Genomic DNA, 72,089 nt, shown 5'->3' on the forward strand with positions numbered 1-72,089 from the left:
GATAATCTGGTGCCTGTGCCAGCTTTACTGCCCTATTCATGCCAAAATCCTTGTTGGTCAAGGCAAATGACAAGTGGGTCATATGTACTAGACCACCCTCTGTCGGTTTCAAGTGTAAAATTTGATGACCAAAGCTAGTTAACCCCTGCACAACTACAGCTTTTTATTCAAAATTAGATAATCTGGTGCCTGTGCCCGCTTTACTGCCCTATTCATGCCAAAATCATTGTTGGTCAAGGTAAATGGCAAGTGGGTCATATGTACCAGACCACCCTCTGTGGGTTTCAAGTGTAACATTTGATGACCGAAGCTAGTTAACCCCTGCACAACTACAGCTTCTTATTCAAAATGACAAATTATGGAGCCTGTGCCCGCTTTACTGCCCTATTCATGCCAAAATCCTTGTTGGTCAAGGTAAATGGCAAGTGAGTTATATGTACCAGACGACCCTCTGTGGGTTTCAAGTGTAACATTTGATGACCGAAGCTAGTTAACCCCTGCACAACTACAGCTTCTTATTCAAAATGATATAATATGGAGCCTGTGCCCGCTTTACTGCCCTATTCTTGCCAAAATCCTTGTTGGTCAAGGCAAATGACAAGTGGGTCATATGTACTAGGACACCCTCTGTGGGTTTCAAGTGTAACATTTGATCACCGAAGCTAGTTAACCCCTGCACAACTACAGCTTCTTATTCAAAATGACAAATTATGGAGCCTGTGCCCGCTTTACTGCCCTATTCATGCCAAAATCCTTGTTGGTCAAGGCAAATGACAAGTGGGTCATATGTACCAGACCACCCTATGTGGGTTTCAAGTGTAACATTTGATGACCAAAGCTAGTTAACCCCTGCACAACTACAGCTTCTTATTCAAAATGAGATAATCTGGTGCCTGTGCCAGCTTTACTGCCCTATTCATGCCAAAATCCTTGTTGGTCAAGGCAAATGACAAGTGGGTCATATGTACTAGACCACCCTCTGTCGGTTTCAAGTGTAAAATTTGATGACCAAAGCTAGTTAACCCCTGCACAACTACAGCTTTTTATTCAAAATTAGATAATCTGGTGCCTGTGCCCGCTTTACTGCCCTATTCATGCCAAAATCATTGTTGGTCAAGGTAAATGGCAAGTGGGTCATATGTACCAGACCACCCTCTGTGGGTTTCAAGTGTAACATTTGATGACCGAAGCTAGTTAACCCCTGCACAACTACAGCTTCTTATTCAAAATGACAAATTATGGAGCCTGTGCCCGCTTTACTGCCCTATTCATGCCAAAATCCTTGTTGGTCAAGGTAAATGGCAAGTGAGTTATATGTACCAGACGACCCTCTGTGGGTTTCAAGTGTAACATTTGATGACCGAAGCTAGTTAACCCCTGCAGAACTAGTTTCTTATTCAAAATGACAAAATGTGGTGCCTGTGCCCGCTTTACTGCCCTATTCATGCCAAAAATCTTATTGTGCTAGGAAAATAATAATTGTAAACTGTGTGAGGGACATAATTCTTTGGTTACATAGTGTTAATTTAGTGATCTAACTTTATTCAAATGTTTTAATGTAACATTTTCTGAATAAGAAGCTGGAGCTTGAATAAGAAGTGAATAAGAAATGAATAAGAAGCTGGCCGAATAAGAAGCCAACTTCAGCCTCGTTTTACTTTATGTGTAGATGAATAAGTCAATAAGAAGGAGTTACATCTCACACTGGCTGTGTCCTATTTATGTGTATTCTCTCTCTGCATAGTAATATTATTATTAGTTATGATGATGACAGTGACCCTGCTAATGCTATATAACATCCTATACAGGTATATATGAGAGACATGAGGACACCAGCAGGGACTGGAAGACTACACCACTATGTAACTAGTATACACTGCAGTACAGTCACTCACTGTGTGAGTAACCGCAGTAGGAGAAGGCGGGTGGTATTGGAAGGAGCCGCTGTTTCCGGTCGGCGAGAGTTGAGTGTTGCACCGGCAGACCTAGTGCTGGGAGCTGGTAGGACGGAATGGTGGTGACACCGGGAGAGTAGCGAAGTGCGCACCGGGCCGGCTCCTAGCCTCTCCGCACAGCAGCCAGTGTCTCTCCCCGGCAGGATGCCCGGGCTGTTGATGTTCGGCCGGCGCTGGGTTATAGCCAGTGATGACCTGGTCTTCCCCGGAGCCTTTGAGCTTATGATCAGGCTGATATGGTGAGTGAGTGAGTGGCCGCAGCTGTCTGCGCTGTTGTGACAGCTCCCAGCATGCTTTGACCTATGGCTGTCGAGGCCTTGCCGGGATTTGTAGTTCTACACCAGCCTCCCTGTGTTTAGAGCATTAGATGGAGAAACACACCTGGGTGACTCAGGTGACACCTTTAATGTGCCAGAATCAGGGGTCCCATGTGTAATGATAGAGCCTATTGCTTTACTGCTGTGACTATAAAATATCAGTGCAGACATTACTTTCCGCTGGTTTGCAAATGTTTAGTTCATGTTATTAGGTTATTATTATTATTATTTTTTGCCCCCTGAAACGCTCAGAAGTTCTTCTAAATGGAGGCTATATATAGTGAACGAGGAGATTTTCACGTGCAATTTTCCCAATATCTTTGAGGATTCACATACTCTGCACAGAAAGGTACTTGGTACTGGGATGCGATTCATATAATAGTGATGGCCCCAGTGTATACTTTTCCTCACGGCTATAATGGCTTTCCATGGTAACAGTTTTTTTTCCCATTAGGACATGTTTGTACATGTATATAATGCCAATACTTTTATAACTGACTTTTTTAAAATAGTATTTAAACTATGGCTGAAAGGCAGCTATCCTAGCCATGTACCTGAATGATTCAATCTATCAAGAATGTTTCTGTTAACCAGGTGACTGCAAGTCTGCCACTCAGGTACACACTGGTGCGCCTCATGCTGTCACCTTCTACATGCTGTCACCTTCTCCATAGCTTTTTATTTAAATGGCAACTGGCCTCAAAGAGAGAGAACTCTATTTTAGGTCTATTTTTCATCTTACTTATGCTAATAACAGGCTCGCTTGTTCTATGCACATATTGCCTATTCCTGTATGTTGTAGCAGTCCTTGCCTAACCACATCTTGTGAAAGAGATTTTCCCAATAACGGAACGTTGTTGCTTGTATCTAGTAATTTCCTCAGCATTTCATAAGAGCATTGGTCAATCTTCTTTCTGCTAACAATCAGCGGCTGAGTTACCCCAGTGCTGTGAATTATAGGGATAATAATACTCTCTGAACATACAGTATAGAGATGAGTTTGCTTGAGGTGACTGCTGATATACTGTATATATGAGTTACAGTAAGGGGTGGATTTCAGATCTCATTTATATGATCTTATTTTACACAAGTTTTTGTTATATTAGTGCCACTTGTAATAAAAAAAAATGTATTACAGATTTTTGTTGATTATTCTCTTTATTCTATTACAAACTAATGGTTCCCACGCACAATCATTTGTTGGGGGAACGAACATGTCCAATCTCACCTGGCCATACATGTTTAAAGCTTACTTGCCTACTGTCCCAGAATTTGGGGATTTCCAGTGGAGCAGGTCACCTTCGCATCCCGCTAACTTCCTAATAAAATGGGTAAAACAAGGGGCATTGCATTGTGGGGGAGGCGATGCCATGATTAGGTTATTCATCTCGCACTAGCCACCTGTATCTCACATCCGGGAACTTCCCCGAGGGAGAAGAAGAAGAAGTAGGCAAATATGGTTTAAAGCCTGATGTCTGAATCTGTGTTGGCTTTCATCTGGAAGCCATGCATTTTGGATATATGATAATGGATGAAAGTGACAAGTCACCGAAATCATTGATTTCTGTTGCACTTTTCACAACTTGACTGTGTTATGAGTTAAATGGCCTTTATTCAAGGAATTTCATTGGATAATGAATGTTTCATAACGTTATATCACCGTAAACATGCAAATCTCAGGATAACTTATTTTTAGAACTTTATCAAGTTGGATCAGTAAGTATTGTATTTTATCTTATTTGTTTCTTTCAGGTGGATTGGCATGTTGGTGCTCTACTCTGTCCACAAAGGACAGTTTGAATGCATTGGTGGTCCTGTACTGCGAAGTTACTTAATTGTACTTATTGTCATGTTGGCTGCGATAATCTGCTCAGTATCTGCAATTGTCTATGTCAGCATGCAAGGTGAGAGAAAATGTACTTCCAGTTCATTTGCACTTCTAATTGGCTTGTCTTGTTTTTTTCTTGACTTTAGAACTGTAAGGTTGACCCAGGCCCGTGTACTTACAGTAGCTTCAACCTGCAGGATTGGTAAAATTGCCAGAACCCTGTGCAGAAGGGAGCCACTCAGCCGCTGTCTTGGGACATAGGGTCTCATTCAGACTCGGTCGCAAGCGCTGAGTGCTCGCAACCAGGTCGATGTTAAGGCCCTGCGCATGCACAGCGGCCGCACTGCGTGTGCGCAAGCCCCGGAGCGAGAGAGAAACTCTCGCTCCGGAGCTCACTACAAAAGGGGCGGCTGTCGATGTTGATCGACAGCTCGCCCCATTTTGTAGGCGAGCCGGGGGGGTGGCTACACAAACGGAGACGTTCCTAACGGAACGCATGCCGTTTTGTGGGCGGCCGCACTGATGTCAGTGGGGAGCTTCCTGCTCGATCAGAGCAAGAAGCTCCCTGGGGCTTGCGGTTGCCGAGACCCAATCTTAGGGTCTCGTCGCAAGCCATCGCGAAAATCACCCTGGTCAGTCGCTAAAACTGTGGGTGGTAACCCACAGCTTAGCTAGCGACCAGGAGGCCGCACTTACAAAATCAAGCGGCTGCCCTCATTCAGAGAGAGCAATCGCTTCTTGCGACCACCTCTGAATGATGGCCATAGAGTGCAGTTTCTGCAGAAGGGCGACATGTAACACTTCCTGTTGTTAGGTTACGGTGTTGGGAGGATATATACTGTATTGGAAAGTCAAGATGCATTTTTTTTTTTTTTTTTATAATGATGTTCTTGTCTTGTACAAGTAGTGGACAGAAAAATGAAACCACCAACATAAAGTCACTTAAGGTGTTGAGGAAGTGTATGTGCCACGGCACAGAGCCTACCAATGTTGTGCAGGAAAGATGGGCCACCATTGTTCTAGAAGAAAGTCAATCAAGGTCTAGTTTATGGTGATCTCAGGCGTCCTTCACATAATATCACACGCACAGTAAATGCTCAGTTGGGTTCAGATCTGGTGACTGAGAAAGCCACAACCCAGTGGTTCCCAAATTGGGTGCCCCACTGCACTTGCAGGGGTTGGAGGTCCAGGACCAAATAAAATATTTATGGTCATTGTGATAGGCAAAACCAGAGCTGGTAGCTGCCAATCATAAAATGTGATAAACAGAGGCAGAACCGGTCCATGCCCACCACCACCAAATTGTACCCAAAGATGACAGATGAGCATAATTTACTTAATTGCATACATTTTTATAAATTTCTCCATAAGAAACTTTTGGCACAGGGGTGCCGTTAAAAATGCTAATACTCTAGTACGCTGTAATTCAAGAAAGTTTGGGAACCACTGTCCTAATCTATAGATAACATCAGTGTCTGCTCCTCTAGCCATAAAGTTGACCAGACATGTTCTGTAAACAGCTTTTAGGAAAGAAATACGGCAACGTGGGATGAATATGATCACTACGTACCATCAACTAGGGTTTAGCACTGACCTTGCCATGAATGGAAATAGCTTCTTCCAAATCATGACTGGACAAAATGGCTATGTATATTACAGCTCTGTAGGATTGGACCCTACCCGTGCATTCTGGTTGTACCACATTTTCTTACTTGTACTGAGGCTGAATGTCTCTATATGTGTGAATGCCCTTAAGCCATGTTCTCTGAATGAGTTTGTAGCTTGTTGTAACTTGTTTCTCTCATTCTGCTGTTATCAGAATAGACTAGAAATGTATTTGAGTATTCTTCCATCGCAGGATATTTTATTAAGACAATAACCATATACTTGTACCATATGCCACAGAACTCTACTTATGTCTAATGTACAGTACACTAGTCTGTATACTGATTTATCTAATGATAAAATAATTAATAGTGCATGGCCATGTGCGTGAGTTTTGCACTTACATTTATAGTCACTATCGTTGTTTCACAGGTACAATCTCCAACCCGGGGCCCAGGAAGTGCATGCCTAAGCTGGTCTACATCCGTCTAGCCCTCTATCTGCCAGAGTTTGTGTGGGCAGTTTTGGGTGCAATCTGGGTGTCCGACAATGGGGTTCAATGTGACAAAGCAGTGGTGCATGTCATTCTGGTTACAGTTATCGCCAGGTAAGATAATACGCAGCAAGTGGTGAAAGGAACATGGAGAGGTGGGAGCAGTGTTTGTTCCCAAATGCCTTTGCAGAAACAGGGTTCCCTTAAGAACTGCATATTTTTAGGAATTGCTGGGTTGTGCTAAATGAGATTTTGAACAGTTGCTTTTAAGTTTGAGATATTTTGGACCCTTTTTTTTCTATTTCCATCTGTCATGGGGTTGGGCAGGGCCGTATCCTACAGTTGTCTAGGACAAGTAGTTATTTAATACTACTGTATGCAGTCCTATTTAGTTATCAAATTAGAGGGACTGAGTGTTCCTAGATTATGCCATATTTTCAGTAAATTATGTTTAATAAATATTGCTCTTTGAGTTTTCACATAAGGATTATGCATCACCACCGGCCTCTCTCTTCTCTTGCACAGGGGATTGGCGTTGCTCAGGTTGTTAGAGACTGATTTATTTATTTTTAATTTTCAGGAAACGATTATTTATATGTTGTTGCTCGGGATGCTATTATATTGCTGAGCAGGCATCAAGTCACTGACTCGTTGTAGAATTCAAAACTAGCAAGTTACGTGACAGTAGGCTCTTTATTTAACTATAAAAAATGAACAATGTAGGAAAAGTTTTTCATTATAATTGAATTTCCATTGTTGTCAATCTAAAGGGGCCTATCCATTAGACGACTTTTTGAACGATCCGACCAAAACCAAGAGGTTTTGGTCGGACCGTTCAGAAAGTCGTCTAATGGATAGCCGGCAAGGACCAGCGATGCGCGTGCTCGCTGGGTCTTTGCCAACGCCGAGTATCTGTGGAACATGCTGGTCAACCCGATGACGATCATCAGGTTCCACATGTTCACAGATAGAAGATCGGTCTCCTGCACTGAATGACGTTCAGTGCGGGCACCGCACCTAGGCGACCTGAAGGACTGAACGCTGGTCGTTCAGTTTTTCAGGTCGCCTAATGGATAGGCCCCTTAACTCTCCACATTGTCACCTACTTTTACTGGGATCATTATGGCTGCTGGTAGTCATGAAAGCCAGAGCTTTTTAAAACAGTTCCAGTGGCACAAACTTGGCCCACCCAGCCTCTGTCTGTGCATGACCAGGGGACAGTAACATAATCCAGACAAGACACCTTGAAAAGTAACCTCAGTATTTCACGCTGGTCTCTGTGTTGCAGTTGGGCTATCATACTGTTCACCGCTATTGCTGTTGTGATCGTCTTTGATCCATTGGGCCACAAGAAAGCTCTGTATTATGTGGGTAGTGAAGATCACAATCTGGAGAGCAGCCAGTCGCAGCAGGTGATGTACAACATCAGGAAAACGGCCACGAGGGTTTGGGAGACTCGCATCCGACTGCTTTGCTGCTGTATAGGCAATGACAATGACAACAGAGTGGCTTTCTCCAGCACCGCAGAACTCTTCAGCACCTACTTCTCAGTAAGTTTCCCCATGCAATTCGATGCAGTTTTCAGCATCCTCAAAGCTGCATTATTATATATATATATATATATATATATATATATATATATATATAAATCCAAACATCCGCCACTCAGTCGGCCGCTGCAGCCAATATGACCTTGCTTGGTGCCTTCCCCGAGTGGGATCCACCACTCCAATGCAGCAAACAGAAGAATGGGGTGGCACTCCCAGACTTGTGACTTGTTCAACAAACGGTGCTTTATTACTTGCTACGTTTCAGAGTCCCACGTCCCTTCGTCAGGACACACAGGTGTGTGTCCTGACGAAGGGGCGCTGGACCCCGAAACGTAGCAAGTAATAAAGCACCGTTTGTTGAACAAGTCACAAGTTGGAGTGCCACCTCATTCTTCTGTTTGATATATATATATATATATTATAAAAAAGATTGACTGTGGGTGACAATTCCGCTTAGTGTATAAAGTTCTATTGTGTAAGGTACATTCCATATATTGAATTCAATAAAAACTATATTAATAATTTGATATCAAAGTGATAAGTGCAAAATAATATGCTATATATAAAGTGCCATTGTGTAAGGTGTCTCAGACAATCTACTATTTACTCTCCTCTTAAATATTTTTTTATCATCTTTATTTACTTGTGTATACCGTTTTGTATTTAGGAGTCCTCTACTATATAGGGGTTCTCTGATGTTTTTTTATCTTCTATTGTTTTGATCCTAGTAATAAACTGTACATTTTTAATTATTTATTATAATTAGTACTGCTTTTTTTTCTGATTTTAGTACTCTGATAGTAATATTTTAACAGAGGTTTTTACTAAATTATTCACTGTATGGTATGCACCTTACACAATAGCATTTTATATACACTAAGTGGAATTGGACCCAGAGTCCATCTCCTTTTTTTTTTTTTTTTCTTGTTGTGAGGTAGTATATCACCAATACTACATATTATTGACACGGAGCTGATGCCCATTAAGTACTAGTTCTGGGCTTATCCGCATTCAACTAATTTATTTATTTTGAGAACACTTATCAATTATTTACTGTGCGTTTTTACTGGAGCCGAATCCATATAATTTCTTTGAAAAAAAATAAAATAAAATATATATATATATATACACACGCATATACACACACACGGGAGTGCGGCTCCAAATACATACCTGCTGGGCTTCTGGAGGGATACGGGGACAAAGTGAGAGGCTGCTGGGGGGTCAGGGGGCAGGGCATAACTGTGTGCGGCATACTGTGCAATGGGGCATTACTGTGTGCGCGGCATAATGTGCAAGGGGCATTAATGTGTGTGGCATGGGCGGGGCACCAAATTACTACCTTGCCCCAGATGACAAAGATCCTAGTTTTGGCCTGCCCTGCAATTGAGGTTTTGCATACATGCTAAAACTGCTTTACAGTAATTTGATTCTATATCGTTTTAACCAAACTAGGTATAATAGTTTTCAACTTTCTAAATACATGTCCCGACCTATCTTTTACTTTTGTTTGATGCACTCAGTTACAGAGTGCATGTAATGTCTTTATCTCTGAAGACTGTTCTCTTCAGGGGACAGGAGTACTCTATGTATGCCCTGCCTCTTTACTGAGCAATGCTGCCCATCCACTAGGCGATTCATTCTAGCGATTGAGCGATAACGACCGTCGTTATCGATCAATCACTTAGAAATCGTCCCGCAAATCAGGCAGTAAAATGTCCTAAACGACCAGCGATGCACGATCCTGCTGGTCGTTTGCGTCGTCCTGTTTTGCCCATCAATTAGTCGTTATTGGACATCGTTATCGTGCAATCATTCATGCATCGGTCCACATTTTCAACGCCGGAACAACCAACATATAAACATATATAGATTTAAATAAATATTTCAGCCCACTTTTATTAACAATTGCTTTGAAAATCGTTGGTCTATGGTCGTTTTGTGCAATCTTTCACAAATCGTTCATGCACATGAACGATAATGATCATCAGGAATTGATGAACAATTTGTGAAAATCTTTCATCTTTCAGGGACAAGACTGCTAGTGGATGGGCAGCATTACCTGCCTAATGGCAGTAGGTGCTAATAGTTGCTTGGGACAGCCGGCAGATAGTGCTTCGTTGGAGGCCGGGCACAAGCAGAGGTCCACATGTGATCCTGTTTTTTTTTAATTTTTTTAATAGAACCATTATCAGATCTTAAGGTGCAGGCACCATTGAAAACATTCTCCTGTATAGCGTATGTTTCTACATCAGGGTCCATAGGGTATCCACAGGATACCTTGGGGTATAGGTGATGACGTCAGGCATCGGGCATCATAGAGTTAACTTTTCAGCCTCGCAGGATGCATCAGGGTCCCCCTCCTATACCCCGCCCCCGAGCCAAGGCATCTCAGTTTCGTTGGTGCCCGGCTCGGAGTCGGAGCACCTGTTTAGAGGGGGGCTAAGAATGGCCCCTGAAGTTTCTTTCAAGGCTGCTGACGTTCATGCGGTCTCCCCTACAACCCGCCGGTACTAGAACGCCGGTACTGATTCGGGGATGCTGGTAAGTGTCTGGGGTCACGGCTAGCGGTGTCCTCAGATGCTTCGGACCATGGCCGGATCTAAGGGGAGCAGTTAAGCAGCGGGGGTCCCGCGGTGGGTCCCTGCTGAGAACATGGTCCACAGTCCCCAGGCAGGGGGCTCCCTGGGGACTGGCTGCAGCGTGGAGCCAGGTACTAACCTGCGCTTCCACTATCCCCCTGGGACAGCGGGCCGCAGCTGAGCGGCAAGCGCTGCGGCGTCCCAGGGGTTATTTGCATGCCAGGGGAGCGCGCCTTCCCTGTATACAGCCGGCGCCTCCCCCGCTGCACACAGCCCTCTCTGCGTTGCCGATTGGTCCTGTGGCAGCGCTCCTCCCCCAGGCCGGCCTCCTCTCTGCTCCTCGGTGGCCATCTTTGCATGGTGAACCCTGCTGGAAGCTGCTGATCGGTGGCATCGCGGTCTGGGTCCCCCAGCATACCTCTCCTTCGCTTGGTCAGGTCTGTGTATGCAGCGCTGTGTCCTACCAGACTCTGTGTCTGTGTAGTTGAGAAACAGCGCTGATAGTGCAGGGATTAATTTGTTCTGCATCATATGTGACTTCTGCTAGCGTCTGCTGCCTGTACTTTCACTTTCTACTGTCAGCCATTTTTCTGTCCCTGCTATTACTCTGCTAAAGCCCTTGCGGGGCGGTGATTGCAGGGTGTTTCTCCCACTATACTAACGAGTATCAGTGAGAAGGGTCACATACTTCCCATCATGTCTGAGAGTGAATTTCCTCTCCAGCTTATGTGTACTAAGTGCAATGTACCAATAGCGGAGGGGGAGGGTAACGCGGAGGGGCTATGTCGGCAGTGTTATTTATTGGCACGGTCAATTACTGTCATGGCTCCGGTACAGGAGCCTCCCTGGGCTTGTTTCGCTAAGGCGCTTACAACCTTAGTGGGCCAGTTAGCTCCGCCACCTGCGTTTTCCCAGATGGGATTGTCCCAGCAGTCAGTGGTGTCGTCACCCATGCAGGGTTTCCCGAGACAACTGATGGTACCCCACAGTCTCCCTATTTCCCCTCCCCAGGTTTCACAGGAGCCTGCGTGGGTTAATTCTCTGACATCTTCAGTACAGCATTTGTCGGATGTTTTACAAGGGGAGTCTGTGTTGCGGCCTGTGGCGTCTCTGTCTGCTCCTTATGAGGATGACGACGTGACGTCCGATGATGGGGAGATTCTGGATCTATCTGACCAGGAACCTCACCTTACTAAAGAGTCGGACACTAAGTCAAAGGTATATATTCCTGGCCTTATTTGGGCAGTCCGCACGGCTTTAGTTATTGAGGATGATGATCCTCCGGTGTCTAAATCCAAATATGCCTTTTTCAAGGATATTAAGGGTGACGACACAGTGTTTCCTCTTTCTGGTCAGTTAGTAGACCATTTAGAGGAAACATCCCGGAAAATGGTATCAGCCTCAGAGGCACTTAGCTGTGGCTTATCCGTTTGCTGACAATTATTTTTCTAAGTGGGAATCCCCTCCGCAGGTGGATTCCCATGTGACACGCCTAGTCAGAAGTGCCACTTTGCCCATGCCTTCCATGTCCTCCTTGAAGGATGCTACGGACCGCAAGGTGGAAATCTGCCTAAAGTCCATTTATTCCCTTGCGGGGGGGGCGTCCAGACCGGCTATGGCCGTGTGTTGGGTAGCCAGAGCTATGGAGCGCTGGGCTGATAGTTTGGAGGCGTCTTTGGACTCTGACTGTACGGCTGAACAGGCCGAGTTGGTGGGCAATCTCCGAGACTCGGCCACTTACATCAATGAAGCGGCCTTGGATATCAGTATCCTCACCTCTAGGATTTCTTCTGCAGCTGTTGCTGCTCTTCGCACCTTATGGTTGCGATCTTGGAAAGCGGACGCTGATTCCAAAAAGGGCTTAGAAGGTTTGCCTTCTAATGGAGAAGTCCTATTTGGTCCGGATCTGGACAGAATTGTAGCTACGCTGGCAGCAGCCAAATCTGCATGTCTCCCGTCTGCTGCGGTCCTTTCAAGTTCTGGTACGTTGTCCTTTCGGTCCTTACAGGGCCCAGGGTAGGCCTAAAGCAAAGTCTTTTCCCCGACAGGCTGGGCCCAAAAAATTGGCCAAGCCCAGGAAACAGGCCTGGAGTACCAGACGTCCGGCCCCTAAGTCAGATTACAAGCCTGCGGCCTGACGGTCTGGGCCTCCCTTTGGGGGATCCCAAAGTGGGAGGCCATCGGCTTCAGTTCGCCCAGTGTTGGTCGATAACTACGACGGACACCTGGGTTCACGAGGTGGTTTCTCACGGGTATGCCCTCTCCTTTCGGCACAGGCCTCCATCCCGGTTCTTCACCACAGGCCTTCCACTAGACCGGACCAAAGCCTTGGAATTGCGGAAGGTTTTGCACACTGCGCTCCAGGCTGGAGTTATAGTGCCTGTTCCATTCTCCCAGAGGGGCCAGGGTTTCTATTCCAATCTGTTTTTGGTGCAAAAACCCAATGGGTCTTACCGTCCAATACTCAACCTCAAGGCCCTCAACAAGTCCTTGAGGGTGCCTCGGTTTCGGATGGAGACCCTTCGGTCCATTATTTTGATGCTGGAACCTGGGGATTACATGGTGTCATTGGACATTCAGGACGCTTACCTGCATGTCCCTATTCTTTTGCGCCATCAGCAATACCTCAGGTTTGCAATCCGCAACGCACATTTCCAGTTCCGGGCGCTGCCTTTTGGACTGGCGACTGCTCCACGAGTGTTCACCAAGGTCATGGCGGTCGTGGCGGCTCACCTGCGGAAGCAGGGAGTCCGAATGTTACCATATCTGGATGACCTTGTGTTGTTGGCAGGGTCTCCAGAGCTCCTTCTACGCCATCTGGACCTGACGATTGCAGTGCTGCAGCGTCACGGCTGGTTGATAAACTGGCAAAAGTACATCCTGACCCCGTCTCAGAGGATCCTGCACCTCGGGGCTTTGTTGGACTCCAGGCAGCAGCGGATCTTTGTGACGGAGGAAAAGATCTCTGCTTTGCAGTTGAGGGTGCGCAGTTGTCTGCAGTGTCGCCGAGTGTCTGTGCATGGTGTCAGTATTCGACATGGTGGAATATGCCCAGTTTCACTCCAGACCTCTGCAGCAATTGATCCTGTCCAAATGGAATGGACTGCCTCAGAGTCTAAAGTCCCAGACGATGGTGCTCACTCCGGGGGTTCACCTGTCTCTAGCCTGGTGGTTGCAGACGACCCACCTCAACAAGGGTCGCCCATTTTGGGTGGCGAACTGGGTCCTGTTAACAACGGACGCCAGTCTCCGGGGCTGGGGAGCGGTCACGGGTCCACACTTGTTCCAGGGCAGGTGGACTCAAGCAGAAAAGGAGCTTCCAATAAACATCTTGGAACTCCGCGCGGTGTTCAATGCTCTCCAGCAGGCACATCGGGTTCTCCAAGGTCCCCCCGTGCAGGTCCAGTCGGACAGCGCCACCACCGTGGCCTACATAAATCGACAAGGAGGAACACGAAGTCAGGCGGCACTCGCAGAAGTGTCCCGCATCCTGGTCTGGGCGGAGCACAATCTCCCAGCTCTATCAGCGGTGTTCATCCCGGGAGTCCTCAACTGGGAAGTGGATTTTCTCAGCCGGCAGGACATGCATCCGGGAGAATGGTCTTTGCACCAGGACGTCTTTCAACTTCTGGTGGACAGTTGGGGTCTCCCAGAGATGGACCTCATGGCGTCCCGGCACAACAACAAGTTGCCGGTGTACGGGTCTCGAACAAGAGACGAAAGGGCGTCTCTGGTGGATGCTCTGTCCGTCCAGTGGACGTTCCAGTTTGCCTACCTCTTTCCTCCGTTTTCCCTTCTTCCGCGGGTAATCCGGAAATTCAAACAGGAAGGAGGTACGCTCCTGTTGATAGCTCCCGAGTGGCCCAGGCAGCACTGGTTCTCGGACCTCCAGACTCTGTCAGTGGACTTTCCTCTGCGTTTACCACTGCGGCCGGATCTGCTGTCACAGGGTCCTTGTGTTCACCGGGACCTGGCTCGGCTGTCTTTGACGGCGTGGCTGTTGAGACGGCCATGTTAAGGTCCAGGGGGTTTTCCGGCTCTGTGGTGCAAACCATGCTAAGAGCTCGGAAACCATCCTCTGCAAGAATATACCATCGTGTGTGGCATCCGTTCTTCCAGTGGTGTCGACCTAGAGGTTATGCCCCTCGGGAGTTCCGCCTTTCTAGAGTGTTGGCTTTCCTACAGGCTGCCCTAGACCATGGGCTTCGCCTTGCTTCCCTGAAGGTGCAGGTCAGTCTGGTTCCATCGTAGGATTGCTGCGCTCCCTGATGTGCGCACCTTTATGCAAGGTGTTCTTCGCATTCAGCCACCTTTTGTTCCATCGGTGGCTCCTTGGGATTTGGCTGTGGTCCTGAGAGCTCTCCAGGGACCGCCGTTCGAACCACTGGGCTCAGTGGACCTTAAATGGCTTACAGCTAAAACAATATTCCTTCTGGCCATTGCTTCAGCCAGACGTGTTTCTGAGTTTGGGGCTCTCTCCTGTAGACCCCCTTTTCTGATTTTTCATAGGAACAGGGCGGTGCTGCGCACTCGATCTGGATAACTTCCTAAAGTGGTTTAAAGTTTCCACATCAACGAGGACATCGTTGTGCCGGCTTTTAATTCACCTGATCTTTCAGTGGGTGAGGCCACTTTGGATGTTGTGCGGGCCTTAAGGATTTATGTTGACCGCACTTCTTCTTATAGGAAGTTTGATGCCTTGTTTGTCCTCTATGGCTTCCGTAAAAAGGGTTGGCCTGCTTCAAAGCAAACTTTGGCAGGTTGGATTCGTATGGCAATTTCTGAAGCTTATCTTCATGAAGGCCTTCCGGTTCCATCCTCTGTGAGGGCTCATTCCACTAGGTCTGTGGGTCCTTCATGGGCAGCTCGACATGGTGCCTCTGCAGTCCAGATCTGCAAGGCTGCCACGTGGTCCTCTGTTCATACCTTTGTGAGATATTACGCTTTTGACACCTTTGCCTCTCAGGATGCTTCCTTCGGGCGGCGGATTTTCCTTTCAGCACAGGAGCGTCCCCACCCTTAAAGGATACTGCTTTGGGAAATCCCCAAGGTATTCTGTGGATACCCTATGGACCCTGATGTAGAAAATATGAGATATGGTAAGAACTTACCTTTGTTATCTCTATTTCTACGAAGTCCATAGGGTTCCACTGGACTCCCGCCCTGTCGCACCTGTGCTGCAGATGGGCTTTACTCTGGTCACCGGTTTTTCCGTCTCTCTCTGGTGAGAATGTGATTCTTGTGTGTGTCCCGATCTTTCTTGTCTCTCTTCCTTCTCCTCCTACAGCCTATGGCTTGGTAGGTAACTGAGATGCCTTGGCTCGGGGGCGAGGTATAGGAGGGGGACCCTGATGCATCCTGGGAGGCTGAAAAGTTAACTCCATGGTGCCGATGCCTGACGTCATTACCTATACCCCAAGGTATCCTGTGGAACCCTATGGACTTCGTAGTAATAGAGATAACAAAGGTAAGTTCTTACCATATCTCATATTTTTTATCAGCAATGCAAGATGGCATGGGTCTTGTATTTACAAAATGGAGCTTTTGGGTCTTTTATGTCTGATTTAGTTTTATTCAAAAGTCCTTTAAAGGTGACTTCTTTTTATTTAATATTTTGGAGATGTAGTTTTGCAGCTGTAAACTTTTTTAACCAACCCTTCTCACTATGGTGCTTAGTGAGAGGTAGACCAACATATGTAGCACTAGTTGTGCTCTGCTAGTTTGTTTTATTCCTGATCACCTTTCAGTAGCTATTCCCCCTCACCCCTACAACTGTATATTCCAGTTTACTAGGTAACAATGTAGCCAACACCCGTATGATAGATTTGGTTTTTAGTATCCCCTCTTGAGAGAGTGTGTGTGTGTGTGTGTGTGTGTGTGTGTGTGTGTGTGTGTGTGTGTGTGTGTGTGTGTGTGTGTGTGTATTCTTAGGTGGCTTCTGCAACTGTGTGGAGATTTTTTAAATGTGGAATAAGCTGGGTATTTGTTGCAAGAGGTTTAGATTGTGAGAGCATGTGTTTTTATTATTAGCCCACAAACGGAGGCAGACAGAATAACCTTGTCAGTCAGCATTTCCTCTCTCTGTCCCTCCTCTGGTCCACGACTTCCAGCCAGTCATAGCAATCTCAAAGGACACTTAATACTCGCCTCACATATCCTATCATTATATTAATCGCTGATACAGTTCTGATGGCCGATTAATGGCTGAATATTTATTAACATTTATATAGCACCTGAATATGTTCCTGCTCCAGTCTACACCAATTTGTCACTTGCTAATTAACCTACTACTATTTCTTATTGAGTGTGGGCGGAAACTGGGGCACTGGAAGAAATCCACAAAAACTTGGGGAAACCATAGAAACACCACAAAGATCTTCATGACCCCAATGCTATGCACAGTGCTGCCCTATGATTGTCTTGCTTGAGAAGCCATGATTGATCGCTATGTTAATATGAATTGCACTTCTCTTTCAGGACACAGATTTGGTTCCTAGTGATATTGCTGCCGGGCTGACTCTCCTTCACCAGGAACAGGATAAAGTAGAGCTGAGTCGGGATCCGGATGAAGTTGTGTCCCAGTTGCCACAACATTCTACAGTAAGTAATTGTTACTTGCTAGCTGAGGCCATGTAACACACAGTGCGGATTGGGGGGGTTATCTGTTTCGTACCACTGTTGGACCAATTGAAATGGGTGTTTCCAAAATGTTCCAATGTCTGAATATAGAAAAGGACTTAGGGATCAATCCTATTCCAAGCGATGATCACGCCAGTGTGAGCCATCGTGGCAGTGGGCGCACTTTACAGCAGCCCGGCTTTGCCAAATTTGGCGAATTCAGGGTCGAGTCGGGCTGCGAAGGGTGTGATTTGCCGGTCCTATGTCGGTGTTTTAACGCTGTTGCTATGGCACATCGCATGGAATAGGATTGACCCCTTAGTCTCCTGTTTTGTGTTGCTGTGTGTACCACAATGAGCATGGAGGAAATGTGTTATGTTATCAGGAAGTGTAAGGCCCATGGCATTGTAACCAGCTTGAAAACTTGAGCAACGATTGGACTGCAGGATTATTCTGATGGTGGAGAAAGCACCGTGATCATCTGCCAAACAGATAAAACGGATAAAAGCTGACCTTCAGACATAAGTTTCAGTGGCCAGCTCAATGATAGGTTATATGGTATAAGGCCCAGTAGGGTCCCACTTCTGTGGGAGTGACATAAGAAAGCCTGAATAAAGTTTGCCAAAAACACATTTGAACATGCCAAAATTCTTCAAATCGCTAGAGAGAGGTGCATGATGCTCGTCCATGGCTATAGGGATAGAGTTATTTTAACTATGGACAATGCTACCAAATATTAAGTCTACTGTGTCCATTATTTTTTTTCAATGCTATTTCTTTTTTTTTATGATTTTGAAATGATTATTAGTATTAAATTTAAAAAAAAATCCAAAAGTTCTGTAATAACAGAATTGCGGAGACCAAATACTGTAGTTAGTTTCAACTTATGCTTTAGAAATTTTGAGTTATTTAACTGTGTAACAAAAATGCTAATTTACGGGACGTAATGAGGTCCCGCACCATGTGTACATTTTAATTATATCAGAAGTGTTTTTGTTTGTATTTTTTTGTTTGTAAAAGGCTAAACGGATTTTTACAGCTTTGCATAAAATTGCGAGATGGTTTGTGTCTCTTTAATTGTAATTATTATTTTATTTAAGTTTTATATCTGTTAGCATTTGCAGGCATAGCAGCTGCTGACGTTCTAAGATCTGTTGTTTCAGAGAGAGGATCTGGACGTGGAGTTGGATAAGGCCGCCCACTACATGCAGTTTGCAGCAGCTGCCTATGGGTGGCCCCTCTATGTATACAGCAACCCCCTCACCGGACTGTGCAAGCTGTGTGGAGAATGGTGAGTGGTCTTCCCTCTTATTCTAACCACAATTGGGACAGCTGTGTCACACAGTGATGTCTCCTGTGTATGCTCTCCTCAGTGTGTGAGCATCTAAACAGAGGTTATAAAATCTACTCAAAATATTTTTAGGATTTTGTAAGGCGCAATGAAATATGGTCGTGCTATAAAAATATTATTTGATGTAATTACAAGAGAAAGTTTAGGGCTTACGAGGTAGGACATCTAACTAATGCCTAGGAGTTTATTTCTGTGTAGACATGGTTCCTCTTAACATGGCAGCCTTACCAGGTGTGCCAACCTGTATTTCTACTTCAGGGTCCATAGGGGTCCACAGGGTGACCTTGGGGTATAGCTGGATCCTGGATCCTCGGGCACCACGGAGTTAAAGCTTTTAGCTGCTCCCAGGATGCACTTGGGTCCAACCTCCCCTATACCCCGCCCCCGAGCCACAGGCACCTCAGTTTTAGATGGTGCCCGGCCGGAGTCGGGTCACCCTGCGGGGTGGGCTGCAGGAGCAGCCCCCTAAAGCTTTTAATTTTTTATTGAACTTAGTTAAATTTATTTATTTTTTACTATTAGTTTTTTCTCTAGAGCAGCAGCGCTGGGCTGTCTGTACAGACGCCCACGCTGCCGCTCCTTCTCCCTGCTGGCGCCGCGACGCCAGCACTGAACTGGGGATCGCGGCGGGGGAAGCCACAGTCTGTACTAGCCGGACTCTGGCTTCCCCCGGGACTGCTGCCGGAAGACGCCGGGGAGATCAGGTAAGCCGCGCACCGCTGATTAGCGGCGGTGCGCGGGTTCCTTGTAAATGCAGTCCCATGCCCCCGGTCTAGGGGACAGACCGGGGGCGCTAGCGGTGGCGGCGGGCCCCCCCTCCAGCGGAGGCATACCCCGCCAGACCACTAGACCACCAGGGTTAATATCGCGGCAAGCGGGATGCCGGCAACCCGGGGGTTAATATGCTAGCCAGGGGAGGAAGCCTTCCCTGTCTAGCGGCTCCTCCCCTCAGCTCAGCGCGCCTTTCAGCTCGGAGTCTGGCGTCGCTGAGCTGCAGATACTCGGCCACTCCTCCTCTGAGGTCTCCAGCGGCCATTTTCTGACTGGCAGCGTGGATACTCTCAGGGAGCACGCGGACCGGTCCCCCTGTGTACCTCTCCCCTGCAGAAGGACAGTGTACACAGCACTATAGCCCTCCCAGACACTGAATCTGGGAGGTTGATTGTAGTGGAAAGGTGCAGTGAGTATATCTTCCTGCATGGTATGTGACTTTTGCTAGTGCTGCCTGTCTGTGTCTTTTTTCTACTTACTGTCAGCCTGTACCTATCCCTTTCCTTCTCCTACAAGCCCTACAGGTGTGCGGGGGAAGGGTGTTTCTACTGACCTCACCTATATAGATCACGTATTTGTGAGGTCCGTCACATACAGTTGTGTGCTACACAGTACCATATTGTGGGCTGTTGTTCAGCACATTGGTGAGTGCGCACGTTTTCTTCCTAAGTCATGTCTGAGGAGGAGATTGAGCACTCCGGGGCTCCAGCATTGTTCTCCTGCAGGCGCTGTTCTGCAGGAGTGGATAGGGAGGATTTGTCACAGGACGGCCTGTGCGGACGGTGCCAGGCGGTCCCTGGTACGTCTAAACCTCCCATTTCGCAGGAGCCACCATGGGCGATGTTTTCCCAGGTGCTGGTGTCCATCGCGGACCGTCTGTCGGTCCCGACTGCCGCCCCTACTAGGGCGTTGCCCCAGCCTGCCATCCCCCATTCCCCGGGTGTCCCACAATTATTGCAGACTCCCCCGGGGTCTCAGCCTGTTGGTCCCTATGCGGGGTTGCCAATGTATATTCAGTCCACCCCTGTGGCACAGCTGGCTGTGGTGCCGTTTCAGGCTCCTGTGACAGCTCCTCCACCCTGGGTGGATGCGCTTTCCCACACTGTCCAAGATTTGGCGGCAGCATCTTCGGCTTTTCAGTCGATGTTGCGCAGTGACGTGCCCTCCAGGGCGTCTAAACGCTCAGTCATGGCACAGGCTGCGCATCTTTCGGATTCTGAGGGGTTCTCGGATGATGGTGAGGTACAGGATGACTCAGCCTCAGATGCCTCAGTCCAGGAGGTAGACACTAAGTCTTCCATCAATGTGCGGGCTCTGGTTAAGGCGGTGCGGGCTATTCTTCTGATTGAGGATGAGGCACCCGCTCCCAAGTCAAGGTATCCTAGTTTTAAAAAAGCTAAGGTTACTTCTACAGCGTTCCCCTTGTCTGATCAGTTGACTGATCACATGGCGGTGGCCTGGCAGACGCCCAGTAAGCGTTTCCTGCCACAGAAACGCTTGGCGTCCAATTATCCATTCCCGGAAGCGCATTGTAAGAAATGGGAAACTCCGCCTGCAGTCGATTCCCATGTAACACGCCTCATCAGGAGTGCTACTTTGCCATTGCCGTCTATATCCTCGCTGAAGGATCCTACGGACAGGAAGGTGGAGACTTGTCTAAAGTCTATTTATTCTCTCTCAGGGGCTGTAGCCCGGCCGTCCATGGCCATCTCCTGGGTGGCCAAGGCCATTGAGGGGTGGGCCAACGCCTTGGAGGACACGTTTACGGATGAATCTCCGGACGTCCAGGGGGCGTTGTTAGGACAGATGAGAGATGCCGCCTCCTACATTGGAGAAGCATCTTTGGATGCTAGCCTGTTGACCTCTAGGGTTTCGGCGGCAGCAGTGTATGCTCGTAGATCCTTGTGGTTGCGGTCTTGGAGAGCAGACGCGGATTCAAAGAAAGGCTTGGAGGCCTTACCTTTTAATGGGGAATTACTATTTGGTCCGGACCTGGACAAAATAGTAGATACCCTGGCAAAATCCAAGTCAGCCTTCCTCCCTTCAGCTACTACACCTGCTAAGGTCCGGAGCTCGGCGTTTCGTTCCTTTCGGGTTCAGGGCAAGGCAAAGGGTCAGTCCTTCCCGAGGCAGTCCGCACCCAAGACCGCCACAAAGCCAAAGAAGCAAGCCTGGAGTGCTAGGCGCCCTTCTTCCAAGCCAGAAGATAAGCCTTCTGCGTGATGGGACGGGCCTCCCTCTGGGGGACCCCAGAGTGGGAGGCCGACTTCTTCAATTCGCCCAGTGCTGGCACAATACCACCACGGATGCCTGGGTGCGAGAAGTGGTCTCCCAGGGGTACGCCCTGTCTTTTCGGCACAGGCCGCCTTGCCAGTTTTTTTGCACAAGTCCTTCTCAGGACAAAACCAAGGCCTTGCAGGTTCAGGAAGCCATAGAGGCCTTGCTGACGGCGGGGGTCATTATACCCGTACCACAGTCTCAACGTGGGATGGGGTATTACTCTACGCTGTTTCTGGTGCAGAAACCCAATGGCTCTCATCGCCCCATCCTCAATTTGAAGTCCCTGAACAGGTTTCTCAGGGTTCCCAAATTCAGGATGGAAACTTTGCGTTCCATCATACTGGCGATGGAACCGGGGGATTATATGGTCTCCCTGGATATCCAGGACGCCTACCTCCATGTGCCTATAGCAACATCGCACCAAAGGTTTCTGCGGTTTGCTATTCTCCACAACCACTACCAATTCAGGGCTCTACCCTTTGGTCTCTCCACGGCACCAAGGGTATTTACCAAGGTGATGGCGGTCATGGCGGCTCACCTTCGGAGCCAGGGGATACGGTTGCTACCGTATCTAGACGACCTCCTCTTGCTGGCAAGCTCCCCGGAGGTACTGATCCAGCATCTCCACCTGACGGTCGCTTGTCTACAGGCGCACGGCTGGTTGATCAACTGGAAGAAATCCTCCCTCATCCCATCACAACGGATGGTTCATTTGGGGGCCCTGCTGGACTCTCGTCAGCAACGGATTTTTCTGACTCCAGAGAAGGTCTCCTCCTTACAGCTGCGGATTCACAGTTGTCTGAGCAGTGGCAGAGTGTCGGTGCACTCAGCGATGAGAGTTTTGGGGTCCATGGTGTCGGCATTCGACATGGTGGAGTTTGCCCAGTTCCATTCCAGGCCCCTGCAGGGGCTGATTCTTTCAGAATGGAACGGATTGCCACACAGGATCCGCTCTCAGATGCTGGTGTTGTCCTCGGAGGTGCGTCTGTCCCTAGCCTGGTGGCTGCAGACAGCGCATCTCCTGGAGGGGCGCCCCTTTTGGATCCCGGAATGGGTTCTGCTCACGACAGATGCCAGTCTCCGGGGTTGGGGGGCGGTGACAGGCTCCTTGTCACTTCAGGGTCGTTGGTCGGCGGAGGAAGCGATTCTTCCCATCAACATCCTGGAACTGCGGGCAGTATACAGAGCCCTGCAGTCGTCCGGCACCGCTCTTCACGGAAGGGCCGTTCAGGTGCAGTCAGACAACGCCACCACGGTGGCGTACATCAATCACCAGGGAGGGACTCGCAGTCGAGCTGCGATGTCGGAGGTGTCCCGCGTCCTGGCTTGGGCGGAGCGCTATCTTCCAGCTCTCTCGGCAGTTTTCATCCCAGGAGTCCTCAATTGGGAGGCAGACTTCCTCAGCCGTTACGATGTGCATCCCGGGGAATGGTCGCTTCATCCAGAGGTATTCCAACTACTCGTGGACAAGTGGGGGCTGCCAGAGCTGGACCTGATGGCGTCCCGTTACAATCACAAGCTGCCTGTGTACGGGTCAAGGACAAGGGACGCAGGCGCAAGTCTGATAGACGCGCTGTCGGTGAAATGGCTGTTTCAACTGGCTTACTTGTTCCCTCCGATATCTCTGCTGCCTCGGGTCCTGCGCAAGTTCAAACAGGACGGAGGCACACTGATCCTGGTGGCCCCAGCGTGGCCCAGAAGGCCGTGGTACTCCGATCTGCGGAGCCTGTCCATCGACGCTCCGTACCTCCTACCTCAACGGCGGGACCTGTTGTCTCAGGGGCCCTGTCTTCACCCGGATCTGGGTCGACTATCTTTGACGGCGTGGCTCTTGAGACAGCCGTCCTGAGGTCTCGGGGCTTTTCTAGCTCCGTTATTACCACCATGCTGAGGGCGCGCAAGCCTACTTCCGCGAGGATCTATCACAGAGTGTGGCACACTTACTTTCAGTGGTGCGAGGCCAGAAACTATGATCCCCAGGTGTTCCGAGTTTCGCGTATTCTGGCTTTCCTTCAGTCCGGTTTGGACTTAGGATTACGTCTTTCTTCACTGAAGGTACACGTGTCTGGTCTGTCGGTGTGGTTCCAGCGCAGGATCGCTGCTATGCCGGACGTACACACCTTTTTCCAGGGTGTTTTGAGAATCCAGCCTCCCTTTGTGCCACCTGTGGCCCCGTGGGATTTGGCGGTGGTTCTTAGGGCCTTACAGGGTCCTCCTTTTGAGCCCTTGGAGTCAGTGGAGCTCAAGTGGCTAACTTTTAAAACTGTTTTCCTCTTGGCAATTGCTTCTGCCAGGAGGGTTTCAGATTTGGGGGCGCTTTCTTGTCGTCCCCCTTTTCTGATTTTTCATCAGGACAGAGCGGTGCTTCGCACTCGTCCTGATTTCCTGCCTAAGGTGGTTTCCAGGTTCCACATTAATCAGGAAATTGTTGTACCAGCCTTTCAGTCACCTGATCTTTCGGCTGGGGAGACTTCCTTAGACGTTGTAAGGGCACTCCAGGTTTATGTGGACCGGACTAGTTCTGTGAGGAAGTCGGATTCTTTGTTTATCCTCTTTGGTTTTCACAAGAGGGGTTGGCCTGCCAACAAACAGACTCTAGCCCGTTGGCTTCGTTCTGTTATTATTGAGGCTTATATGCAGGAGGGTTTAGCTGTTCCAGCCTCTGTTAAGGCTCATTCCACTCGGTCCGTGGGCCCTTCTTGGGCTGCTAGCCGTGGCGCCTCTGCTGTTCAGCTCTGTAAGGCGGCCACCTGGTCTTCCATTCAGACCTTTTTGAGGTTCTATGCGTTTGACACCTTTGCCTCTCAGGATGCATCCTTTGGGCGCCGGGTTCTCCTATCAGCACAGGAGCGTCCCCGCCCTTAGTTGGACTGCTTTGGGACATCCCCAAGGTCACCCTGTGGACCCCTATGGACCCTGAAGTAGAAAACAAGAGATATGGTAAGAACTTACCTTTGTTATCTCTGTTTCTACGAAGTCCATAGGGTCCACAGGGCACCCGCCCTGACGCACCTGGCTTCATAAGGGCTCTGTGACTGGTCACCGGTTTTCCGTCTCCCATTTCTGTGAGTATGGTTCTTGTGTGTTCCAGTCTTCCTTCTCTCTGTTTCGTCTCCTCCTCCGGCCTGGGCTGCTTACCAACTGAGGTGCCTGTGGCTCGGGGGCGGGGTATAGGGGAGGTTGGACCCAAGTGCATCCTGGGAGCAGCTAAAAGCTTTAACTCCGTGGTGCCCGAGGATCCAGGATCCAGCTATACCCCAAGGTCACCCTGTGGACCCTATGGACTTCGTAGAAACAGAGATAACAAAGGTAAGTTCTTACCATATCTCTTGTTTTCCCACTTGTCTAGCAACTTGATTGGAGCAATTTGTGGGCACATTTATAGAACCTGAAACTACCATTTTCAAAAATGTTAGAGCAAAAACATTTATTTTGAAAGTGCTTTAGTTAGACAAAAGGAGACATATTTTTCTTTGCCTGTACTTATTGCACTGATCTTTATGTCTTTTTGATTCTTCTCTTCAGTTGCCACAACAGGAGGGCCCAGCAGGATATTGTAGGTGGCGACCACCTCAACTGCCACTTTGGCTCCATCTTGCAAACCACAGGGCTCCAGTACCGAGATTTCATCCACATCACCTTTCATAACAAGGTGGGGCAGTAACCGGGGGCATTGCTTCATCACCGCATAAGATGTATTTCCGGGATTCTTCCAATAAAATTTTATCTGAATTAATTTATTTTTCAGATCTATGAAATACCGTTTTTTGTAGCACTTGATCACAAGACGGAAGCCATCTTGGTAGCGGTCAGAGGAACATTGTCTCTTGAGGTACCTACACTGACTAATATGTAGTCTCTTATGTAATGCTCTAAGGGAAAACCTCATTTACTCACACAATTTTTCATTCATCTGCATGGGAGCCCACTACGTCCCAGCCAGCTAGCCCTGTATTGTAGGTTATACCAGCCTTCCCCATGCCGTTATTTAGTTGCCCTGATTTTCATATGATTGTTCATATGTACTTTTATATGTCTTTGGTGTCACTATGATAAAGTGCTACAATAGAACACACAGGGGACCTCCACTGTCTTGCTGTATTTATCAAGGGCTGTCCTCCTGTAGTCCTTTGGTCACTGCTTCACCCTCATTCAGTATATGTAATAGAACTCTTACTATTACAGAATTCTTCCTGGCGTCTAACTACTATTATTTGTCCTCTGTGCAGGATGTACTAACGGACCTCTCGGCAGATTGTGAGAACCTGCACATGGATGGGATGGATGGAGATTGCTTTTCCCATAAGGTAATGTATCTGTTCATACAATGATAGGACCCCAGGCCATACCTGTCACACTAGTAGCTTGGCTTTCAGAGAAATGTAGCCCCTTTGGCCAAATTGATTTATCTAGTCTTGTAATTGATACAGATGATGAACAGTGAACGGCTCTATGTCAATATACTGACACATAGTTAAGCTAAATATTGTGGTCAGGCTTCCAAAAATGGCTATTTTCAGAGAATTGCCAAATTATTATATCATTGGTAATACAGAAGTGGGTTAGCGCTAATGAGATATATGTGTAGAATTACTAGCAGCTTCACCAAAGAGGTAACCCAACTTCATAGATGCAATGAACGAGAGACCGGTCTAAAGCGCTCTGGGGTACTGGAATAAGTGAGAGAAATAATTTTAACCGAAACTCGCACTGTACATTAGTATGAAAATCTCATCAATAATCAGAAATAATGCATATGGAGGTAAACGTGCGATTGCAGTCTGTGTGCCTTCAACAGGTAAATGACACATCTGATAAGGTCCCAATGTTGTTGACTGCAATTGTGACCAACCCTAGGGGATGATAGGCTTAGGACAGGTACCGTCTATGGACTCAAGTCTGGCGGTAGGGTGTCCTTAAATGGTTGCTCGTTGGCATATGGTGACTCTGCATGCAATAACTGTAGGCAGGGTGTCCAGCAAAAGTCAATTGGATTGTCATTATATAATGTCCCAATATTATATCATTGGAGCTGTTTAACAAGGTGGTATTGTAGCAAATATCAGAAAAGAATATATAAAAATGTCAAAGACCGTCAATACTTTATGGGAAGAGAGAGATCCCCTTCGTTTCTGTACGATGACGTCATCTGCCAGTGTTCAACATCTTTCCCTGCCATCCAAGTGGGCATACAGGGGGAATGTATTCTTCCGGCGAGCGAAGCGAGCCGCAGTGTAGAGAGCGTAGCAAGCTCGCAAGGGGCCAAGTTTCTTATTTTCGTGGAAAGTGTGTGCAGAAACCTCCACTTCCACCCTCACTCACGTCACTTCCAGGTGCAGCTAGTGAAGGGGATTTATACTCTTCCAATACGTTATAGCCACTGTATATTTGTAATTATTGTAGAAGTATAGAGACTTATCGCGCTCACCCCTATATGTAATCTGCGTATGCGTGGGTAGGGAAGGTCTAAGTCTAGTCTTAGTTAAATATGTTTTCTTAAACACAGTGTTGACCTTGGTACACAGACATCTAGAGGATGGGTATATACCACAGTTGCTGCTCATAAGTATCCAAGAAAAGTCTAATTCTAGTTTTGTTGTAAACATCAATGTAATGGTTAATCACAGTGTTAACCTCTATTAGACAATGAAACACAAAATTATATCATTTACAATGGTGAATTAATAATCACTGTATATATGTCACAATTCTGCATAGGTGGAGAGAGATACAATATTGGTACAGGCTTATACAGTATCAGTTAGCATGCAATTCATCAGTGAGGAGAAAAAGATAGGTGGATATACTGTCCCTTGAGTATCCAGATACAGTCCGTATAGGTGTAGCTTCAGTACAGTGTGTATGTACTATGGAAGTCTGTTAGCAGAGAGCGGCTTCCCAGTTGGGACTAATGATTGGAAGTGGGGATGCAAAGCGGCTTCAGTCAAACAATACCTAAGTCTTTTGATGTAGTGGTGCTAAGTCAGCGATTCTGTGCTGTGGCTGGAGCTGTTACCGGCTTCCCTTGCAGGGGATGCTTCAGACAGCGTACCTTGCTGGGGCGGACTCTATGGGCATTGACCTCTGTAGGGGGCCTGCTGGTCGGATCAGTGTTGCTGCAGGTTGCCCTGTTGGAGAGCTGACCGTGGGGGTCCTTTTCCTTCATCTCCCGCTGTTCAGCTTACTGTCTCCACTGGTGAGACCACCCCAGTCTCCTACTCACTTCCAGGTGGTGCTAGCTTTCTCCGGTCACGTGACATGGCTGTGGGAGGTTTAGCTGGAGGAGTTCTGTCACCGCAGAGAGTATTGGATGTGCAGTGCACCCAACGCATTTCACCCTATTGCCATTCCTCTGAGGGTGTGGCTAGATGGTGTATCTTGATTAGCTGGTTAATTGAGTTTGCTGGATACGTCCTTCATTTCTGGTTGGACCTTCTTGGTTGTAGAGTGTAACTGGTTTGGTGGAAGTATTTGTCATTCATTGTTCCAAAGTCTGGGTTAAGCCTTCTCTGGTCTGGGTGTAGTTCGGTGGCCATTTTGTGGAAGTCTGTGATAGGTCTCTTAACTTTCTCTGTACAGTTCTAGCATTTGAGTGTCCATCCTATAAGGGGTTAAATGGCCATCTTTGAAGGGCCTAACAGGATACTTGTAGTTGTATCATATACATTAGTGATACATTATATACATTGTTGAACAGATTACATTCTACCTATTTTACAGTGATCTGCATGAGCGTAGCGTTCTATAGTAGTAGGTTTATACAGAGAGTGTTGTGTATCTCTAGATTATAGCCCTCCATATAAAGAGTGGATACTAACTTATTACGTGATATTGCTGTAAGGACGCACAAAGGGGGGTGTTTCTCTGTATTTTGGGGGGGATATGGTAATATAGAATTTGACGGCAGATAAGAACCACTTGGCCCATCTAGTCTGCCCCGTTTTTAAACATATTGTTACCTCAACCCTTATTGATCCTTCCTTCCTCTGAAGGATATCCTTATGTCTATCCCATGCATGTTTAAATTGCTCTACTGTCTTAGCCTCTACCACCTCTGATGGGAGGCTATTCCACTTGTCCATTACCCTTTCTGTGAAGTAATTTCCCCTGAACCTACCACTCTCCAGTTTCAGAACATGTCCTCTTGTTCTAATACTTCTCTTTCTTTGAATAATGTCTCCTTCCTTTACCTTGTTAAAACCCCTTTATATATTTGAATGTATCTATCATGTCCCCCTTTCCCTTCTCTGCTCCAAACTATACATCTTAAGATCCTTTAGTCTTTCCTGGTACGTTTTGTGGTGTAGACGTTGCACCATTTTAGTTGCCCTTCTTTGTACAGTCTCTAATGTATTAATATCCTTCTGGAGATATGGCCTCCAGGACTGAACAAAGTATTTGAGATGAGGACGTACCAATGACCTATACAGTGGTATTATCACTTCATTCTTTCTGCTACTGATTCATCTCCCTATTTACTAGTTTCATCTTTTACATCTGGTGCTTTTTGGAAAATCACTTTGGGTGTTGGTGGAAGGATTTCTGCTAGGGTTTCATCCTGGAGTAGTTTGCTTGTTGGTTGTATTGAGTAATGAAACTTACACTGGTGTTAATATCTGCGGTTGCTTTTTTGAGGTTATATTGTAGAAGTGGTGTCCTCTCTCCTTGTCTAACCAATGCTCTTGCTATTGTTACTAAATCTCCGTTGTGTTATTTTGAGATAAACTGTGCTTGTAGGGTTTCTCCTTGTGTGCCGAAATCGCTTATTTTGGAACAGTTGCGTCTCAACCTTTTAAATTGTCCAAGTGGCACGTTCTGCAGCCAATTGGGGTGAATTCCGCTTGTTGCTAAGATAAAATGATTGACATCCGCTGTTTTGTGGAAGGTGTTAGTGTGAATGTGACCGTTTTCAATTAAAATGTTCAGATCAAGGAATTCCACTTTAGATTAACTGTAGTGTGCAGTAAATTTGAGGTTGTTGTTGATGTAGGAAAGAAATTGGTTGAGAGATTCTTAATTTCCAATCCAGATGAAGAATACGTTGTCTGTGAACCTCACCCAGAGGACGAGGTTTTTGCCAAGTTCGCTATGGGACCAGATGTAGTTGTTTTTCCATGTGCTCATAAAGAGATTTGTGTAACTTGGCGCAAACTTCGTCCCCATTGTTTTCACCCCTTATGCTTGTACATGTGCATGTCTTAAAAGGCTAACTGCAGTATGCCGCCACTTTTACCTGTGTTTTTTAATGGTTGTATGTGAAAAAATTTGCAATATGGTTTTACGCTATGAGATGCCTCTAATGTAATTAGACTAATGAGGTGAAGTCTGTCATTGGAGGTTAACTCTGAACCATTGGAGCAACGCCCTTATTCATTCTACTGGACAATGATTGATTTTCGTTTGTGTTATATACACCAGTGACATTGAGAGAGTCTAAAGTATTTATATTTTATTTTATTTAGCCTGGTGGAGAAGCTCTTATTTTAGCAGTTCACCATGTACTTAAGATTTCACATTCAGAGGGTGCGAACTCGCAGGATGTTTCTCTTTTCAGCAAGAAGAAGAGGTTGGCGGTTACTTTCCATACATCTCCTCATTTGGAAAGTCAGCTGCGGCAGCATGGAAGCACCCGGATAAGAAGTTTCAAATATCCAGGTGTTTCCTCTCCCTTTACCCTTGTTTGTCTGTGGACAGGGCTAAGTGGGAGACCTCACCCTCTGGATCCATCAGTATCTCTGTTATCCAAGAAGACAGCGCTTCCGGTTCCAGGGGCTACGTCTTTACGGAATAGCTTGAATAGGAAGTTGGAGAACACCCTAAAGTCCATCAACTTAGCAGCCGGTATATACCTTAGTTGGTGTTTGGGTTAATAAGGCTGTGGAAAAATGGATGGTACAACTGGTTGAAGGTCTTCAGTCAGATGTTCTGCGAAAGGGTTTAATTTCCCTGGCCAAACACATTAGGGAGTCGGCCATATACCTAGGGGATGCCTCCATGGATGTAGGTCAGGTTTGTTCTAAAGTCTCAGCCTAGGCTATTGCAGCCCACAGAGCTCTGTGGCTTCGTTCTTGGCTGGCCGACGCGGAGTCCAAACGGGCTGTGGAGGCCCTGCCGTACACCAGGGACGTCTTGTTTGGCCCGGAGCTGGACAAGTGGATTGCGTTGGCTATGGGAGGAAAAAGCCCGTTCCTTCCATCCACTTCTGCAGCTCCCCGATAGCCCTTTTCAGGGCCTTCTTTTCACTCCTTTCGAGCCAATACCCGGGTTTTGTGTCAACTTCAGGGGTGCAGCATTTGCGGCTCGTGGAGAAAAATCAAAAGGACGACAGTCGGGTTCTGCCAAGGTGGGTGCACGTCTCTTACGGCTCAAAGATGTTTGGTTTCAGACCTATTCAGACGTCTGGGTTCGAAATCTTGTGTTCCTCTGTTACAAGATTCAGTTTCTGTATCCTCCCCCAGTTCGGTTATTTACCACAGGTTTACCAGTTTCCCAACAGAAGCAGAGGGCCCTACAATAGGCAGTTTAATAACTTCTTGTGATTTTTCCGGTTACAGAAAATCGGCGCACTCATTCATGGCTTTTATTCATTTTGTTCCTTATTTTGAATATAAAATCCTTGAATGGTTATCTAACGTTACTCCATTTCAAGATGAAGTCCCTACATTCAGTGATTGCAGGTCTGGAGGCAGAGAAATCCAGGAATCTCATTACCGGTTCTGGGCCCTTCCTTTTGGACTGTCCTCTCCCAACAGGTATTCACCAAGGTGCTGCCAATCCTCGTCGGACATCTCCAGTCCCAGGGTGTGTCCATTGTGCCTTATCTGGACGACATTCTCATCAAGGACAGTCCTCGACAGTCCTTTCCTTGACACATCAGATGCTCATCTAGCACGGATGGCTTGTGAACTTCCAGAAATCCAACCTGTGCCAACCCAGCGTCTTCAGTTCCTAGGCATGATTATGGACACCTCGAGTCAGAGGATTTTTCTCCAGGACAATAATCGGGGAATTCAAGAACTGGTCAGGTTGGTTCTCAGGGCTCGATTCAGACCCACTCGCTAGATGCTTTCGCACGCAGCCAAAGTATGCAAATCCCGTGATCGCAAGGCATTAGCATGCCCACTATGTCTTAGCGGTGTGTATTTAGACGCCCACCAGCCTGTCATAAGACGTCCACTGTCCCACATCATCTCCAGGAAGTGTATGCAACAATCGGTACCATCGGAAGCGGACGCAGCACTTGTGGTCGACCATACCCTACTGCAAGCACTGTGCGTGCTTCAGTGTGTAAAACAACCATGTGACGTGTACTATGACGCTGCGTCTTAATTATGCACGCCTCTGAAACAGCGTTAAGACGCTCACACGCCTGCGCTCGCACCATCACACCCCCGTTTTCATCGACCATTCCCTGTCACCACCCATAAACTGCTTGTCCTGTCACTCATTCTAGCGAGCTGGCTATGCGCAGCGAGTGAACTCTTCCCGATTGCATGGACTAGTTTGCGCACTGCGATGAAATGCGCACATTGCGAAACATCGATCGCTACGTGGGAACGCAGCCTAGCGAGCAGGTCTGAATCGGGCCCTGAGGCCAACAAAGGTACCTGTTCACCTATGCATCCATCTGCTGGGCAAGATGGTGGCCTCCTTCGATGCTGTTCAGTTCGGCAGGTTCCATTCCAGGCCTTTTCAGTTGGACCTACTATACCAATGGTCAGGGTCACATCTCCAGCTTCACCGGCTGGTTCATCTGTCCCCCAGGACTCCCTTATCTCTTCTCCGGTGGCTGCAGGCCAACCATATCTCAGCATGTCGTCGATTCAGCATTTAGGATTGGACTCTCCTAACAACCAGCTTACGCGGATGGGGAGCGGTGGTCCGTCAGGTCCGGTTTCAGGGTGTCTGGTCGCAGCAGGAGTCTCTTCTTCCAATCTGTGTTCGAGCCCAGGGCCATTTACATGGCCCTGCTTGCGGCTGCTCATCTGCTGGAGGGTTTACCAATCCAGGTATCTGACAACGCCATGGCTGTGGCATATATAAATCAGAAATGGGGAACCCACAGCCATGCGGGAAGCAAGTCGCATTCTGAGGTGGGCAGAACTTCACGCAGTGGCCATCTCCGCCGTGTCAGGATCTCCACCATGGAGAGTGGGGTCTTCATTAGGAGGTGTTCCAGTTGATAGTCCATCGATGGGTACTACTACAAATAGATCTAATGGCCTGTCGCCGGTACTACCAGTTACAACGTTATTGCTCCAGGACGCGGGACACGTCGGCAGAGGCGATGGATGCTCTAGCTGTTCCATGACGGTACAGCTTTTTTTTACCTGTATCCTCCTTTTCCTCTGTTGCCACGAGTACTCAAACGCATCAAGCGTGGGTCTGTCACGGGCATCCTAGTAGCCCCGGACTGGCCTCGCTGGGCTTGGTACTTGGATTTGCCTACTCTAGCAGACGATCCGTGGCCGCTGCCGTTACGGTGGGATCTTTTTCAGCAGGGTCCTTTTGTGTACCCCGACTTACAGTGGCTGCTTTTGACGGCTTGGCTGTTGAAACCGCCATCCTAAGCAGACTGGGGATCCCGGGGGAGGTTGTTCCCACCATGCTTTGGCCCCGGAAGCCGGTGACTGCTTCATACTACCATCGTATATGGAAGTCTCATGTGATTTGGTGTGAGCGTCTGGGTTTCTCTGCCTCTTCTTTTTGTCTGTTCTGCCTTCTTCTTTTTTTGCAGGAGGGTTTGGAGGCCGGTCTGCGGTTTAATTTGCTAAAAGTCCAGCTCTCAGCCCTTTCCATCTCTTTCCAGAGACGATTGCCGTTACTTCCAGCGCTCCAGAACTTCTTGCAGGGCGTTCTTTGGGTCCAGACGCCATTTGTGCCTCCCACGGCCCAGTGGGATCTGAACCTGTTTTTAGATTTTCTACAATCGCCCGTGTTTGAGCCTTTGGAGGAGGTGGAGCTAAAATACTTGAAGACTGTTCTTTTTTTTTTTTGGCCTCGGCTCGAAGGTTTTCGGAGCTCAGGGCTTTATCTTGCCGTTCTCCTTATCTTCCATGATTACCGGGCTGTGCTTTGCACAAGATCTACTTTTTTGCCAAAGTGGTTTCCGCCTTCCACATAAACCAACATGTTGTTCCAGTTTTATCAAGGGTTGATGCCTCTTTCCTGTCTCTGGATGTAGTTTGGGCCTTACGAATCTATGTATTCTGGACGGAGGCCTTGCGCTATTTGGATTCTTTATTTGTACTTTGTGATGCTGCTAGGAGAAGATGGCCAGCCTCCAAGCAGACTTTGGCTAGGTGGATTCTTTTTACCATTCGTCAAGCATACGTGCCCAATGTCAGGACTCCACCTGCTTCCATCTCCGCGCATTCCAATACATGCTGTTGGCACTTCCTGGGCGGCTCGCAGAGGTCTGTCTGCACCACAGCTCTGCCTTGCGGCCACTTGGTCCTCTGTTCCTACCTTTATACGATTCTATCGAGTTGATACTTTTGCGGCCTTGGATTCTGCTTTTGGCTGTCTTTTGCAGGAACATCAGCACTCTCCCGTCCGGGAGGGGAGCTTTGGGACATCCCCAGTGTAACTCCAGTGTCCCCTAGTGGAAGAAGGAGAAAACAGGGTTTTGGCACTTACCGGTAAAGCCCTTTCTCCGATTCTATAGGGGACACTGGACCATTAAAGGTAATTGTCATCATATGCGGATATGTTGGTGCAAACAAGTGTTTCTGACTTAAATGTATTGTTTTGGCTTATTACTGATAATAAAGTGAATGAGGGTCCCTTTTGAAGGTCATAGCGATAACCATGTGGCCCTGAAGTGTATCAGACTGCCTTTCATTACTTTATTGATTGACTAAGATTGTCTGGTAAATTGAAAAATGTGTATTATTCTGGACCGTAATGGGATATTCCTGTCCCTTTTACATCACATGCCTCATTGGGAACTACTGCTCTATATATTGACACCATCTGTGTGTGGTAGATTATCTGATAATTCTGTCTTTCTTTTTTTTCTTTTTTCTTTTTTTTTTATTATTATTTTTTATTTCTTTTTAGGGAATAACTCAAACCGCAAACTACATTTACAGAAGACTTATAAATGATGGGATATTGAATCAGGCTTTCACCGTAGCACCAGTAAGTGTTTACCCCAGACTTTATGTAGAAATGTCTGTCCAGTGGTTAACAACCTGGTTCACTATAAAGCAAGGGTGGAAAATAATCAGTCCTCCAGCTGCTATTGAACTACACAGATTCAGCATAGCCAATTAGAAAAAGTGTGGCAGGGCATGCTTGGATGTGTAGTTCTACAATATTGCCCACCCCCTACTATAAAGCATACTCTGCCAGTCACTGCTAAGGCACATGCACACTGGCTCCAAGAAAAAAAAAAATGAATAAATCAACCTATGTTTATTATTCTTAATTAAGGATCTGCATCTATACATTTTTTCACATATGTTGTAATGCTCTCTTATTGTGCCTATAACACAAGTTGTATGTATGTGTGTGTGTGTGTGTGTGTGTGTGTGTGTGTGTGTAGGTGTACATATACATGTATGCATGTGTGTAGGTACATATGAGTGAGCCAGTATACAACAATATAAATTACTGTCTCTCTTCTCCTTCTGTCTTGTCGCAATTACATTTCTCTCCAATGCTGTAGTAGATTAAATATTTACATACTGTAGGTCTCAGTGCATTTTGGGCTCCAGACAAAAGGCAGCTGCTGGTATGATTGAGTCAGTAATAGAGGCACTGAAATTAATTCACCTGAAACTGATGTTTTGGCAACTTTATTCATCTCAGCTGAATGAACAAATCTGGAGCTGTGATATAACCTAGGCAAAGATCTGAATGATACAAAGCATATAGTATACTTTCAGTGTGGAATTAAACCTGAACCAGAATATGGCAATATGTTGTAATTAGGAACATCTGTGGTTTCTCACCATTTCTACTACCACATTTTTGATTATCAGCTTGTAGCTATTACTTATCTAGCATAGTCTATGTAATGATGGATATAATCTCATTGGTTGCTATAGGCAACTTCTCTACTTGTTCTCTTTAGAAGGTTTGATAAATCTCCTTTTTTGTCAGTGGACGCTTATCCGTTCCTGCATCCTTCACCTGTGACATATTAGAGGGATATTCAGCAAAACATTTACACTACTATGCACAGTACCACCCACTAGGCACCTCCTAATTGCTGATATGCTGCTAGACCATATAAAATCATGTCTTGTGCCTTCTAATAATCTTATAATGTACAATAGGCATTGCACTATAACGCACAGTTTGTGCCGTAAAAAGAAAGGTCACTGTACAAAGCAAGCTTAAGCCATGTCTTTATCTCTGAACCAGTCTTGTAAGTGGCATATTCCATTTACTATGTTGCACCCAGCATGCCATGTTTTCCTCAGTGCTTACTGGAGCCATTGCCTGCTGCTGCTGTTCCATTTCCCTTCTCTGTCTTGCAGGAGTACAAGCTTGTCATAGTAGGGCATAGTTTGGGTGCTGGGGCAGCTTCTGTGTTGGCTATCCTACTTCGAAACTCGTTCCCTACACTCAAATGTTATGCATTTTCACCACCAGGGGGCCTTCTGAGGTAAGCTGTGTTATAATGTTGTGATTGTAACAAAGGAGGCAGAGCTTTTTTCCCTCAAGTGTGTACAGTATAGAGGAAAATTTATGTATAAAACGCATTACAGATGTTTTATGTAGATGGAAAGTAGTATACATTTGCTGACTGCATACGCGGTTTATTGCTTTTAACAGACTCTCCAGACTTATAATACATAGCCCCTAATTGTAAGAAGTTGGATGTGCAATGTTTGATTTCTGTAGAGGTACGCTTGATACCACCGCATTCAGTTGAGTGTGACAGGAGCTGCACCCATGTCACTGTGCTGCTGGGGGACCCTGCTCCTTCGGCCTTTTATAATTCATTCACTGGGGTTGATTCAATTAACAAGCCCCCGCATGCAAGAAGGACGAGTTGCCGTTGCAGCCCGCCGAGCTCAAACCCCCCCCCCCCCCCCCCTCCCTTTCCCTCACCGCCCAATCTTGCCTTGGGCTTACTAATTCATAGGCAGGGGTAAGTTAATGGAATAGACCTCAATGTCTTGGCTCTGTACTCCTCTGCACAAAATCAAAATTGGATAGGTCATTGCCTCCAAAAGATTACCTCTCTAATTTGCTGATCTACTATAGGCTGCTGTGAATATTCTGGTTGCTCTCATTCACTTCAAAGCTGGTTTGATACATATGAGCAAATGAAGATAAATAAAAAAGGACCTCTAACACCTTTAAGCACTTTTTAAAAGTGGTCCAGATGGTTTTCTGGGGGACTATTACAGGATCCTTCAGGGCCACGTGTCCCCACTTCTTCAGGACTTATTTAAAGAAATTCACTATCTCTTCCCCTTCTTATCCCTCCTTTTTAATGAATCCTATACAATACTTTTACCGAAACCGGGCAAGGACTCAATTCTCCTAGGTTCTTACCGCACTATCACTCTGTTAAATACGTATTTTAAATCTTATCTAAATTTATGGCCAATCGTCTGTAGAAGCTATTGCCGAGCCTGTTAACAAAACATCAATTCGGGTTTGTGAGGGGCCATCATACGGTCCATGGTATCCATACTGCTCTAGCAGTGGTGCATGCCTCTACACAATTTCCCCCTAGACATTAAGCATTTGATACTGTTCTTAGGCCTCACTTATTTGAAATCTTGGAGCGTTGGGATTTTACCTCTGATTTTATATAGCTCCTTTGTTTTTCATTTTATTTTAGCCCTTCCACCTCTCTTGTCAAATGGTATTTATGGCACTGCTATAGGACTGGGACTAGCGACTCGCCAAGGCTGCCCCTTTTCTCCTCTTTTATTCAACCTTGCTCTTGACCCCTTGTTGTGTATCTTACAGCATTAGACCTAGTTCCGGGGAGTACGGGTTGGTGCGAAGAAAATCAAAATTACTGCTTTTGCGGATGATATCCTTTTATATAATGCACATCCCGAAACTTTACTGCCTTTAATCATGGATAAAATCCAGCCATTTAGTGACATCTCTGGATTGGTGGTCAATGCAGACAATAATAAACACTGTCCTCGAATTCCTCCTCCCCTATTCCCCCCTGGGTTTCCTTTTATTCATTTTCCTGGGCTTCCTCTCACCTGGACTACTTGGGGATTGGTCTACAAAGGAACCCTTATTGCTTTAATGAGCTTAGTGTCTCTTGCATGATTCGGAGCTCCAGGGATGGAAAATATTAAACCTATCATACTTTGGTAGAGCGGGCCTCATTAAAATGATAACCGTCCATCGTCTTCTCTACTTATTATAATCTTTACCAATTTTACTCACCCTAAAAGATATGGCTATTAATTCTCTGTTTCTCCTTCATCCACTAGGGGACACTGGAGTTCAAGACAGTGGGGTATAGACGGTGGTAGAGCAGAGTCTGGCACTTTAAATAATTCTGAAGTGTGACTGGCTCCTCCCCCTCTATGCCCCATCAGCCCCAGTTTTTAGAATGTGCCCGAGAGAGCCGGTCACATAGGGCTGAGCTCCAGCCCACACTTAGTATTTTTTCTTTTATTTTCAACTTTATTTTAATTTCCAGCTTTCACAAAGCATTGAGGACAGGCTGACAGAGTACTGCGTCTGTCTGCCTGCTACATGGAGGCATCAGGTGACCCGTCACCACTAAAAAAGTGCGTGTCGGAGTCCCAGGCACCCTGGCAGTAGCTCAGGGAGGACACGCCACAGCTTAATATAGAGGCTGTGTCCGTGCTTCCGAATGCCTAGCCGCAGCCCTGATGCCAGCAGTGGTAAGTATAGCTCTGTTCCCCTTATGGGGAACGGAGTTTAATCTGCGGCCCCTCCGCCCCCTCCCACATGTGGTATATACTGTAGTATATCTCCTCCTGGAATCCTGTTATAACGCCGCTAGCGTTATTACAAGGGGCGGAGCTACCGCGCATAGAGCGCGGATACTGTACAGGGAGACTGTTCAGACAGTCTGTAACGTTGCTGCCTAGCAGCATGCCTGAATCCCTGCACGACTGAGCGCTGTCTGACTTAATAGAGCCTGACAGCGCTCTGTTTGCTGCTCTCACGAGAGCCGAATCCTCCCTCTGCTCTATCCCCACGGGGAGGGAGCCTGCCGCGCCCCGCTACTCCCATAAGGGAGTTTACATTTATATAGCCAATTGGCCGTATGGCGGGGCTTAGGGAGCTGCTCAGTGCAGCTGTTCCCTGCCGCGCTGGTGCTTGTAGAAGCACTGGCGCTGGCTTCTGCACACAGCCGCCGGAGAGCGAGGCTGTTATTCACAGCGCTCTCGGCTGCGGGTTGCGGCGCCGGTGCTTGTATGAAGATTGCACCGGCGCTGTCTATTACATTCCCGCTCCCCCACTCGCATTATGCCTACATAGCCATTGTTTGCGCCCCGTCCGCTTATTTATAGTAGGGGCAGAGTCTAGTCCATGCTGGCGTGCACAGATGCCGCCATTAACTCCAGCGAGTATTATTAGCATATGCACCTGCCTTAAAAGGAGCCGGGGCTTATTGCCAGCATCTCCTGCATCCTCACTCTTGAGTTGTGTGGGGGGTGCAACCCTTAACAGGATTGTGGGTTTTATTCCCAAATACGGCCCTAGCTGTTTGGAGTTTGTATATTCTCCCTGTGCTGGCATATGCGCCTCTGCCGCTTTTTTCTTTACTTAAACATACAGCACTTATTAGGTTTAACGGCACAACTGTGGAGTTTGTACTTTAACCTGCAGTCCTTATATAGATCTAGCTCTGCCTCATCTCGGTTATATTGCACATCGGTAGTTCCCCTACGGAACTGGGCAGTGTACTGGTTTAATATTATATAAAAAAAAAAAAAAAAAAAGTATAGAGTGAGTGTCCGGGTCCCAGACACCCTGAAGCACAGGGAGGAACATGCCACAGCCTAATATAGAGGTTGTGTCCATGCCACTTTGCCCACCACATATCTATCAGCACCTACGGCCACACGCCCGATCTCGTCTGATCTTGGACGCTAAGCAGCGCCAGGCCTGGTTAGTACTTGGATGGGAGACCGCCTGGGTATACCAGGTGCGACAGGCTTATTACATTGAACATCTGGGGCAAATATGCTTGATGTGTAACAGAATAATGCAGTGTGTTTCTTGCATCTATAGCTGCCAGAGATCACTCTGCCTAAATGTGTATAGTATGCATAGTCGGGGCCACTGTTCTGGCTGCTGCCAGAAATGACGGTTATTGCATATCTTTAACCCAGGGTTAGCACAAGGGTGCGTCCCATCCCCAGGCTTATGCCTCACATTGGCTCGCCGTAAGAATGAGCCGTACTCTTCTCATGCACATATGTGGCTGCACATATGTTAAATCTCAACAGCCTTCAGTGCTTACCTTAGAAGGTATGCATCTGTGCATCTATATGGATTTATATCTTATTTATTCCCTTCGGCAGCACACACAAGAAGTAACGTATGGCCGTTGTAGTGGTTGGCATTGCTGTCTCACATCACTGAGGTCATCTTTTGATTTCCATCATCTGGAGCCAGAATGGCATACCTGATAAGGCGAGTACATCGGTAACTGAAGAGTCCCAGGATCGCAATCAGTCTGGGATAGTACGTTGCTAACATTTCCTGCCCCAACGCCGTAGCAGAATGACGGCCACGCGCGGCACATGAGCAGTCTCCCTGTGTGGAGGTAAGCCACATGTATGTATATACTTGTATTTTATACTAAACCCTGCGTTAAGACCTGGGGCTCAGTTCCTTCCATGGCTCTAACTATTGCCCATGTTATATTTTTCAAATTCTATCGTCACCTGCTAATCTTGTATGTAGGTACGCGTAGGCATATAGGGATTTATGTGTGTGTGTGTGTGTGTGTGTATATATATATAGTGTGTGTGTGTGTGTGTGTGTATGTATGTGTATATATATATATATATATATATATATATATATATCTGGAATTGAGAGCAAGAAAGAAGGGGCGCCACATAGTGCATGAAACTGTAAAACAGATTTTATTGCAGACAGCGGACATAAAACTCGTTCAATGAATATGCGTACCACAATCAGCGGTCAGATACCATCGCAAGTAATAAAAATGAAGAAGCCTGAATATCACCCGAACGTCTCCGGGGACTCCGTCGGCTATTCGACCAGTAATGGAAAGCAACGCCAAACCACGCCCCAACGCGTTTCGTCATCGACTTCGTCAGGAGGCTGGTTTGGCGTGAATAACAGGCATGCTCTTATACTAGTCATCCCATCTACTTCCACAAGTGTTTTATAATTAGATACTTAAACTAATCAGTATTGGAAACACTATAGGGAAATAGTAGCAGATGTTACAATGTGGGTACTTTAAATCCTAATGCATACATTGCATATTGCATAACATTTATAATTAAACATAATAAATTAAAAAGTCAGCATTTAAATAAATGTAAAAAATACAAAAAAATTGTAAACATAATGAAATGCTTTTCCTTAAAAATACAAACATAATAGTACAATAAATATGTGCAAAATGCATGAGATAAAATTCATGAGTTAAAATTAAAATAAGAAATACTGGGATATAAAGGAATATGGAATAAAAAACAAGAGATAAACAGCAAAAGATTAAGCAATAGATCTACAACAGCAGGCCAATTAGTCTCTTAAAAAAGGTGTGATATCATATCCCTCATTTAACCCATTAGGTTGCAAAGTATTCAAAGTTATAATCCAAAAGGATTCTCTCTTTGCCAATAAATTATCTCTATTGCCTCCTTTTATATCAATCAACACATGTTCTAAACCCATAAATCTCAAAGTAGTGGGGTTACTACCATGACACTTTTTAAAATGTCTGGGGACACTATGATTATCCACACCATTTTTTCTATTCCGCAGGTGTTCTAAAATTCTGATTTTCAGCACCCTGTTTGTTTTTCCTACATACATTTTACCGCAGCCACAAACCAATAAATATATAACATAAGTGGTCAAACAATTTATAATATGTTTGACCTTGAATTCTTTCCCTGTACTGCTGGTAAAGATTTTTGCCTTGTTCAAACCATGAGGGCAGACTTTACACCTGCCACATGTATAGAAGCCTGCCAGTCTCATAAACTGACAGGATTTCTCTAATTTTCCTTCATCTAACAATGGTAATAGGCTGGGTGAAAGGGCTGTTTTTAAAGTGCGGGCTCTTCTAAATACAATTTCAGGCTTATCAAGCGTAATTGATGATAAAACTGGATCCATTTGAATAATATGCCAATATTTATTAAGGATCTTAATAATCTCCTGACTGGAAGAATTGAATTGAGTAATAAATGCACACTTATTATTCTCAATAGATGATCCTTCTTTTTTCAGGGCCTCTGTTTTATAGTTAATAAGACTCTTCCTATTTAAAGCACCAGCTTTTTTCACTGCTGCATTAATTAATTCAATAGGATAACCTTTTTCTAAGAACCTCTGCCTATATATTTCAGCCTGTTCATTGAATTTATCCTGAGAACTACAATTACGTCTTAATCTCACTAACTGGGAAAAGGGTAGATTTTTCTTCCACCTATTCAGATGGCAACTTCTATAATCCAAATAATTGTTGCAGTCCACTTTTTTAAAAAATGTATGAGTTTGTATATTATTACATTCCTCAGTACAATTCTTAGTGTTTAGTACAAGGTCCAAAAATTCAATTTCATTTACATTAAAATTAGAAGTAAATCTCAAATTAAAATCATTTATATTCAAATATTTCACAAATTCATCGAAATCATCTTTGTCACCCTGCCACACTACCAAAATATCATCGATATATCGCTTAAATAATCGAATCTTGGCAGTAAAGGGATTATTGTTTAAAACATACAATTTTTCCCACTCCCCCATATATAAATTCGCTACAGACGGTGCACAAACAGTCCCCATTGCGCAACCGCATGTCTGAAGATAAAAAATATCTAAAAAAGTTAAATAATTAAATTTAAGAACAAACTCTAAGCAATCGTTAATAAAATCGATTTTTGCAGCAAAAATTTATTGGTTTGTGGCTGCGGTAAAATGTATGTAGGAAAAACAAAAAGGGTGCTGAAAATCAGAATTTTAGAACACCTGCGGAATAGAAAAAATGGTGTGGATAATCATAGTGTCCCCAGACATTTTAAAAAGTGTCATGGTAGTAACCCCACTACTTTGAGATTTATGGGTTTAGAACATGTGTTGATTGATATAAAAGGAGGCAATAGAGATAATTTATTGGCAAAGAGAGAATCCTTTTGGATTATAACTTTGAATACTTTGCAACCTAATGGGTTAAATGAGGGATATGATATCACACCTTTTTTAAGAGACTAATTGGCCTGCTGTTGTAGATCTATTGCTTATCTTTTGCTGTTTATCTCTTGTTTTTTATTCCATATTCCTTTATATCCCAGTATTTCTTATTTTAATTTTAACTCATGAATTTTATCTCATGCATTTTGCACATATTTATTGTACTATTATGTTTGTATTTTTAAGGAAAAGCATTTCATTATGTTTACAATTTATTTTTTGTATTTTTTACATTTATTTAAATGCTGACTTTTTAATTTATTATGTTTAATTATAAATGTTATGCAATATGCAATGTATGCATTAGGATTTAAAGTACCCACATTGTAACATCTGCTACTATTTCCCTATAGTGTTTCCAATACTGATTAGTTTAAGTATCTAATTATAAAACACTTGTGGAAGTAGATGGGATGACTAGTATAAGAGCATGCCTGTTATTCACGCCAAACCAGCCTCCTGACGAAGTCGATGACGAAACGCGTTGGGGCGTGGTTTGGCGTTGCTTTCCATTACTGGTCGAATAGCCGACGGAGTCCCCGGAGACGTTCGGGTGATATTCAGGCTTCCTCATTTTTATTACTTGCGATGGTATCTGACCGCTGATTGTGGTACGCATATTCATTGAACGAGTTTTATGTCCGCTGTCTGCAATAAAATCTGTTTTACAGTTTCATGCACTATGTGGCGCCCCTTCTTTCTTGCTCTCAATTCCAGATAAACCAATACCCGCTTGGATCCGGGTTTTAACGTGGGGAAGACGCCGGCCTGTGTGGTACCTGTGGCCTGTGCTATATCTGGCGTCTGTGACACAGATTTACTTTGTTCCAAAAATCCATCTATTTATTGGATTCTAAAAAACTTTTCACAGTATTATATGTGTTTATGCATTGATTGATTGATTGATTTATTTGCGCACTGAATTTACTATATTTATATATATATATATATATATATATATATATATATATATGTATTGCTTCTTATCCTTACCATTAAAGCAGGGGTAGGATATGTTCTTCTCAGTTTTATGTCTGATACCTAGCATATTTAAAGAGGATGCTGCGATGGGAGGCTGGACTCTCCTGATCTGGTAGTTTGTTCTATAACTCCGCTTTACACCATCTCTCCCTAGGGATTGGGTGGTGTGTGTGTATATGTATATAATTATGGATATGTGTAGGTATGCCTATACTTCCACATTCATTAAGATACATATTATTCCAGGTCTGGAAAGCTGCCAGGGTTTACCAGACGCTGTCGGTTATATCCATACATATTATATGGTGGCTCTATAGATTAGAGTCATGTTCTGCAGCTTACATAGGATAGTCACAGACTCCTACGGCATTGCTTTCAATATGGACTCTATACATGTCCTGGGGCCTTCCTGTATGTCCACACATGTATATAAGGATATGTACTTACACCCGCCTCGGGTTATAGTCCTGTTTCCGTTAGTCTATATCTACGGCGTCCACTTCAGGGGATCTATGAATTACAACTACACTCTAGGGTGCACTTAGTAACAAACTTGTAAGACACTAGGAATGCAATGTGTGTATATAGATATAGCATGCTGATCTCCAGGTGCGGGATATGTGTGTGTGTGTGTATATGTATATGTGTGTGTGTATATGTATATATATATATGTGTGTGTGTATATATATATATATATATATATATATATAATGTGTATATATATAATGTAGCGTGCTGATCTCCTGGTGCAGGAGTTTGACAAGTGACTTACTATGTCGGTACTAACTCTTTCAAAGAGTTTGCCCTTTCATGCAGCTATGTTTATGTGTGTGTATATGTGTGTGTGTATGTATATATATATATATATATATATATATATATATATATACATACATACTGATATCTTCCCATTCCTTGTATGAATTTTCCTAATAATTGGAGATATCTGTTTTTGGCCCTGACTGGCGTAATCACTACAGATATATCTCTTCTTTACTTGGGATAATTAACGCATTCTATGTCTATGTACAGGTACCTTTCTCAGTATCGATTCTGGTACCTTTTGTTATTGTCTTGTCGCATATCTCAATAAAATAGGTATCTGAAGGTCCCTTGGGTACATTTCCTATCTGTACATAGAGAATCCAGGATCTATTCCATCCTCATGGCTTATTTAGTTAATTTACATGAGGCCTAGGGCCACCCGCCGATATAGGCAGGGTCTGGCCTGGGTTGTAGCAGATTGTGGGCGTAATACACAATTCACCATTATAAGTGTTAATGTAAGTATACACTAGCAGACCGTTTTTGGGGTATGTGGAACAGGCTCAGGTATAGCGTCCTGTTGTACGACCTTCTTGTCTCCATTAACAATTTGCTAGTTTCTACAGTATTTTATTCTGCAGCATCTCCAGACTGAAGTCCGTGCTGTAGAGCATTGATCTTTGCCCACTGAGGCTACTCCCTGTACCTGACGTGGTGGTTTGCTGTGAGATGAATAAGGTCAGTGACATCCTACATAGCGTCCAGAGGGCTTCTGGTCGCTCACAGGTAAGCGAAATGCCTCGGAAGATGTTTTCTTTTTCATGCATCCTGACATAGCTGTTGTTCTCTCTTACGCACCCTAGCTGCTGTCCTAGCAGCCTTCAGTTCTTTTAAATCAGTTGGCTGTACACTTTAGAGCTTTCCTGGTGTGTGGGTGCATAGTTGCAACATTGAGATTTGTGACCCTATTCTACTGGAATCTGTTGGGGTTATGGACTGAAGCACATCTATGGGCTAATACACATCTTTACTATAAAGTGTGACAGTCTCTATGTTCCATACAGGGGGACTGGTTTGTTTCCTGTTCAGTATCTGTTGATAAATTCATCTCACTGACAGGTACCGCAATGGTACCTTCATAGTTGTCCTAGTGCTTTAGCCTTCCGGATGGGATACTTCCCTATATTGGTAGCTCTCCCTGGGTGGAGGTGACATCCGTGCTCTTTTTCTGCTAAGGGTATCCTGGGTGTTTTCATACTATGTTCAGGCCAGTAGTTGGTACTGATTACACTCTACCATCATGTAGGAAGTTGTCTGCTGTTTGACAGGAGGGGTGGTACTGCCCTCTGACCCACTGGAAGGAATTGTAGTCTCAATCCTCTCGTATCCGCCTCTGCCTCATGCCCAGTGGGATCTCCACTCGTTGACAACTTCTATGGTCTAAACCTTCCACTGGTTACCAACCCTTTAGTTGTTGGACCTCGAGAATGGTTCAGGGCGACTGTTAGGTCGTGACTCTTGCCTCCTTGTTTGCTTTGTTAGGAGTCTGTGGACAGGTTCAGCTCTGTCTCTGTATATTGGTATCATTATACTTTTATCTCTCTGATGTCCCGCAGTGCTGGGATTCTGCTGTCTGAGACTGTTGCAGCTTCCTGTAGTTGTCGCTGGTACAGTTTTCTCGAGTTTTGTTCTCCTGTTCCTGCCATTCTATAGATTCTAGTTGGGGTTTCCTGCTCCCAACGGTCTTGCTTGCTCTGTTTTTGGCTGAGCTTATGGTGTTCTGATGCTTCTCATCTGCGGGTACTCTCTCTAGCCGTATTCCATTGAATTTACGCTGTAAGTTGTGGAATGTCTGTGACTGTTCAGCAAGGAGCTCTGATTGTCTCCTGGCTCTACGACATGCTTCCAGTCTTGGGCTGTCCCTGTTTCGGTTGGCCAAAAGGTCGGCAAGTTCTCCGCGCTTCCCACCCGGGAGGTTGGCTTTGGGACGTCCCCACTGTCTTGAACTCCAGTGTCCCCTAGTGGATGAAGGAGAAAACAGGATTTTGGTACTTACCGATAAATCCCTTTCTCCGATTCCACAGGGGACACTGGACGCCCGCCCAGCGCTGCGTTCCTGCCGTTTTGTTGGGTCCTTATCTAGTTGTGTGACTGCATGTATTCCCTGCAGTGGGTTCCTCTGTTCTCCTTCAGTCAGTATTGTTTGTTCCGTTCTGTGGTCTTCTCCTTCTCCTCATTTTCCTGTTGTCTACCGTCTCCTCTTGGGCTCAGTTCTTAAACTGGGGCTGATGGGGCATAGAGGGGGAGGGTTCCAGTCACACTTCAGAATTATTTAAAGTGCCAGGCTCTGCTCTACCACCGTCTATACCCCACTGTCTTGAACTCCAGTGTCCCCTGTGGAATCGGAGAAAGGGATTTATCGGTAAGTACCAAAATCCTGTTTTTACTTGTTATTTGGCAAGGTTGGATGGCATGCATTAGCCTTCAAAATTGTTTCAGTGCAAATCCAATGGTAGAATAAACGTCCTAAGTATTTTCACATACAATCATGCATCTCAGCTACCTTTTTTTTATTAGTGGAGCGGCTACAGGATCAAGATGCATATGCCAACACGTTTCTGGAATAACTATTAGAAATACTGTAACAGTTAACACATCCCTGGAACAACAGTTTTTGCCTGACATGGCTCTTAAATATTTTTTGCATATCTACGATGAGGAAGTTCCCTATGAAATCCATGACAATCTCCTCCTGATGATCACTAGAACGTTGTGGCATATTATGCGTCATAAAGCCTCCCTACCCCCTCACATTCTTAGAGGCCAGTGCGAAATATACCATAATGTCATGTCCAATAGCTTCTCTTCAAGTACAGCATATGTTTGGTGAGGCTGTTTTCAGAAGCTGATTGGGATAATCCACTTATTAGGCATCTCTCTCAATTAATGCCCCCCACGGAAAGTTTTTGAGAGGACCTTGTTCATGATCTGGTTAGTCAGGGTATGCGGAATTGGCTGAAACAGTTCCCCACTCATTTTCTGACTTGCTTTATGGCGTTTTCAGATCTTGCTCCTTGCTCACACCTAGTACCTACAATGAACTGTTCCTCAATGTGTAGCATAGAACCCAATTGTCCTCACGCATACTATTTAGGATAGACCTTACAACTTCCAATGATTGCCCCAGGTGAGGTCGGGGGGTGGCTGACCTTTATCATTGTCTGTGGGCCTGCCCTGTGGACCAGGGTTTCTGGAGTTGAGTCAGACAAGAGGCCGAAGCTCATTTTGTAAACTATGTACCCTTGACCCCAGAATGGGCCACTTCAAGCATATTCCCTAGAGGGCAGAGAATGACGAAGGGTAGTAGAAAACTGTTATTGGCGGTAAGCGCAGCTGCAAAAAAACCCAAAAACATTATACAGGAATCGATACAACCAACTCTTATCAATGTTGGGTTATATTATCATCTTTATTGTATATTCCGCATGGATGAGGTGGAGCAATTTTTGATAAGGAGAAGAGGGTTTCCCACTTTTTGAGACATGTTAAAAGTTACATAGTTACATCTCTACACTTCCTCTCTTCATACAAACTCATATCCACCATGGTTTATGCCATGAAACTTGTATTCCCCTTAATGACCCCCCCAAAAAAATTTCTCTGCCTGATGGGTGATTGCAAGGAGCCTTCATTCTGCAATGCACACTGTGATATTGGTTCCTGTATTCTACGTCTTTACCTCTTACTGTATTAGACTTCCTATGCAATTGATGATGTGTTTTTCTGGGGATGTAGTTTATTCAGTCGCCGTATGTTTCATTATGTATGTATTATGTCTTTGCTTCAAAAACAATATATAAAAAGAAAAGTGATTTTGCTTTGTTGAGGGGTACAGAAATTGTTTAATTTTTAACTTGTATTTTATCTTTCAGCAAAGCTCTTGCTGAATATTCAAAGACTTTCATCATCTCAATCATAGTGGGGAAAGATCTTGTGCCAAGGTAAGGACCCAGAGATTGGAACGTGTATCCCACTGCCTACCTGCACTCACTCCCTCACTACTCATGAATTTCTTGTCCTGCACAGGTTGAGTTTGCCCAACATGGAAGACCTGAAAAGCCGAATATTAAGGATGGTGGTCAACTGTAACCGGCCCAAGGTGTGTGACTGTGGACTCAGAACAACGTAAACCGATAACATACATGTTATAATTGTGTGAGCAAAATCCATGGCAAACATGTAGCTTACTGCAAAATGGCTTCAAAATGTAACCTGCATCCCTTCCCTGGCTTCACTGTGACCCTGTGTTATGGTATTTGTACGAATTTAAAAAGTTTTTGTGACCAAGTTCCACATAGATTTGTATACGCTTATTGTATATTGCATTGTTCTTTGACCCCGTTCCTCCAGAAAAGACCATTTGTTTTCCCTATGTAATGTCCCTTAGTTCTGGGCAGGCTATCTCGGGAAGGCGATTCAGGCCTGAAGAGAGCAGGTCATAAGCTGGCAGCTCAACAAGGAAGTCAGTGGAGTTATGCGCACTAAACAGTACAGAATAGTAATTATTGTGGCTTACTATAAAGATGAGGACCATAAGAATATTAATGCACCACGCATCTGTTCTCAGGGTGCTGGTTACAACTCTGTGTCCTTTCCATTAGATGGAATTCTGCTCATTGAAGGCTCTAGATCTGTATATTGAATTAACATTTTTTATGTCCGCCAACAAAGAAATGAGTGTTGCACATTAAACCATGTGAGTCAAAAAACTTCCATCGATTATTAAAGTCTTTTCCACAGTACCAGATCCTGCTGCGCGGCTGTTGGTATGAAATATTCGGTGGCAGTCCAGATGACTTCCCAACGGAACTGGATGGACGAAATCTGGCCTCCTTGTCACAACCTCTGCTGGTGGAGCAGAGCCTACTGGTTCAGAAGTCCTCCTCGTATAATACTCTGACGGATGGGTCCCCTCCCGATTCCCCTCGTCACCCTCATCTGTATCTGCCGGGAAAAATCATCCACATTACAGAAGACAGCAGATCAGGATGGTAAGTGGTTCTCATTAGTGCACATTTCTTATTTACTAAACTTTACTAAAGTCCCTTGTAAAAACCATCAAGCCTAAAACACAATTGACACATCTGAATAAGCAACATTCAACATTGTATATATAATCTCTACTTCTGTCAAGTTATGGAAACATTTACATATATATTAGTCAATATTACAGTATGCCTTTGTGGTGGGTCAGCCTGAGTTTCTGGTTTAGTGGAACACTGCACACACTATGTTTGTTTCCCATGAAGGAATGCCTCTTTCAAGCACACAGGTCTCTAGCCAGAGCTAGGGAATTTGTGTGAATACATGGTCTGACCTATAATGTAACAGTGGGGTGGGGTCTAGTGAAGGGACTTCAATGTCGCTGCCACATAGGGAGAAGGAGGGCGGGTCTATAGGTGGACATCCCTACTGGCAGGAGACAGGACTGCAGGCACATCTCTGTGTGTTGGTGATGCATTTGAATGTTAAGCTGGTTATATTATTCTGGTTAATACATCTTTCTCCAATGTATATGTAACACATCTATTATAAATATGCTCTAGGGATAACAGAGGGACACTGCTATTCAGAGGCAGACTCTTATGCCAGTATTGGCTCCTCTTTCATGGGCATTAGTAAAGGCCATTATCATTATAGACCATAATTACAAATGAGCGTGTTACTTGTTGCTCTGCTTCTTGTGTAGTCCTTATATATTATACACACATTCAGGAAGACGTTAATGACATGCCAAGGACACAGCGGCTTCCTGTGTCTTCCCTAATTGTTATGGGTATGCTCCTTTTGCAGGCTGTGTTTTTCTGATGTGAAATACAATGCAGTGTGGTCAAAGGAGACTTCATTCAGCAGCATTTACATCAGTCCCAGAATGATCACCGACCACATGCCGGACATTGTACTGAACGCTCTAAAGAGCCTGTGTCAGGAGAGGGCCACTTGTGCTCCCTGTCAGACTCCACAAGGCATTACACACACCAATCGGATCTAGGCCAGGCCGGGCTTGCACGCTAAGCACCTTCTTACCACTGTGGCTCTGCAGAAAACATTTAATGCGTTCTTACATTGTGAATGATGGACAAAAAAATGGAAACCTCCCTTTCACAACATGAGGATGGCGCAGCTGCTGGGAGACAGTTTTGGTGGAGGGGGAATCCCTGACGATTGTTAGCTCTTGCGGTATCCTTTCTATGGGAGACAAGCCAATTTTTTTTTATTTTTTGTCTTTTAATGGACGATTTAAAGAAAAGCAACAAAAAAAGTAAACCATTAAACTTTGACATGAAATAATGTAGAATATATATGTCCTTATGTGATTTAAGGAGACAGTATGGGGTTATCCATGTCTGCAATGCAGGATATTGTGTGTGTTAGTGACTTATCTCTGTGTGTACAGAAGTGTGATAGGGTTTTGTCACAGTGTAAAGTGTGGGGCATTTATTAAAACTGGTGCATGTATAAAAGGTGCTGTTATTCACAGCGACCAATCAGTTCCTGTTTAGATTTTCTATTAGTACTTAGAAAAGGAAAGGAAACAGCCGCTTGTTACAGATCTTTTTCTTATGCATCAGTTTTCATAAATGTGTTGGATCCTTTGTTTATGACCTTTGTCTGTAAGTAGCTGGATGCAGAGATTGTTCTAAGCGTAAGCTTGGATTGTTCATTACTCTGTGTTTATATGTATGAGCTCTCAGTGCCTGCACCACTCTGCTGCTGCTTTGGGGTATAACACACACAGCACCTCCCACTATGGGGCAACTCAATTCTGCGGGATGAGCACAATCCGCCATATACAGTAGGCTCAACATCGCTACCTTTCCAGGGCACCTATATGGATGTGAGGGAAAAGAAGCGATGTTGCTGAAGTGGCACATCGCGGCCATCGTACTTAATTCAATCGCCCTCTAATAGTCAGGTGTCCCAGACATCTGTGCTTCCTGCAAGAAGTAATCTCCCCTTCATACACATAGTAATATAAGGGTTGGCTGCACCTACAAACCTATAGTAACCATTACATACCCCATGTATGTAATTAGGGAGCGCTTGTTAGATCGTGTATATTCTGTAGCAGAAAACACATATATAAAATGTCCAGTATTACTTATTGCTAATAATGAAGATATATACATACAGTGCTCCCTACTACGCCCCGACTTACCACCACACAAGATTATCAGAACAAAAGTACATTAAACAGAGTATTGCACCCTCTATAGTAAATGGTGGGCACTGTGATCATCTCTGTATTATAATCATTTATTTATTTATTTTTCTTTAAGTATAGATAGTGTTTATTTTGGGGGGAGAGTCCAGTGATTGTTATATCTGTTTTTTTTGCACTCTTAATAAATATACCAAAACGTTCAGCATTGATAAAAAAAATTTGTTTTCACTTTAACAGGGGGTGTCGGGGGGACACAGACTCAGGGGAGACAGAGGTCAGGGAGCCACATGATCAGAGTGGGAGACAGGGTGCTAGGGGAAAACAGTTGCCAGTGGAGGAGCGGGACAATATGGGTAATGGTGAAAGGGAGTCAGGCCGCTGGGCCAGTTACCAGAGATGCTAAAGGTGACTCTTTCCTCAAAATAGCATAAGCATCTGATCTTCACACGTGTTTTGCTAGTAAAAACATTGCCTGTATAAATATTGGGCATAAACATGACCAGAAGCATCAGGTTTGCAACACAATACTTTGTAAATAAACCCCATAGGCTCCTTCAGGCTGCATTGAGGAATCAAAGATCGATATTTCCTAAATAAAAAAAATATAAACGTTTGATTTTTGTTTTAAAGATAATTCCGTCCATCTCCGATGCAAATGCAGAAGGAGGTGTCAGACACCTCCTTGCTGCAATTACGATCCCAGCACTGCGACCGACCAATGGTTGGTCCTTTGGCCAGGCTGCGGGTGCTGAAGCTTCCAGCAGCCTGACCAGGTGCTGGTTACCTAAGAGGCCACGAATCTGCGTACAATGACACAGACCGTTTCCTCGTTCCTCCTGGAAAACGTGACACGCCCATATTTCAGGGAACGGTGACCATGCTCGCCCCCCAAATGCATACTGCGGCTTGGGGGCATCTGCAAGTCAGATGGCAGGACCCATCCTGCACATGCGCAGACCAGTAAACATCGGAGCTGTGCGTTAATCAATGGATTAATGTACATCTCTGAATCAGGCCCAATAAGCTAAGGTACAAATGATAACATTTTGCCCAACATTGCTAAAGGCTAGACCCATTCAGACCTAACAAAACGATCCTGAAAACGACTGTTATACACCGTACACACTATTCAATAATCTGGCTGTTCAAAACAATCCTTTTTTATTGCAAATCAGCTGGTCTCCCTAGGGGAATGCTAATTACTTAGCAGACATCGGGCTGAGGTGTAAACACACTGCACTGTCTGACCGATAACAAAACAATGTGAACATCACAGCGTGATATGGGGAATATGGGGAGCCGATCCGACCGTCAGACCCTGGTGCTGCATACACACTACATTATCTGACAGATATAGCCATGTCGGGCCCAGAATCACATAGTGGTTATGCAGCTTAAGCCCATAATGTGCCACCAATAAACATGTAATATGGGAGCTTCTGCACACACACACGTGATGTGACAGCCACTGGGCAGCAGTAAGCACTTCCGTATTGGTGATCACTCTGTATGATTGTTCCTAGATTGTTCCCAGTAAATATTCAGATACACAACCTGGCCAACATATATGTTTTTAAAGCTTCATTTTTTTACATAGTCTATAAGGAGGTAATTCAATTGTTCTGAGCGCCCCCTACTGGGCGTTTATACGAATATGCGCCCAACGGAGCAATTCAATTGTTTCTCTGTTCGGGGACCCATTAGTATTTAACGTGCCTAAAAGCACCGGGTGTAGCTGCGTAAACCAGCCAAACTCATCTAAAGAAGTGGGTAGGGCGCCCAAATGGTCATTTAGGTGCCCACACAACAGACTTTGTACACACTTAGACTTGCACCTCAGGAAGCTGCAAGAAAAGATGTCCCCCCGCGTCTTTAGGCGTCCAAATGGAGCAATAATTAAATTGCTCCGTCGGTTGCCACCCAGCGAGGGGGCGCTCAAAGGAATTGAATCGCCTCAATAATGTCTGAGATTTTACAAACATTTATATTTATTTAAAATATTGTGAATTCACAACATTTGTTTATTTTAGCCTTAATTTCTGAATGTTTTGCTCTGTTTTAGTTTTTTGGGATGACGTTTGTCCACATTTCTATAAACCACTTTTTATTGGAATTGAAAATATTGGCTTTTTGTTTGGTACAGAAGACTAAATGCACATGTATATAAATTGTGAATGTTCTGCTTTTACCATGTAAACGTTTCATACATTGCTAAGAACTGTAAATAAAGTGTTTTGACAAGTCTCTCCTCACATTGGTCACCTCGCTGCTACCAGGGTTTGCTTTGTGCCACTGACGGAGGCGAGTTAGTCCTCTTGAAGCTCCGCCTCTAAAGCATAGACCATTCTGGGTGTGGGTAATTGTAGACTAGGACAATAACTGGCGCGCACACTCTTTTTTCTACACAGTGCGGCTACAGTGGTATCATTTATTACAAGGTAAATGGCCCAGGGAGAGGACGGCCTGATTCTGAGTTGGAACCTAATCAAAAAAGCAAGTAACTTTGCACCAGTAAAAGTCATGTTGGAATGCACAGGGTGCAAATACATATATTGTTTTGCATGCAGGTTAAATATTGCCTGCTTTGCATGTAGCCCACAAACACTGGGCCCCTCTCGCATCTAGGGCCTGATTCAGCACGGATGGCAGTTGCAATCGTAGCTGCGTAATCGCACACAATGCTGCTGAGAAAATATGCTAATGTCTGCACCGCTCAGCCAGCATAGAGACCCCCACTACTGCCTTCTCACATCTGTAATCCCTCGCAATCCTGCGTATACATCGGTAATATCGGCCACAGCTCAGCCAGCATAGACACACCCACTACTGCCTTCTCACATCCGTAATACCTCACAGTCCTGTGTATACATCGGTAATACCGGCCACAGCTCAGCCAGCATAGAGACACCCACTACTGCCTTCTCACATCCATAATACCTCACAGTCCTGTGTATACATCGGTAATATCGGCCACAGCTCAGCATAGAGACGCCCACTACTGCCTTCTCACATCCGTAATACCTCACAGTCCTGTGTATACATCTGTAACATCAGCCACCGCTCAGCCAGCATAGAGACACCCACTACTGCCTTCTCACATCCGTAATACCTCACAGTCCTGCCAATACAACGGCCACAGCTCAGCCAGCATAGAGACGCCCACTACTGCCTTCTCACATCCGTAATTCCTCACAGTCCTACGTATACATCGGCCACAGCTCAGCCAGCATAGAGACGCCCACTACTGCCTTCTCACATCCGTAATACCTCACAGTCCTGCATATACATCTGTAACATCGGCCACAGCTCAGCCAGCATAGAGGCACCCCCCACTACTGCCTTTTCACATCCGTAATACCTCACAATCCTACGTATACATCGGTAACATCAGCCACAGCTCAGCCAGCATAGAGGCACCCCCCACTACTGCCTTCTCACATCCGTAATACCTCACAGTCCTGTGTATACATCGGTAATATCGGCCTCAGCTCAGCCAGCATAGAGACGCCCACTACTGCCTTCTCACATCCGTAATACCTTGCAGTCCTGCGTATACATCGAGAACATCGGCCCGTCACGCACAATTACAGCAGCTGTGACGTGTCTCAGAAATTAGAGAGAGAGAAAGTATATTTCAAATGTATAGCGTGTTACGATTACATAGAAAGCCCCATGATGATTATCCACCAGTAGTGTTCAGTTATGGGGGTGCAGCCCTAATCCAACCAAGTTAGACTGGTATGTAAGAAGAGCTAGCGGTTGTTTACAAAAATAATATATTAAAACTTGACTTATTATTATTATTATAGTAAAAATTCCATTCACTAGGAATGGTACCGTGAAATATAGAGGTTAAAAGAATTTAAGACTAACATACATACAGATTAGTGTATAAAGGTAGAAAAATTTGAACAATTGGTGTATAAAAAAAAAGCAAGGTCCACTATTTTGATCTCCTAGTTTGTGAGTCCAGTACTATATTAGACCAAAGCAAAACTATATGATATGAATATATTTAACAACCTACATATGCTGTAGATGCTCCACATTAGTCAGGGTATGTGTGCGTTGTGGGAATCACTATTATTTGCAATGGTAATAGCCAATCTGCTTGAATAGCAGTGTTGAGTTCACTATAAGAAGATTTTTAATAATGTCTGTCTTTGATATGAGAGATAACCGATGGATCGATTATCTATGACTCCTACAATTAAAGGTTGACACTTAGTAACATTCTGATAAATTGTGGTGTTACATTGTATTTCTAAACACTCTTAAAGAATGTGACACAGAATGGGCAATATCCTATAAATAACTCTGGTATTGTTTATGCACCAATCTGTTCTAGGGAAAGTATGTAGAGGTGTAAGCTGCAGCTCACAAAGAACACATATATTATTAGTAGATCTGTGATGTTAGTCCAGATTTAAAACATCCACACATTTATTATGCAATATGAATATATTCTTTCACTATAATTATTCATATGATGTTTGATATGATGCACATTAGTTTACAAGCGTGGAGTAGCGCTGCTGTAACATCGCTATTTAATGTCAGACTGACAATGTAACATTCAGACTGACTGATTTACAGTATGTGGTATTCAGAGCCACTTAACATAAAATTATAAAACTGCCCATAAATGATATTGCTGCTTCAATATTCGCATCATCCACACTCATTGTATTTGCAATGGATTATCTCACAATTAATTTAGTCTTTTCTATTCTAGACTAGTACAGACATAATATACACATTATCATGGAACCATGTGGTGGACCCGCTTGAAACGCCAATGCTTGCGTTTCACTGTATAAAGAGCTTTATCAAGGCTGAACCCGATTGTCCCACTCTAGTGAATGTTTAACAGGTATGAGCAACCAATCAGAATGCTGCTCCAGGTAATTTTTTCCAAGGTACAGAAGGTCAAGTCTAACAGGAGAGGTTTCTCAGTGGCACAGTGCAGTGAGCTACCCAGCTGTATGTGTAATATGGCACAGTGCAGTGCGATATATAGTATGTGATTGTACCTCACAATATATGGAGATGTGAGGTACAATGAACTCCTTATACCTTTAGTATGAAAGGGTTATAGTAGAAGAAAGGGAAAGGTATAAGCTGACAGACATATGAAAAAGAAAACAGACAGCAGTGCTAGCATAAGTCACCTACAATGCAGAATATACGTACAATATAACTGCAGTGGGCACTAAAATCAACTACACAGACCGCAGTGGCTGGTAGACTATAGCGCTGTATAACCTGGCCCTTGGGAGAGGTATACAGAGAGGGTGAGGGGGGAGCAGCAGACTGCAGTGGAATGGTGCCCTGAGCTGGGGGAGGGGCCACAGAGAGAGCGCCTTCTCCCCTATGCTGAGTTTAACCACTGGATCACCTGGCCTTACTTATGCCCTGCGCCAGTGCTTGTAATCCCCTGGTGGTCTACTGGAGTCCCAACGAACCGATGTCCACATCAGCGCCTCCGATCTTTCTCCTAAGACTGTGCACACACATTGGTCCAGGCGAGCGGGGATCCACCTTACCTGTCCCCTTGAGTCCCGACTGCAGTCTGGGGTCCGGGGAGCCTAGCCGAGGACTGATGTCATGGCGCCGCAGAGGGGTGATGTGCTCCATCAGTGCAGACGTCCAAAGGACTGGCTCGTGCTGCTGCTCATTAGTAGAATAAATAAAACTAAAATTGAATCATAAAAATAAGCTTTTGGCTCCTGCCAGACACCAACGAAACTGAGTTGCCCTTAGGCTGTGGGTGGGATATAGGGGGAAGGACCAGAGCATCCTGGGATTGAAAAGCTTTCCTGTTGGTGTCTGGTCCTCCAAGTCCGACCTACACCCCATTGTCGCCCTATGGACCCTGAAGAAGAAAATGGAACATATGGGGAACTCAGTAAGACCATCTACAACAACATGAGCAAGCAGTAATACTGAAACATCAAATAATACAAGGACAATATAAGAAATACTAGTAATAGCAATATTAGGAAGACTCATTCTCATATAAGCTAAAAGAGAGGGTCAGAGAGTTGGAACTTGTGAATCAATTGGGCGCCTTTGCCATCTGTAATATATTCATGCCAAGAAAACCACTTCATATATTAGTATATTCTTAATGTATGATTGAAGTGTTCAACTGAGTACTTGGTCAGCAGTTACCGGAGTCCAATTCCTTGTATACTGTATGTGTTTATACTTGGCAATAAAGGGGATTCTGATTCATACAGGGTGAAGGAGCTGACTATGAATATGGCACAGAGGTGATTCCATGACAAAATAGTACTGAACCTTAAGGAATATTTTAAGAATAGGAGGAGGGAGCTGATCCAGTTTTAGGCCAAGACTGCATGTGCTGCAATAAGGATATTGCCAAGTGTGTATCGCTGATGAGGGAGAACCTGGGAGGATGGTCTTTATTTTACATGCAGAAGACAAAAGTCCCACTATAAAGTAATTTCAATTACAGTTCTGTGTTGTGTGTAATTTGGGATATTTCTTCCCATTGCTTCATCAACTCCTGTTGAAATGGTGCCTTTTACCAGTCATTAATCCTAGAATGAAGATATTGAGATTTGTACACTTTGCTGACTCATTCACAACAAATACAAGAAATAATCTGTAATAAAGAATACAAGACCTAAGAGGAAGTAGTCCAGAAATATAAGAGTAAATCATTTTATTACAAGTTAGTCTTATGGCTGCTCAGCACAAAAATAGGTTTCATGATACATCATCATGCAGGTACTAAAGGGGCTACTCTTCCACCTGTAGGAGTTTGACATAATTAAGTGCCACCTCCTCGTAACCATTCTTACACCAACACATGTACTGTAATTTGTCTATGGATATGTTAGTATGCGGCCTGGAATCGCCCATTATTCACCTCCATGCATCCTTGGGCTTAGGTGTTCAGTCGCTGGCAGTGGTGGCTGAGTATTCTCCCCGGGGTCTGCTAGGACTTCCGTACGTGCCTTCTGGTTCCCGTGTTGGCGGGCATGGGAGCAGCCATGTTGATTCATATAACCTGACTAGTCTCTCCCAATGGTAGTCCTGCGGTCAATCAGCTGATCCTCTGGTCCAATGACCAGCTACATAAGGGTATTTATTCTCACTCAACGAGCAGGAAGTTGTTGTTCAACTTCACATTCCCAGTGACGCCAGCATTTGTTCCAGGCTCTAGGTTACTTTCTCAGGGTATCCCACAGCAAGTCTGCGTCTGGCTCTTTAATACTATTGGAGCCAACTCGCGGTTCCAGTCCTGTGCCTTCCTGAGCATATCACGTCTGGATTCCTAGTGACTTATTTTTGTTTTACGTCAAGTCTTGCCTCAGTTTATCCAGCTCTACCTCATTTACCTAGTTTTCCGAGTATCCTCCTGTACTATTCCCCAGCACTAGTTTCAGTAGCTTTCCCTGTCTCGGTGTTCCCTGTAGTTTTTATATTCTGTGACTGGATCTGCAGTACATCAAGTTTATAACCTGCGTTATATGTAGCAACTCTCTCACTGAATTCCAGCGTGCAGTACAGCTCTCAATGCTATTACCTGTGTTGCGTGTTTCAGCTGCTAAACTGATTACCACTGTGTCAAGTTCCTTCCTGATTGCAGTTCAGCTCACAGGCTGAGTTCCTGTGTTGCTTGACTCAGCTGTTAAGCTGATTATCAAAGGCCAAGTCTCACCTCTCCTGCTAAGTTGCCTGCAGTTATTATCTTCCATGATTATTTCTACAGTGAATAATTTAAAGTAAGGTAGAATATTTTCAAGTAGTCCAGTATATCAATTACTATTATCCTTGTTCTCCACTATTGCAAAATGTTAGTGTATTTTGAGTTTCACAAGTTCACTTATAGAGGATTCAGTAAAGAAAGTGCTATGCTGCCATCTTGTGGTAATCATACTTTTTTTAGATTCATACTGGCCAGATCTCTTCAAGGGACTGATTCTGAGTAGGGAGCAAAGTAAAAAAAAAAAAAGAGTAATTTTACACCTTGGCAAAACCATGTTGAACTGCAGGTGCTGATTTAAAATGTGCTGAGAGATATAGATTTAGGAAGGTTGTGTACCAGATCAAATCTAAATTGCAAGGTAAAAATAAAGCTGTTCAGGTGCTACATGGAAAAGCAGCCTGTATGCAAAAAAATAAATATATTGGCACCCTTTGCATTTTAATAGCAAAATAGAGAAATGATGCACAAATCGGCTGCCTATACAATGCAAGTATTGGAACCTGCTGTTTTATTAACTAAAAACATACTTAAAAATGGATGTGGTGTTTCAATTATTCGCTAACTGGAGATAGGAGAGTTCACCTATTTTCTTTTTGGAGAGTCTATTAAGACAGACATTCCCCAGAGAAGCAGTGGTGTCTGTTACTTCAAGGTAGATGATAAAATGGAGAATGGTATTGCAGTTTAATAAATAAAGGACAAGTGCTCGTTAAGAGGTTTCTGAATGCTCATAAGCCATTCCCTGCATGATTGATCACTGTGGCTGATCACGTGATTCCAGTCCTAATGGTTTTCTGGGCAACAGGAAAACCCACTAGGTGCATCATTAAAAAGGGAATCCTTTTTTGTCTTGCCAGCAGGTTGTGGCTTCATCCACCGCTCCATTAAAGTCTGGAGCTATACAAGTGGAAGTGGAGGCACAGTATTTCATAAATATATTTAAGAATTACATAATAGGGGGGACTCAATATTTATTATTATTATTAATAATAATAATAATAATATATGGCGCACAAAAATTAAGTTATACAATACATAGTGGACTGTCCCCAAAAATATTTTTTATACTTTGATAATCAGGATAGTAAGAGAGAAATGTTTTTCCAATCCATCCTGAAAATAAATATTCCTCAAATCCTATAATAGAAAGGAGAATTAATTTTATTTTCTAGTTTTAAGGAGTAGTTCAATGACTTTATCTGGGTGTAGGGGGACAGTGAAGGTGACATTCCCCTATGTCTCCTGAGGTCATTTATTGTCTATTAGCTGTGATAAATCTTTCCATCCTATATGTACAAGGTGAGAGAGGAAATAGTGATGCATAATCATAAGAGTTGGCAGAAGGCCTGCATTCTTCTGTCATGCATCTGCATTGTTATTAAAGGCAGTCTAACTACCTGGAGTGTTGTCATCATCTCCTGCGGCCATTGTGTCCTCCTGTTGTTCTTTCAGCTCATTCGGCTGATTCATTCTGGATTTCCCAACATAGGACCTGAATCAGAGATGAACACAGACGCAGATACATCTGTGTCTATTGGCATTTGCCCATCTGCAACTTTATTCAAATAGTGCTCTGGAATAGGTTGGGTATTAGATGCCGCTGGTCAGAATACCAACAGAGCCATCCCGACAGTGGTACGGAAGTCTAGTACAACTAACCTTAATCCCTAACCCTCCCTCCCCAGTGCTTGAACCTAACCCTCCCCCCTTAGTGCCTAGCCCCTAAACCTAACACTCCCCTACCCCCGTAACTTACCTTCGGGATGCCGGCGGTTGGGATACTGGTGCCGGGATCCCAATGCTGTTTCCGGTATTTAGACTGTCAGCATGCTGACTACATCCCCTCTGGGACGCCCAGCACCTTTCCAAAGCACTTTTATCATGTGTCTCAATTGCAATAGCACTGTGGGGGAAATTTGTGCTCAAACCATTGTCCAGGCATATTGACATTAAAGTTTTCCATATAGAATAAATGATTGAAGTTTCTTTTTACACTGCGGCAACACACATCCAGGTCAAATGTCAGCTTCTTATTTCCCATTGTGTAATTGAAAAAAATACTAATTAAAAAGGCAAATACACATACATTACAGTAGTTACAATAAAAATTAATATTCATTATTTTACTACATCTCCTACTATTTAATTGCATTGCATCTCCTACTAGGATAGGCGCTAGATGGCAAACCTTAAATTATAGAGACCCTGATCATTTTTTTAGACTATCAAATATAATTTGCTAAGTTAAGGTGCGTACACACTGGGCGATAAAGTGGACGACTGAACGATATCGTTATCGTTCAGTCGTCCACTTTATCGTCCATTTTTAAGCCCAAAAAGATGAACGATAACGACGATGCGCGTTCCCGCGGGTCGTTCGTCATCATCGTTCATCAGGCTGACATGCAGGCCAACCTGACGATCTCGTCAGGTTGCTGCATGTCAGGGAATGGGGAAGAGAGCCCGGCGCTGAACGATATCGTTAATGATATCGTTCAGCGGCTGTGCTCAATGTCATAAACGACATTGAGCACAGCCTGCCGGGGACACACTAGACGATATCGCTCAGGGTGCATATCGTCTAGTGTGTATGCACCTTAAGAGCTGGAATCAATTATTGATTTAAATGTTGTTTTTAGGGCACTATGTGAAAATATCCTACATCGCACTAAAGAACAAAAATAGGAGTCTTTGCAATGTCACATTACTCTCAGCAATCAAATCCTTAAGCTGGGTCCACACCACACGACAGTGCAACCTAGGGACGTGGAAGCGTTGTAACAATACATCGTACGACGGAGAGATGTACCGTTATATCTTGCAGGTAACGGCACCACATCAGTTACTCTATCGTCCCACCTGCTGTGCAGTACAGCAGATGGGACGATGCAATGAACGGCGGATCGGGCGCATTCACTATGCAGTGTATACAATATATCATTCCTATTTGCCTCGGAACGATATATTGTATGATACGTTGTACGGTGTGTACCCAGCTTCAGCTAGATTTGCAGATTGGAAAACATGACTTTCTTTCCATGAGGCAAGGGCAGACCCTCACCTCAGATAGTACTAGAGATGAGGCATGCACTTGACTTGGTACCTGCTGCTTCTCCCTCCACTGATACTCCAGATAACAGGCACTACAAGCAATACATAGTTTCAGGGGCGGATTGGCCATTACCTTCAGCAGGAAAGTTCCCGGAGGGGCGGTTGGTCTGTGGGGCCGCTTGTCACCTGTGGCCCCGCCCCCCTAACCAGTCAGCGCTTTCATGCATGACAAGCAGCCCGCCGGCTGCCTGTCACACCTAATAGAACGGCCTGCCTATATCGCGAGAAGAGGCAGTGGCTCCAAGTCCGGGAAGGAAGCTAAGCTGCGCACAAGTGACTCCTTGCACCTCGGAGGCGGCAGAGTGGGTCTGTGTCCGGCGGTAAATGGTATATAGCACTGCCAATCCCCCACTGCTGCCAGTAGTCCTCTGCTGCTGCCGCTAGTCCCCCGCTGTACAGGAATCGGCAGCAGATGCTGGCAGAAAGGAGAGGGGCTGTGTGGTGAGGCTGTGATGTGAAGTGGTGTGGTATAAGAGATAGACACCAGATGTTAGACAGTGAAAAAAGTTCAACACAGACAAATGTCAGACACACTAATGTTAGACATGTAAAAAGGTCAACAGGGTCAAAAGTTTGACACAAAAATGGTCGACAGTTTTTTTTTGTTTTTCTAGCCCTAATCTTCACCCTAACACTCCCCTTGGTGCCTAACCCTCCCTCCTGGTGCGTAACCCTAACCATCTGGGTAAGTGCCTAACCCTAACCCTAGCCCTCCAGTAAGTGCCTAACCCAAATCCTAAAAAAAGGAAAAAAAAAAATGTTGATCATTTTCATGTTGAACTTTTGACCCTGTCGACCTTTTGTACCTGTCAAACTTTTTACATGTTTAACGTTAGTGTGTCTGACTTGTCCGTGTTGAACTTTTATCCTTCTCTAACTATTGACAGTCTAACATCTGGTGTCTATCTAGACATTGTCTAACTAAATACTGTCTATCTATAGTCGGGAACCCATGTGGAGGAATATGCTAAAGGGGGGCTGTAGTGTGGGGGCTGTAGTGTGGGGGCTGTAGTGTGGGGGCTGTACTGTGAGGGTCTGTGCTATGTGGGGGCTGTGCTGTGATGGGCTGTAATGAGGGGTTGTGCTGGGAGGGGGGATGACATGAGGGGGACTGTGTTGTGTAGAGGGTCTGCTATGCGGGCCATTGTGTTGTGGGGGACTGTGATGAGGAGGACTGTGCTATGAGTGGGGCTGTGCTGTAGGGGGCTATGAGCAGTGCTGTGAGGGGAGAGGGTTTTGCTATGCTGTGGGAGGATGCTGTGATGTGGGGTGAGGGTTCACACTGGGAGCACAGAGGAGATGGTACTGAGGCAAAAAAGAGATGGCCCTGGGGGCAAAGAGTAGCTGCAGCTGAACAGTGGGATGTATTGGAGAGTGACAGGGGGATGGAACTGGAGAGAACCTCTGTTGCATGTTGATGACATTGGCTTTAGTTTATTGCTACGATAACAGGCGGCTTTCGGACCATGTGACCTCCTGCATGAATAGTGAATACTGACTCAAGACACAGCCTGTCCAGGGAGGATCAATTTCTTCAGGGCTTCCTTGTTGCAGATAAATCATATAGGCAAGAAAATACTTATTCACATGCTGTGTTTATTCACTGGAGAGAGAGACTGGGGGCATATCCATCAGCACCCGGAGAGTTGGGCATGCCCACAGCATGATGAAAACAAGGAGAGTAGCTTGCGGGCCTTTGGCGTGCGCACATTGGGTCACTTTCACGATTCTTTCCAGAGCCACTTTAAATTCCCAATCCACCCCTGCATGGTTTCATGAAGAAGCAAGTCAAAGAGAATTGCTATTAGTATAATGGGGCGACAGAGACCAACGTTTCTGCTGATGGTATTATAATGACTCTAAGCTTTTATAGATAAGAGCATACAACTCAGGTATGTTGTGTTTTTGCATTATGATAAATAACTGTGTAATAGTTTCTGGCAGTTTAGCCATGTCAGTCCTATTTTAGCCATACACTGCTATACTGCAATATTTTACAAGGTAAAGGGCGTATAACAGTTAAAATCCAATGAAAAATATGAAATGGCTCACAGTAAGTACTGCAGTAGTAAATCTTGTTAAAGTCAATGTAAAAAAAGAAATAAAATAAATTAAGACTGTGAAAAGCTAAACTAAGAAAAGAGAATGTAGTTCTGTACAACGTACCTCATTAGAACGTGAGCACTTTATTAGGGACACTTTTCTAATGCTGGGTATGGACCACACTAAGCCACCAGACCAGTCTGAATTATGTGTGACACGGATACAACAAGTTGCTGGCAATATCCATTAGAGATCCTGGCCATGGTGACATGAGGGATCACACCGGTACTGCAGATTTGTCGGTTGCACATTCATGCTGCGAATATCCTGTTTCACCACATCCCGAAGGTGCTAAACTGCATTGAGATATGGTGACTGTAGAGGCCTTTGTCATGCCCTGTGTAACTATGCTGTATGCTTTGTAACACTACACGTTACCTGCTGGAAACAGTCATTAGAAGACTGTGGCCACAAAAGGGATGCACATGGTCAGTTGCAATACTCGGGTAAATGGTGGTATTTAAACATTGCCCAGTTTGCTTTAAGCGGTTTAATTGTGTGCCAGGAACAGATTTCCCATTCCATTACACCGCCAGCCTGCAGCATTGACACAAGGGACTATGGACTCATGTTGTTTACACCAAATACTGACATAACCATCTGCATATTGTAGCAAAATTCAAGACTTGTCAGATAGATCAGGCAACATTTTCCCAGTCTGCATACTGTATGCAGGCCCGGTGCAGGGGGGTACAAAGGGTACACCAGGGTCGGGCCCCGAGTGCCCGATGGGCCCAAACAGCATCTGCCGCGGCTAATACTAAATAATATGTTCACCGGCCTCCTATCTGGCACATGAATTATCATCGGGCCCCCCCAACAAGGTAACCCCGGCGGGCCATGGCCCCGTTATCCCTGAGTGTGGTCATGGAGCTGGTGCATATCGCGTCATGATGACGCTGTGCCAGCCCTCCTTGCATCCCTGGCCGGCCCTGCCTTTGCGATGTCCAGTCCATCTACCGAGGGAGGCCAGCAGAAAGTGGAGGCGACCGCCGCAGGGCACACAGACAGGCCAGCACACTGCTTCAAGCTACTGTCTGTCCCAGCAGAGGTTTATCGAGGTAAGTGACATTCATATCAGATAGTGGTTTTTTTATTAGTTAAGATTGATATTGACAAAGTGCTCCCTATTTTTCATATAGCTCCAGTTTATGTATATATATATATATATATATATATATATACACAATGTATGTGTGTATATATATATATATATATATATATATATATATATACTGTGTGTGTATGTATATACAAATAAGGAGATACAAGATGAAAAATATAAATAAAATACTTAGTCCTTAATCCTTTTCTTGAGGGGAAAAAAAGGTCCTGACATTTGTCACTTATGTGCGAAGTTCTCAGGATCTCCAGGTATTTTCCATATGGTACATGAAATAAATATAAATACAGAAAAGAAGTATCTTAATAATCTAATATAGTGCTCCTGATACAGTCTGTATATTTAGGTCAAGAAGGTGACGAGAATCTGTTGGCTGATCAAGTGCAGTGAATGTGTACCCCAACTCACATATAGATGTCTGATGATGTTCCCATAGAGGTTTCTTTACTCTTCCCGCCCACTTGATATTCCAAACTGATCTCTTATTGACACAAAAGTGTTCCAAAACAGGGTAAAGTAATGCATACCCTACTCACATGATGTGAATGCTGTAATCTGCATATAAAGGTTTCTTTTAGTTGTTCCGGAAAGGTCTCTTAAAGCTTCTCCCCATGTAGTATATCCTCATAAGAAAAAGAGGAATAGTGTGTATGGCTCACAGAATTTTTAATGTACAAATACAACACACATACTCACAAACAAAAAACAATATAAAATCCAAATGGTATGAAAGGTAATGACCTGATGTGAAAAGTTTTGAAGAAATGATGCAAGGTCCACCGTATCACCCAAAAGGAGCAACAGTCAACAATGTCCAGAAGTGGAAGGATCACTGTAACCAACGCGTTTCCACCTGTCACTGCAGGTCTTTTTCAAGGTATACATTCAAACTACAGGCACCGCAATGGGTACGAGATTTGCCCCAAGCTATGCCAACCTATTCATGGGTTGGTGGGAGGACCACCATATATGGTGTGACAACAGGCTTGGGGAAAATCTTGTACTCTGGAGAAGATACATTGACGATTTGTTTCTGATTTGGCGGGGAGAAGAAAGTACCCTAATGGATTTCATTACAACCATAAATAACAATTCTAAGTATTTAAAATTCACTGCCAACTACAGCAAAAAACAAGTTGAATTTCTGGATTTAAACATATTTATAGAAGATAATACAATACATACAAATACATTTAAAAAGACAGTAGATGTGAACAGCTATATCCTGTCTACCAGCTGGCATCATCCAAGCTGGTTACAAATGATTCCAAAAGGACAGTTCCTTAGATTAAGGAGAAATTGCTCAAAGATAGAAGACTTTAAAGCACAAGGACGAGATCTTAATACACAATTTATAGAGACAAAATTTGAGAAGACTTTAGTAGAACAAGAACAAAAAGAGGCAGAGGACAGAAATAGAGACGATCTTTTGAGGTACAAAGAAACATAAAGATAAAGACAGACAAGAACTTCTATTTATTACACAATATTCCAAACAAGCTGAAGAATTAAAACACATTTTAAGGAAAAGATGGCCTATCCTCTTGGGTGATGAATCTTTAGCAGGATGTATACCACCGAGACCTGTAGTAGTCTACAGAAAAGCACCAGATTTGAGACAGAAGATAGTCCATAATCACATTCCTCCCAGATTATTGAATCAAACCACAATTGGTAACAACACACCTAGAAAAGTTTTTTTCTATTGTGGCACCTGTCTAGGCTGTACTAATGCAAATATAAGGAGTACTAAACCTACCACTATGTTCAAATCCAATACTACTGGAAAAATATGTGAAGTAAAGAATAGAATGACCTGCAATAGCAAAGGGTTAATTTATATGTTAGAGTGCGACTGCCAGAAACAATACATAGGTAGAACCATAAGATCATTTAAAACGCGTGTGAGTGAACACATTAGGAATATCAAGAGAGGAGTAGAAGAGCATAACCTCTCGCACCATTTTAAGGTTTACCACAACAGTGACCCGAAATCTCTAAGATTTTTGGGGATAGAAGAAGTGACACCAAACTGGAGGGGGGGGGATTTCAATCACAAAATAAACATAGCAGAACATAAATGGATGTATGAATTAAAAACCTTCGCTCCACGGGGACATAATGTGGATAACGAAGTAAAGGCCATTATTTGCAAGAAGTAAACAAGCACTTTGACACATAACCAATAGAGTGGTGCAATTAGTTTATCCCCCCGAATTAATGCAGTATGATTTCACTATTATTATATGGTTTTAGTTCAATCATCATTACGGAGGATTATTAATATTTTCAACTCAACTTTAAATTAATTTTAGTTTTTAATTACTGCCCTATTCCTCACCTGATGATTGACAGACTCTGTTCCCTATGATAACATAGGAACTAAACAACCAATCATATTGAACTAATTTGCTGAACACCTATCAACACAGAGATTCTCTCTTTATATATCCATGCAAGATCAGGAAAATGTCATATCATTCCTAGAAGAAGGCTCTGCAGAAGCTGAAACACGTTGGTGGTCACTCAATACCTGTACATTTTAAATCTGAAGGAACTGCTACTAAACATCCACTACGGGACTTTTTTCATCGCAGCCGTGACCACGTGATCACACCTGGAAGTCCAGGTTGGAAGCAGTTTTCAGGAGGATGCAAGCCGGCAAGGAGAAGGAACGGTGAGCTGACGGATCCAAGGAGGTAAGTGCGGAGTCTGGTGAAAGCCACAACCGCACATCCCCACCGCAGGCTTCAGCCTTCACTGCGAGGCGGGAGAGGATGATCGTCTGGTCACTCAGGCGCACGGCCGCTGTCTGCCATCAGTGACGGCTATTTAGCCTATGAGAGCCCAACCTCCTGTCAGCTTCCCCACCGCACTCCTACTCCGGGAAGAAAGTTTATCACCATCACTATTAATCTACAATACTTTTACATCATGTGTGACTAGCGGGACACTGCCGTCATTATTTGTTCAAGATTAATACCCTTTAGTAGCACAATTCCAGTAACTTTATTTTTCTATTTTTCATTTTTCTATTTATTCATTTCAATTTAATATTTTCTTTATGATCTATAACCAGGTTAAGATTTCCATTTAATAAATGAATGTGTATTCCATCTATCATACATGTGGTCATAATGTGAGTACAGTGACATGTGAATTGGTTTCACACACACACATTCAAAGTTTCTCATATGTACAGTAATTAATATTGTCACTTAGGTATTTTTGTATCAATCTATACATACAGCTTTCTTCTGAGCGCAGTGTATATAAATTTTGTGCACTCAGCAAGTGTGTCCAGGGAGCGCAAGTAATGCACAAAACATACACAGATATACAGTATAATTGTTGCACAATGCAAATAAAGATCACATCTGAAAAACACTGCAGCATAGATCACGGATGCAGTTACATATACAGAAATCACAGTACAAATCATTATCAGCAGCACAATATTCATTAATAATAATAGAGAGTACCATTACATATGACTATTCCAGTTTATCTTTTCATTGAGGCTTCTGGGCCACACTGTGTCTAACCTAAACATCCAGCGTGCTTCCAGAATGAGAAGGGTTTTAACCCTATCACCACCTCTAAGTGATTCAGGGATATGATCAATTAACCGATACTTAAGGGCAGAGAGAGGGTGTCTACTGGCTTTAAAATGTTTCGCTACTGGTTAATCGATCTCCCTCCCTGAGATCGCCAAATTAATGGCCGATCTATGTAACGACATCCTATCGCGGATTTTCCGGGTAGTCTGGCCTACATAGTACCACAGGGAAACCAAATTACATACACCACAAAGGCCGTAGTGCAAGTCAGAACATGGCGAATATCAATACTCTTGTCAAGATGTGGATGCTTAAATTATTTAGCTGGCACCAAGTATCTGCAAGTGGCACTATTATGACAAGAATAGCAACCTGGAGGCTTCACATATACATTTGGTGGACGAGGTACTCCTCTCCCCGTAATGTCAGTGATCATAAGCCGATCTCTCAGGTTACGGCCTCTGCGAAAGGCTCAGGTTCTAGAGATATTCACTGTTGAGCAAAGGTGGTTAATTGACTGAGGTACTAATTAAGTCACCTGTGGTCAGTCATTGATATTCTTAAAACCTGGACTGTTAGGGTGCCTTGAGGGCCGAGTTTGGGAACTCGGTCCTCAACGATTTTGCTTCTTTAGAGTAGAAATGAGCTGTCTCCTGAATAGTTGTTCTCTAAGCAACACACCTAGCAAGTTTTACAATAGTATTAATCATCATCACATACTCAAACTACAAATGCAACAACTAATGGTATAACAATTTCCTCAGATAAAGTGTTCAATAAAAGTTTTTTTTGAGAAAAAAATTCAAGCTCTCAATGTAAATCTTTAGCATCATTGTGTGCTCATACATTGTTTGAACACAAGACTATTTAGTATGTAACAAACGCTTACATGTTTCTGCATTTTTTTGCAAACTGGAATGTCTTGCTCACAATATGCTGATCTAGAACCCCTGGAAGACAGCATGCAGTGCACATTGGAATTCCATTCTAGTTATGTCTTGTTACTTGAGCAGAACACATCCGCTTATCATCAGGGAAATATCTCACCGCAGAAGATACCATAGGGAGATTCCAGGTGAAAACAAAGAAACATTTTAAACAAACGGAAGTACAAACTACACTTTAAACAAGTTACCAGTTTTATTTTCTGTAATTTAATATGAGGGCCCCAAAGGAGAAAAAAAAAGTATTAAGTGACATTATTGTCATCTATGTGCAATGTTTGAAAAAAGGTGGTCTCGCTGTTGGACAACCTCTCCTTTCACGTAGCAGAGGTCCCTCCCCTGTTAACGGTTTGGGTAATGCATTCCGATTATCAGAATGTCAGCAGCAGAATCCCAACGGTTAAAATGGAAAATATTCTAAGGCAATTCCTAACACCAACCCCCCATCAGCCTAACCCTAATACTTACCGTTTGAAGTTGTCAGCATTATGACCCATCGGGATCCTGCAGCCAGTATAGTGCGTGTTGGGACTCTTACTGCCGTGATGCCGATTACTTCCCCTGTAAACTGAAGCTGTAGAACTTAGTCCATCTATTCAGACCAACATAAGAATAGTTATATTCTGGTCTATTGATTCAACTAAATTGGTCTTGACAGACTGTATTCTCCTGTGCTGTGAATGGCAATGACTGCCTTTCTTATAAGATGTGCAATTTTCTGATAACAATGGAGGTCCTGGGTGATAAGCCCCCACAATATGCCACAGTAAAGCTGGACACACACTTGCCGATGTGTGTACTCAGCAATGTGACGCCCGACCGCACAATATATCGGGCGGGCTGTACACACTACACGATGCGGTGACCGCCCACCCGATATGTTGGGCACTGGCTCCATCCACTATGCCGGCATTGGCATCTGGATCGTTTCTTTGTCTCTACATGCAGGCCAATGGAACGACCCCGATGGACGACCCTCGGGACGTACATAGTGAGTACACACTGGCCGATGTGGACGACATGTCGGCCAGATCCACGACATATTGTCTAGTGTGTACTCAGCTTAAGAGGGTGGGGGAGACAGAGTTGTGTAACATTAATCAGTATAAATGTGCAAAGACATTGTTCAATGAGCAGAATAACCTGTATATATGTGGTCTGTAGAATGCAGTGAATTATAAATCATACATGTGTGTTCCCCAAATCAACATAGGGGGGGGAGGGGAGGGTAATAAAAGGAAGGTGCCATGCAATTAGGGAAAGGCCATAAAAATAATCCAAAGTGGCAATTGAACCAAACCTTCATGCACTAAAGTAAAAAGTTGTGCACAAGGCTGGCATGGCCTGGACAGGCATGGAGTAAGATGCGTGTCTCCAGCCTGCTAAATCCTGTTCACCTGTCCTGTGGCCCTCTAAGGCAGTGTTTCTACTTTCAAATGTTCAGATTTCCCGGTCACCACCAGTTTTATTCAGGAAAAAAGTCCTGCCAATTTTTTTTTCTCTTAAAATCTGTGGTAATTGATAACATGACAGGAGAGGTAATAAAACTAGCTACAGTACAAAAAATAAAAATGTAAAACTGAAAAGGTAATTCTATCTGACCAGGAAAAAAATCCAAAGGTGGAAACACTATACCTTAACATTGCTAGATTTCCCTATAAAAGGGCTGCTGCAAACCATATAAACATGGAAATAAAAAATCCAAAATTGGAAACACTGCTCGCAGGACTCCTCTCACCCTTCATTGGTCCTGGACCTTCTCCTTCGCCCTGGGGGTGATTCTGTCAAGCTCAAAGTTGTT

At 44.6% G+C, this 72,089-nt stretch overlaps 1 protein-coding gene across 1 annotated transcript; it reads left to right on the forward strand.

The window, feature by feature from the left end:
• Positions 1-1,944: 1,944 nt before the first annotated feature.
• On the forward strand, positions 1,945-53,950 carry DAGLB (diacylglycerol lipase beta). Its single transcript, XM_088451953.1, has 15 exons — positions 1,945-2,194; positions 4,025-4,176; positions 6,138-6,312; positions 7,487-7,748; positions 16,808-16,930; positions 18,112-18,239; positions 24,876-25,002; positions 25,099-25,182; positions 25,580-25,657; positions 34,413-34,493; positions 35,840-35,967; positions 48,414-48,482; positions 48,568-48,640; positions 49,282-49,532; positions 50,335-53,950. The coding sequence occupies exons 1-15, from the start codon at positions 2,100-2,102 to the stop codon at positions 50,531-50,533; spliced, it is 2,025 nt and encodes a 674-aa protein (XP_088308079.1). The 5' UTR covers positions 1,945-2,099; the 3' UTR covers positions 50,534-53,950.
• The last annotated feature ends 18,139 nt before the right edge of the window (positions 53,951-72,089 follow it).

This window comes from Taudactylus pleione, unplaced genomic scaffold, assembly GCF_031769625.1.
Source record: "Taudactylus pleione unplaced genomic scaffold, aTauple2 ptg000032l, whole genome shotgun sequence".
NCBI classification, from domain to species: Eukaryota; Metazoa; Chordata; class Amphibia; order Anura; family Myobatrachidae; genus Taudactylus; species Taudactylus pleione.

Excerpts from the sequence above, each read along its gene's own strand:
- DAGLB (XM_088451953.1), top strand. The coding sequence starts at position 2,100 with ATGCCCGGGCTGTTGATGTTCGGCCGGCGCTGGGTTATAGCCAGTGAT. Across the intron at positions 2,195-4,024 it reads CTTATGATCAGGCTGATATG|GTGGATTGGCATGTTGGTGC; the intron begins GTGAGTGAGTGA and ends TGTTTCTTTCAG. Across the intron at positions 18,240-24,875 it reads TGCAAGCTGTGTGGAGAATG|TTGCCACAACAGGAGGGCCC; the intron begins GTGAGTGGTCTT and ends TCTTCTCTTCAG.